This window comes from Rutidosis leptorrhynchoides, chromosome 1 (assembly GCF_046630445.1).
Source record: "Rutidosis leptorrhynchoides isolate AG116_Rl617_1_P2 chromosome 1, CSIRO_AGI_Rlap_v1, whole genome shotgun sequence".
NCBI classification, from domain to species: Eukaryota; Viridiplantae; Streptophyta; class Magnoliopsida; order Asterales; family Asteraceae; genus Rutidosis; species Rutidosis leptorrhynchoides.
This window is the reverse complement of record NC_092333.1, coordinates 143,216,080-143,288,168: the sequence shown is the minus strand read 5'-3', so window position 1 is coordinate 143,288,168 and position 72,089 is coordinate 143,216,080. Positions and strand designations below refer to the sequence as shown.

Below are 72,089 nucleotides of genomic sequence, written 5' to 3'. Positions count from 1 at the left end.
ACCAGCTTCGACATCTCATTCTGTACCTCGAGTATAATCATCGTTCTACATGACGTTCTACATCATTTATCTTCGTTCGACATAGCAATTATGAAATCTCTAATGTTTTAGAGATTATATATTCTTATTCTAACGGTAAATCAAATGAGTTTAATATCATATTGACTCATTAAATCCATGATTACATCTGAAGAAAATATATAGGTATATATATTTTTTCATAAAGATTGTAATTAAAAATTCTCTCGTACAAACTGTTAATGGTGAAAATATTTTAACGGGTAGGTAATACCCGAGGAATATTTAGATTTCACATTAATAAGTTAAACTGTACATTCTTCGAATCTGATTCAACAGTCATTTACTATCCTACTTACACCCACAGCTATACGAATCCGTTCACCACAGAGTAACCATTTTCATTCAATTTCGTATTTAGATTTTGACCTATCAGAATCCAACAAGTGGCATAATGAAGAAAATATTGGACAAAATAAAATTTTGTTAGAAACAAACAAATTAACTATGAGAAAAATTTTGTTAAGAATTCACGCTAACTGTTTCCAGCTAACTGTTCCTAGCTAACTGATTACATTTTATTTATCGCAGTTTATTTATTGTAATTTAATTATCGTCATTTAATTTCTATTATTTACTTTACGCACTTTATTTATCGTCATTTAATTTCTGTTATTTATTTTACTCACTTTAAATATCGGGACACGTATACAAGGTTTTGACATATCATATCGACGCATCTATATATATTATTTAGAATAACCATAGACACTCTATATGCAGTAATGCTGGAGTTAGCTATACAGGGTTGAGGTTGATTCTAAAATAATATATATAGTTTGAGTTGTGATCGAGTCTGAGACATGTACACGGGTCACGATACGTATTAATTAATTCGAATATTATATATTAGACTATATATGAATTATTGGACTGTTAACTGTGGACTATCGACTGTGAACTAATAACATTGGACAATTAAAATGAATTAAAATATTTATTATAACATATGAAACTAAACAATTCTTCAAGTTTGCCACTTGATTTCATCTTAAATCTCATTTGTATCTTGACAATCACAATCTGCGTTCAAACCTTTCATGATTCTTGAAAACACCTCAATCGAGAGGATGAATCAACCGCACTTCATCTACAGAAAGAAAGATTTATGCATATAGTTATGCACCTGAAAACACTCGAAACCTGAGTAAACATTTAACACGTATCTGTGCTAATTCCTTTAGTGTTATTATTACCCAAAATAACTTGGTGATTCCTTTCAAAGTAGCAAATTTTGTCACAGCTCCAGCAAGTCAACTTCGACTTTTCGTTCGAAACAACCTTATTAACACCTTGATATATACGTGTGCTCTTTTATTGTTACTGGGAAACCTTTTATATTCCACCATAGTACCATCAGCGTTTAATCATCTAAAAACACAATTCTCCTTAAACCACCTCAGATTGATAACCGATGATTCAGATATCGTAGCATTAAATGTAGAGGAAACAGAAAAATTGTAGATGGTCTAAACGGCCAAAAGTTTGATGATAAAGAAGGGAGTGTTAGTAATGCTCGATAGAAAATTTGGTACTAAAAACAGATTGAGCATACCATGAAGGAGACCAAGGCCAAATACAAGGACCATGCCATATATTCAAAGAATCCAGATAATTCTGGAACCGATGAAACATTCAACGAATATCTTGCCCCGTACTCATGTTAAAATCTTGTGAAAAAATCTTTATTCATCAACCATTGAACTTAGAGATTCCAAAATATCATCATAAATATCTTCGATATTTCTGAAGATATTTTCATAAATATTCTCGTCCGAAATTATTTATCTCTTCGTGCTATCTATATTATATCATAAAGGAAACTACTTTAGTTTCTAAATTTCTTTAAAATTCAAGTTTGAATTATGAATGATTTTGAAGTAGTGTTGGAACTGAAGCATGAGTTAGTATAATATAATGACACTTGATCAACGTGATTATATTACAGTAAGTCATGCTGAGTTTCTAATGGAACGTGATGATTCACACACCATAACGTCATCATGTGCCATGTTACACGACTCTTACATTCTATCTGACATATAAACATATCAAGAACATAATTTCTTGATAGTTCTATCTTTTCTCTTGAATTCTAGTAATTTAACCAATCAAGATCGTGCTATTACAATCTCTCTCTTAGAACATTAGCCATGTTCATTCGAAACTCCATGCCTATGAATTTTGGACCATTATTTGCTTGATTTAAAGTTCGGAAGAGAAAACAAAAAGATGAAACTCCAAAATATAAAGGAAACAAAGGAAATGGATTTATAGTGAAATGTCAGACAGAGCAATCGAGACAAATCATCGCGTTTAACCAAAGAGGATTCTTAGTACCAAATCTTATTAAGAAGAATTTCTTTTAAATCCCTTGAATTTCGAAAAGCAACCGTGACTACGTCATAAGTTAAATCTTTATCGCAATCTTTTGTGATAGCTTTACTCGTATTCTTCGAGTAGTTGAATTATCTTATTCATATTACTCAACAGTAATAAAACTCTATTTATCATCTCATATTCGTCAGAAAAACATTCTTATTGTTAGCCATGACGATCTCGATCAAATTTCGGGACGAAATTTCTTTAACGGGTAGGTACTGTGACGACCCGGAAATTTCTGACCAAATTTAAACTTAATCTTTATATGATTCTGATATGATAAGCAAAGTATGTAATGTTGAGTCTCAAAAAGTTTGAACTGTTTCATATATTCAATTTACCTTTGACTATTTCTGACGATTCACGAACAATTATTTGTAAATAAATATATAAGTATAAATATAAAAAAATAAGTATATATATATATATATATAATATTTTGAATTTATAAAATACACTTTAATCAATTGGAATTGAATATGTAAAATAAAATACAGAATAATTGTTGCTATTAAAAACGAGTATATATATATATATATATATATATATATATATATATATATATATATATATATATATATATATATATATATATATATATATATATATATATATATATATATATATATATGTATATATATATGTATATATATATATATATATATATATATATATATATATATATATATATATATATATATATATATATATATATATATATATATGAAATTGAATACATGTATATCTTTTATGTTACTTGTATTATTATTAGATAATATTATTACCTTGAACATTTAAAAATCATTAGTATTATTATTAAAAAATATTATTATTATCATTGTTATAATTATTATATTTTTATTTATTATTAGTGTTAGTATATTTATTATTAAAATAAATATTGTTATTATTATTTATATTATCGTTATTAATATTAGTGTTTCAATTAGTATTATTAGTATCTCTAGTATTATTACTTAGTAATTTTAATACAATTATTAATCAGTATTTATATTACAAGTATATTTATTTATTAATAATAATTATAAAATTATAAAAAAAAAATGAAGAAAAAGGTACAAGTTTGTTACAAATACCTATCATCACTGTGTAATTCTTTTGTTTCTGTCGATTTGTTATCTATCTCATTCAATCAAGATTAACAACAGCAATTTTACATGATACGTTTTGTAAACATTGCATTCTTTTGAAAAGGCACACCATAAATGAATATTTAAATCAAAGGTTTTCAACATCTGATGATTTTTACATATAGACAATCACTGTAAATAATAGTTTACAATAGTACTTCCGTTGACAATATAGTCAAAATAAGATACATGGTGATGATTTGGTGAATGCAACGTTTCCTTGAAAAATATGCCGTGTATGACTCCATGCACATAGCTTGTCTAACATATAAGCAAACAGCGGAAGACTTCTAGGGAACCTGAGAATAAACATGCTAACAAGTGTCAACACAAAGGTTGGTGAGTTCATAATTTTAGTGTTTCGCATAATCTGTATATAAAGGTGGATCACAAGATTTCAGTTGTTTCATCCAAAAATGTTTATCAAATATTCTACAAGATTGAGCACCCTGGTAACTAAACTTAACGTATATATAATTTGTACCCTTTGTATAATCATCTTAATAATACACGCAAACCAACGTGTACGCTTCTCAAATAGCATACGTCCGTTAAAAGGCTAGTGCTCTAGCTCGGACGGGGATATCAAGCCCTATGGATCCATATATAACTACTCGCGCCCACCAGTTCTTATAACCGGCAGTTACTAGTTACCAAAGCTAAGGGATTTTCGGTTCAAACTCGGTGTAGAATTTAGTATGTACTTGTATCCATTGCGTTTAAAATAAAGTGCATGTATTCTCAGCCCAAAAATATAGATTGCAAAAGCAATTAAAAGGGAGCAAATGAAACTCACACTTTATAATTATTGTAAAACAATTATTAAAGCATTTGCATGTATTCTCAGCCCAAAAATGTAAAGGGTAAAAGGGATCATATGAAACTCACACTTTATAATTATTGTAAAACAGTTATTAAAGCATTTGCATGTATTCTCAGCCCAAAAATGTAAAGGGTAAAAGGGATCATATGAAACTCACCTTAGCAGCACATAAAGTTGTTCATCGTAATGTGACCGAAACTCGAAATATCAAATAATCGTAGATCTCAACGTATCAATATTGAGATTCAATATTGAAGGAAAGTACGTAGACGTAACGAAGATGATAAACACTAGGTTTGATTCACAAATATACCCCCGAACATTACCCATAATCTCCTTGGCAATAACCCATAATTTCCTTAGCTCTATCCTGCTTGAAAACCATTTTGAAAGTGACACGCTCATGACCTCGTCGTAGTATTTTATGTATAATACTAATTAATAATAATATTACTAATAATATTAAGATTAATAATAATCATAATAATAATAATAATAATAATAATAATAATAATAATAATAATAATAATAATAATAATATAAATAATATAAATAATTAAATGTTTACGGAGTATATGAAAATAAATAAGATCAAAGTGCAGAAATCGATCAATTTATAGATGTAATCTGGAATCCATTGTCATGCGATCGCATGAGTTTCATTTGATATGGCCATGCGATCGCATGGCCAGCTGTACCTGGTCACAAAGTTTTAACTTTTTGTTTGTCGACATAATTTAATAATAATATAATATATATAATATATATAATTTAAATTAATTAATTATATATTATATTTTATTCCCGTGCTTAGTGGACTTGTAACTTTTGCTCCGATAAGTCGTACGTCATCACTCGACTTATGTCTCGGTTCCGGTTTTTCGAATGTCCTTTCGTACGCAGAGAAAACTTGTACATTACATTTTGGGACACGTACCTTAGTCAAAATATAGCCTTTAATTATCCCTAAATTATATCACTCGAAATATAACTTATACATTTGAGTGTTTTGGTCATTTACTTCTATAAATCATTGTCTCGATATTTGTTAAAATACATTTTAAAATACTGTTTCACTGTAGCAAAGTCAATTTTTACTGTAGCAATTCACTATAGCAAATACAATTTTTTACTTTAGCAATTCACTGTAGCAAATGGTGATTTTCGAAAACACTGTAGCATTTTGGGTACTGTAGCAATTTGAAAATACTGTAGCAAATTAGTGTTTTACTTGTTCATCTTAAACGCTTTAGTTAACTTATCTAAATATCAATCGAATCAATAAACGAATGTTACTATCGTTTACTAAATAACTTGAAATTATATATATGTATATATCTTTTTAATATACATAAATCAGTTTTTAAATACACATTGGAAGTTATTTATAAATAAAATTTAATAATAAATATTTCAACTTATCGTATATATTCAAATAGATATTTAAACCAATAAGTTTAATGTACGGTATCAAACAATTAATACATTGTTACCTTTTCAAGTTATAGTATATATGTATCTATTTACATATAATTGTTCGCGAATCGTTGAAAACTACCGAAGGGTATTTAAATATATAAAAGTAGTTCAAAAATTTTGAGATTCAGTTTTACAGACTTTGCTTATCGTGTCGGAAATGTTAATCATACAAAGATTAAGTTTAAATTTGGTCAGAAATTTCCGGGTCATCACAGTACCTACCCGTTAAAGAAATTTCGTCCCGAAATTTGAGTGAGGTCGTCATGGCGAACAATAAAAATGTTTTAATGATGAATATGAGTTGATAATAGAGTTTTATCTATGTTTGAATAATATACATAAAATAATCCAATTACTCGAAGCGTATGAGAGAAGTTATCGTAATCAAGTGAAATGGAGAATAGAGATGCGTCTTATCTCTTGATGTAGTAACGATTGATTTCCGGATTTTAAGGAATAGAAAATCTTCATAATTTAAATAAGATTTGATTCTTTGGAATTTAAGGAAATTAGGATTTCCTTTGATTAAATGCGTAATCTGCCTCGATTTCTATGTTCGATATTTTGCTATAAATTAACCTCCTCCATTTCATTTATTTTCACCACTCCTATAATCTTCTTTCTTATTTCATACTTACAAAAGATTTGTGAAAATGCTTCATCCAGTTCTGATTCTTGATATTTTCTTGACTATCATATCATTCATTCTTCTTTTTCATCTGCCACCAGAGGAGGTTATTTTCTTCTACTATTACCTTGGGGTTATATTGTTTTTCATTCTCCCGTGTCTTTATATTGCTATACGCATTGATATACACGGTTTGTAATTTCGGGATTGTTTTCGGGCTTTATATTTTCCATTATATTTCGGAGCTTCATGCTTTCGTTTTCTCTTCCTGACTTTAAGTCAAGCGAATAATGGTCCAAAATTCGTAGGTATGGATTTTGAAATGAACATAATTAATGTTCTAAGAAAGAAACGGTAATGGCACAATCTGACTTGTCAAATTACCAGAATACCTCGAAAAAGACCGAATCATCAAGAAAAATATTTTCTTGATATGTTTAGAGGTTAAATAGAATGAAAGAGTTATGTAACATGGTTCATGATAAGGTTATGATCTATGAACCTTTATCACGTTCCATCATAAACTCAGCATGACTTACTGTAATATAATCACGTTGATCAAGTGTCATTATATTATAATAACTCATGCTTCAATTCCCAACATTACTTCAAAACATTTATATTTTAAACTTGAAAGTTTCAGAATTTAGAAACTAAAATAGTTTCTGTTATGGTGTAACACAGATATCGTAAGGAGAAAATTGATTTCTGATAAGAATGATTATGGAATTATCTCCAGAAATATGGAGGATATTTATAATGAAAGATACGATGATATCTTAGAATTTCTAATATCAGAGGATGATGCGGAAAATCTGTCTGTGAAGGTTTAAAATAAGTAGTAAGGTTCTTACTAATGGTTTCAGCAGCCACTAAATCATTTGGATTCTTTGAAGGTAGGTTCAGTCTTTGTGATTTATTCACTGCCTTTTTCATACTTTACTCAATCCATTTTTCAGTTCCAAACCTTCTCTTTTTCTCAGCTTTACCACCATACTATTCTTTATCATCAAACTTTTGAATGTTAAGGTCATTTACAATTTTTGCTGCATCATCAATATTTTTCCAAAATTCGGAGAACAAGTTTCATAGTTTGGGGTATTTTTCGGAAACTTCACATTCGAAGTATGTAAGTCCAGGAGGTAGACGTTATATGAACACATATAACTGTTGGCGTAGACGTGCTGCAAGATTTTAAAATACTGCTTGCTAATTCCCGATATTTGGTATGGCAATTGCCGTTACAAGATGTGGATGAGTACATGATATGGTTTCAATGAGTATAAGGATTTTTCGGAAGGTTAAAGATCAATGAAGTTGTTGGTAAATTTACTGCTAATGTGGTGGAACATGAAAGATTCCCCGATAACAAAAACGTATATGCTAAAGTTACAAGTCTGAAAGGTTGTCGTTGACTGGTTGAACGGTTGATAATACTGGATACTTTGAAAAGAAATTACAAGGTTATTTTCAGTAATAACAATGCTAAAGGATCTTTCACATTTTTGAAGTCAAAGTATAGCTTTGAAAGATGTAGAGATCTAAGAATGATGTCACCCGTTAAATCTTGACTTGGATTCTGATCCGTCAATATCAGAATATGTAATTGAGTTTGTATGGAAACGATTGTATATCGCTGTGAGCATAGTTAATAATTTTTGAATCAAAGTTGAAGAATGTACAGTATAACATATTAATTGTGAACTTATATATTTCCCGGGAATTACCTACCCGTTAAAGATTTCACAAGTAATATTTTGTACAAAAGAATTTTTATTACCGTCTTTATGAAAATATATGTATGTATATTTTCTTCAAATGTAATACAGATTTGATGAGTTAATATCATATTAAGCTCATTTGATTTTTGACTTGAATTAGAAATGAATAATCTCTAAAACATTACAGATTTAATAATCTTTACGGAGTATTTCACTAATGTAATCAATACTCAGTTTTATTGATATTTTCTCAGTGAATCATGTTGGTGCTCATGGAACTCTTACTAACTTCGCAAGGTACGAATGATGTTTTCTAGAAAGTTTCGAATACATCCAAGATGAAAGTATAAAATCAACCATATAATTGAATAATATACTTAGTTTATTATGAAATGGAATTCATTGAGTTGGAAACAAAGATTGTAGTTAATGATGGTTAAGTCATTAATGAAGGATGTACATCATAGCATATTAGTAATATGAATTTAACCGAGTAGTATTTACCCTTTTTCAATTCATACTTAATAGCTTAGTACGAAAAGATTTATGATGGTTTTCAAATATATATAAGATATACATATAAATTCTTCAGAGGGAATGGGTTAATATTTCATAACTCGTTGATACAAATATACGCGTTGTTGACTTGTAATAATATCCACGGTGCTTTCTTGAACCAGCGGAGCTTGTGATGTTAGAGGTGCTGATGATTCTAATGACGTTGACAGCACTAACTGTGCTGGTGAGGCTAAGGGTACTATTGATGTTGTTGGTAAAACAAGTCTAGCTTGTACCTTACGCATCATTCTTGTCAGGGTTTCTATTCTTCCTTCTATTTATCTGATTTATGATTAGAACTGGGATAAATAATCTCTAAGATTTTAGAGATTACATAATCACCGTAGAATATTTCTTCGATGAACTTATGAATCAGTACTTCATCATTTATTGTTGTTGGCACTCCTTGGTATCTACGGTGCGTATGATGTTGATATCCGAAGTACAGTTTTTAGATGTGATATTGAGGTGTGGGATGCGGATGTGGTTGTTGGTGGTGGTAATGGTACTGTTGTTGTTGATGATGGTGGTACTGGTTATGCTGCTGGTGCTGCTGCTGGTGTTTGTAACCTTCGCACCATATTCTCCAAAGCCACTGATAATGCTAAAAACGAACATATATTTCATAGCATTATTCCTCAAGAAAGACAAGCTTTTAGTTGCAATTGTTCTATTTACAAGTGATATTCGTTTAAATAATAAAAGGTGAAGACAAAAGACAGATTCGATGAATTGAAGACGCAAACGACCAAAAAGCTCAAAAGAACAAAAGACAATCAAAGAGGTTCCAATTATTGATAAGAAACGTCTCGAAATTACAAAAGTACAAGATTCAAAACGCAAAGTACAAGATATTAAATTGTACGCGAGGACGTTCGAAAATCCGGAACCGGGACCAGAGTCAACTCTTAACGCTCGACGCAACGGACTAAAAATTACAATTTAACTATGTATATAAATATAATATAATATATAATTAATTATATTAATTATATATATATTATATATATATATTAAAAACCGTCGGCAGAGAAAACTCCAAGGACTGAGCTGTAAATACTATCTCCGCGACTCGCGGAGTTTGAAGGGGTTTTTGCCGCGAGTCGCGGAGCCCCAATTTTCAACTCTGGCTATAAAGCCAACCGAATTCTGATCAAATTTCATCATCTTTTTCTTCCTCTTCATACGTAAAATTTATATTTATATTTATAATTTATATTTTAATTTTAATTTTAATTATAATTCTAATAATAAGGGTATGTTAGCGAATGTTGTAAGGGTGTAAGTCGAAATTCTGTCCGTGTAACGCTACGCTATTTTTAATCATTGTAAGTTATGTTCAACCTTTTTATATTAATGTCTCGTAGCTAAGTTATTATTATGCTTATTTAAAACGAAGTAATCATGATGTTGGGCTAATTACTAAAATTGGGTAATTGGGCTTTGTACCATAATTGGGGTTTGGATAAAAGAACGACACTTGTGGAAATTAGACTATGGGCTATTAATGGGCTTTATATTTGTTTAACTAAATGAAAGTTTGTTAATGTTAATATAAAGATTTACAATTGGGCGTCCCTATAAATTACCATATACACTCGATCGGACACGATGGACGGGGTATTTATATGTACGAATAATCGTTCATTTAACCGGACACGGGAATGGATTAATAGCCACTAGAATAATTAAAACAGGGGTGAAATTACATTCAAGGGTAATTGGTGTAATTGTTAACAAAGTAGTAAAACCTTGGTTTACACGCAGTCGATAACCTGGTGTATTCATTAAACAAAGTATTAAAACCTTGTTACAATTCGAATCCCCAATTAGTTGGAATATTTAACTTCGGGTATAATAATAATTTGACAAGGACACTTGCAATTTATATTTATGACTGATGGACTGTTATGGACAAAAACCAGACGGACATATTGAATAATCCAGGACAAAGGACAATTAACCCATGGGCATAAAACTAAAATCAACACGTCAAACATCATGATTACGGAAGTTTAAATAAGCATAATTCTTTTATTTCATATTTAATTTCCTTTATTTTATATTTAATTGCACTTCTAATTATCGCACTTTTATTTATTTTATTTTATCGCACTTTTAATTATCGTACTTTTTAATTATCGCAAGTTTATTTTATCGCACTTTTATTATTCGCAATTTCATTATCGTTATTTACTTTACGCTTTAATTTAAGTCTTATATTTATTTTATATTTTACATTAGGTTTTAACTGCGACTAAAATCTTAAAATCGACAAACTAGTCATTAAACGGTAAAAACCCCCCTTTATAATAATAATATTACTTATATATATATTTGTATTTTTAATAAAAGTAAACTAATATAGCGTTGAGCTTTGTTTAAAGATTTCCCTGTGGAACGAACCGGACTTACTAAAAACTACACTACTGTACGATTAGGTACACTGCCTATAAGTGTTGTAGCAAGGTTTAAGTATATCCATTCTATAAATAAATAAATATCTTGTGTAAAATTGTATCGTATTTAATAGTATTTTCTGCTAAAATTTAATAGTATTTTATACCCCTTAGCTTTAACATCAAGTATTTTTGGCGCCGCTGCCGGGGACTATCTTAAAAGCCGGAAGCGCAACGCTAATATAAAAAAAAAAAAAAAAGATTTTTAGTTACTTTTATTAAAAGTCGTTTTTGTAAAAATACGTTTTAAATATTCGAAAATATAAAAAGAAAAACAAAAATATTAGTATTTTTAAGATTTTGTTAAATATTTAAGTTTTATAAGTTTCTTTATTTTTATTTTAGTTTATAAAAATATAAGTTTTATTTTAAAATCTTTTATTTATTTAAAAACAGAAAACATAAAATAAAAAAATAAAAAAAATAGAAAAACGCGTAAAAATTCAAAGCTGTCAACTGAAATTCTGAACCCCGCGACTCGCGGGGTTTTCTTCTTTAATTGCCGCGACTCGCGGAGGCCATCTGACACGCGCACAGAAGCCCTAATTCTGCATTAATTACGGTTTTTAATTAATTATTATTAATATTTAAGCCTAATTATTATTATTATTATTATTATTAGTTTTATTTTTATTTTTACTTTTTATTTAATTTATGTATTTAGTATTAATTAGTTTTATTAAATTGTAAAATTAGTAGTTTTATAAAATAAATAATATAAAAATAATATTTTTATAAAAATTGTACTTTTTACAACTTTTTGTATATTTTTATATTTTGTCCCTTTTTAATCGTTGTAGCGTAATATTTGTATTTTTTTAGCTCATATTTAATTTTAAACTTAGTTTTTGCTATAGTTATTTTTACTCCTAGATTTTTAGGCTTTGCCGTAGAATTCCATAAGTGCTTTTTCTTTAGACTAAGATTTAGGTGCTTTAGAATTTTGCGACGCCTTTTTAAGTTATTTCCATTTGGGATTTAGTTTTTCCTGTAAGCTTTAATATTTTTAGACACCTTTTACTATGTATCAATTATCATTCCAATTAATAATTTCAATTTGCGATTATAATTTTAAGTTAGTTGTAGTAATAAGGTTAGGTTAGTCAAATATTTTTAAGTTTTTATAAGTTTCTTTTATTTTTCCGTCACCTTTTATTTTTCAACCATTTTTTTTCTTTTTCGACCTTTTGCGACGAACTCTTTTTCTTTCTTATTTCTCGCCATTCTAGTTTTTAGGACTTAGAATTTTTTCTACTTCTTATCTAAATTTCTTAAAATTACGAAAATTTATTTTAAGTGGTTAAATTAATAGACATCAAAATTTTCTGGTTCGTAGTAATAGTTGGATTTGTACGTGGACCGGGTTATTGGAGCCAAACAGTCCTCAATTATATTGAGACCAAACGAATCCTGCCCCTCTGCTGCATCTTTTGGCTATTCGAAACGTGGGCAAAATCAGAAAAGTCTATTGATTGGATAACTTATTATAATTTTTCTTTCCTTTTAAAAACTAATAGGATATTCAGTGAATGCACCGAGCAAGACGTTCATCACCTTTTGTACGTTCACCACCTGTAACTAGATCAAGACATCGTTTAACAAATATAACCGCCGTTGATTTTTCTTTAGAATCGTCATCCAGTCAACCAAGTACTTCAGTTCAAATTTCCGATAATCCATTTTTTGAACCCAACCTCACAATTGAGAATCCGGAAAATATTCAGGAACGGTTCGTAGATCCTGAACCATTAAACTTTCCTCCGGAACCACCAATCATTCAAACAGAGATTGTTGAGGAACGAACCATTAAAACAGAATCATCTAGTGATACCGATTCAACAAATTCAATTATGGAGAATCTGGAACCTTTAAGTATGGAAGACCGAATGAGAGCTAAACGCACTGGCCAAGGTCACGCAATTACTCATCCAGACATTAATGCGCCAGATTATGAAATCAAAGGACAAATTCTACACATGGTGACTAATCAATGCCAATTTAGTGGTGCGCCGAAGGAAGATCCAAATGAACATCTACGTACCTTTAATAGGATCCGCACACTATTTAAAATACGAGAAGTGGAGGATGAACAGATATATCTCATGTTATTTCCCTGGACTTTAAAGGGAGAAGCCAAAGATTGGTTGGAATCGTTACCTGAAGGGGCGATCGATACATGGGATGTTTTAATTGACAAATTTCTTAAACAATTCTTTCCTGCATCTAAAGCCGTAAGACTTCAAGCAGAAATTGTTACGTTCACACAGAAGCCAAATGAAACTCTATATGAGGCGTGGACAAGATATGGAAAGTTATTAAGAGGATGTCCGCAACATGGTTTAGACACCTGTCAAATAGTACAAATATTCTACCGAGGATGCGACATCACTACAAGAAAAGACATAGATATAGCAGCTGGTGGTTCTATTATGAAGAAAACCGAAACTGATGCTTACAAAATTATTGATAACACTGCTTCCCACTCACATGAGTGGCACCAAGAAAAAGACATCATTAGATCATCTAAAGCAGCTAGAGCCGATTCTAGTCATGACTTAGATTCCATTTCGGCAAAGATAGATGCTTTCGAGAGACGAATGGAAAAGATGACTAAAGATATTCATGCTATACGAATTAGTTGTGAGCAGTGTGGAGGACCACATTTGACAAAAGATTGTCTCAGTATTGAATTAACAATGGAACAAAGAGAGAATATTTCATACATAAACCAAAGGCCTGGAAATAATTATCAGAATAATTATCAACCGCCAAGACCAATTTACAATCAAAACCAGAATTATAACCGAAATATTCCATACAACAACCAACAAGGTCCTAGCAATCAACAAGTATCCAATAATACTTACAATCAGCAAAGACCGAATTTCCAAAACAAACCACCACAACAAACCGATGATAAAAAGCCGAATTTAGAAGATATGATGACGAAGCTAGTTGAAACTCAAACGCAGTTTTTCACATCTCAAAAACAAACCAATGAACAAAATGCTCAAGCATTTAGAAATCAACAAGCTTCTATTCAAAATCTGGAACAAGAAGTAAGTAACCTAGCAAGGTTAATAGGTGAAAGAAAACCGGGAAGTCTACCTAGTGATACAAATGCTAACCCCCGGAATGAAACAGCTAAAGCTATTACCACAAGAAGTGGTACAACACTTAAACCACCTGAAATACCTGTAACTTCTGATGAAACCATTCCTACTCCACAAGAACCACAACTTGATCAAGATAAGGAAAAAGAACCGGTAGTTGAAAAGATTAATGAAGATAACACAGCTAAGGATAAACCTTATGTTAAACCATACCAACCACCACTTCCTTATCCGAGTAAAATGAAGAAAGAAAAACTTGAAGCCGAGCAATCCAAATTCTTGGATATGTTTAAACAGATAAATGTAAATCTTCCTTTCATTGATGTGATTTCAGGAATGCCAAGATATGCTAAATTCTTGAAAGATCTAATCTCAAATAGAAAGAAAATGGAAGAACTCTCGGCTGTTACTATGAATGCTAATTGTTCAGCAGTGCTGTTGAATAAGATACCAGAAAAACTATCTGATCCAGGAAGTTTCACAATTCCATGTTTTCTGGGTAGTCTTAGTTCAATAGAAGCATTGGCAGACTTAGGTGCTAGTATAAATCTAATGCCGTATTCACTATACGCTAAACTAGACCTTGGAGAATTGAAACCAACCAGAATAAGCATACAACTAGCCGATAGATCAATAAAATATCCTAGAGGGATAATGGAGAACATGCTAGTTAAAGTTGGTACTTTAGTATTTCCAGTAGATTTTGTTGTTTTGGACATGGAAGAAGATTCTCAAGTTCCTCTCATATTAGGAAGACCATTCTTAAACACGGCTAAAGCAATGATAGACGTGTTCGGTAAGAAACTGACCCTAAGTATAGAGGATGAGAGTGTTACCTTTTCAGTTGATAGAGCAATGCAACAACCACAATCTGCAGATGATACATGTTATTATATTCAAACTATAGATGCACATGCAGAATTATTAGAAGAATTTCCAGAATTACAAGGAACAGGAGAATGTTCTTTAGGAGAAGGTAATGAACCAATTGATGAAGCTGAAATGTTAGCTACACTTATAGCTAATGGATATGAACCAACAACAGAAGAAATTCAAATGCTAAAAGAAGAAGACAGATATCGATATAAATCATCGATAGAAGAACCTCCGAAATTAGAGTTAAAGCCACTTCCAAACCATTTGGAATACGTTTATTTACATGGTGAATCTGAATTACCTGTAATAATATCGTCTTCTCTTACTGAAAATGAGAAATCACAACTCATTTCTGTGTTGAAAGCTCATAAACCAGCCATTGCATGGAAGATTCATGATATTAAAGGAATAAGTCCTTCGTATTGCACACATAAAATCCTTATGGAAGAAGGTCATAAAACGTATGTGCAACGCCAACGAAGACTAAATCCTAATATGCAAGATGTAGTTAAGAAAGAGATTATTAAACTGCTAGATGCAGGTTTGATATATCCAATCTCTGATAGTCCATGGGTAAGCCCAGTTCAATGCGTACCTAAGAAGGGTGGCATGACTGTCATTACAAATGAGAAAAATGAGCTTATTCCTACTAGGACTGTAACAGGATGGCGTGTATGTATTGATTATAGAAAATTAAATGACACCACCAGAAAAGATCACTTTCCCTTACCTTTCATTGATCAAATGTTGGAAAGATTAGCCGGAAATAGTTACTATTGTTTTCTAGATGGATTTTCCGGATATTTTCAAATTCCAATAGCACCCGAAGATCAAGAGAAAACCACATTCACGTGCCCTTATGGTACGTTTGCTTACAAACGCATGCCATTTGGACTTTGTAATGCCCCTGCAACCTTTCAAAGGTGTATGATGGCGATTTTTCACGACATGATAGAAGAATGCATGGAAGTTTTCATGGATGACTTTTCAGTCTTCGGTGATACATTTAAATCATGTCTAGTTAATCTAGAACGAATGCTAATTAGATGCGAAAAATCAAATCTAGTACTTAATTGGGAGAAATGCCATTTCATGGTTAAAGAAGGCATCGTTCTTGGACATAAAATTTCAAAAGAAGGAATTGAAGTGGATAGAGCTAAAGTAGATGTAATTGCTAAACTTCCACATCCCACCAATGTTAGAGGAGTTAGGAGTTTTCTAGGGCATGCCGGTTTTTACCGACGTTTCATAAAAGATTTTTCTAAAATTGCCACTCCTATGAATAAACTCATAGAAAAGGATGCTCCATTCATCTTTTCAGATGAATGTATCAAATCTTTTAATATTCTTAAAGAAAAACTCACTAATGCGCCGATCATGATAACACCAAATTGGAATCTACCATTTGAACTAATGTGCGATGCAAGTGATTTTGCAATGGGAGCCGTTTTAGGACAAAGGATTGAAAAACGATTTCAACCTATATATTATGCTAGTAAGACGTTACAAGGAGCACAAACAAACTATACAACTACTGAAAAAGAACTCCTTGCTATTGTCTTTGCTTTTGACAAATTTCGATCATATCTCGTTCTAGCAAAAACGGTGGTCTATACCGACCATTCTGCTCTTAGATACCTATTTTCAAAACAAGATGCTAAACCAAGATTAATCCGTTGGATCTTACTCTTACAAGAGTTTGATATTGAAATCCGAGATAAAAGAGGAGCAGAAAATCTCGCCGCTGATCATCTTTCTCGTCTTGAAAATCCTGAGTTAGAAGTTCTAAATGAATCGGCCATACAAGACAACTTTCCTGATGAATATCTATTGAAGATAGATTATAAAGAAATCCCATGATTTGCAGACTATGCAAACTACTTAGTTTGTGGATTCCTTGAAAAAGGATTATCGTACCAAAGACGAAAGAAATTCTTCAGTGATATAAAACACTATTTCTGGGAAGATCCACATCTGTTTAAAAGTTGTCCCGATGGAATAATACGCCGATGTGTATTTGGAGATGAAGCTAGTAAAATTTTAAACCATTGTCACACAGGACCAACAGGAGGGCATTATGGGCCTCAACTAACAGCAAGAAAAGTTTATGAAGCTGGATTCTATTGGCCTACAATTTACAAAGACGCACACCTTCTTTGCAAATCCTGTGATGCATGTCAAAGGACCGGAAAAATAAGTCAACGTGATGAAATGCCACAAAATGTCATCCAAGTATGTGAAGTATTTGACATTTGGGGTATTGACTTTATGGGTCCATTTCCAAAATCTCATAATAATCTATATATACTCGTAGCCATTGATTATGTATCTAAATGGGCGGAAGCACAAGCTCTCCCAACTAACGATGCACGAGTTGTAGTCAACTTTTTAAAACGTCTTTTTGCAAGGTTTGGAACACCGAAAGCTTTAATAAGTGATCGGGGTACTCATTTCTGTAATAATCAACTTGAGAAAGTTCTTAAAAGATATGGAGTAACTCAAAAAATCTCCACCGCATATCATCCACAAACAAGTGGACAAGTTGAAAATACCAACCGAGCTTTAAAACGTATTCTAGAGAAAACCGTAGGATCAAATCCGAAGGAATGGTCCATTAAATTGGAGGATGCACTCTGGGCTTTTAGAACAGCCTACAAAACTCCAATTGGAACCACACCTTTTAGACTTGTTTATGGAAAAGCATGTCATCTTCCGGTAGAAATTGAACACAAAGCATTTTGGGCTTTGAAAACATGTAATCTTGATTTACATGAAGCCGGACGTCTACGATTAAGTCAACTAAACGAATTAGAAGAATTAAGACATGAAGCATACGAAAATTCGTTAATCTATAAAGAAAGAACGAAGAAATGGCATGATAAAAGAATCAGAAGTTCAAAAGAATTTAAAGAAGGAGACAGAGTTCTTCTTTTCAATTCACGATTCAAGCTATTTCCTGGAAAATTGAAATCAAGATGGTCTGGACCATTCATAGTCAAAAGAGTTTTCCCATACGGAACGATAGAATTAATAAATTCAAATGGGATTGAATTTAAAGTTAATGGTCACAGAGTTAAACATTACATACATGGCCCGATGGAAGTCGACAACGAAGTTAATCACAATTTCGACACCACAGCTAACTAAGTGTGGGGAGAATCAAGTCTTTAAAGGATAATATGTATTTCTGTTAGAGTTAGATTGTCTGTTTTCGTGTAGTTCTCGAAAATGGAACCCGAATGGTCTTTCCCTAGCAGACCCTAAAGAACTAGTCTTCTCCCCCCATTCTGAATTTTTATTTTTTTTAGGTTTTTACGAAATGAAGACTGCCTGTGAACTAAACCATGGTCTAATGCTACACGCTTTGATCACTAAACGTAATAATGACATACTACCGAGCGAATTAGTATCAGTAATCAGAGAAAGAATGGACGGAGTTAGAAAAGGATCCAGATGCGAAGATAATAAGTTACAATTTGGTAAAGGAAAATCAAAATCCGCAGCGAAAAGAAGAGCACGACACCTAGAACGATGTCACAAATGCGGAAAATGGTCACATGGAGGTAAATGTTCAAATAATCAAACCTATTCAAATACCGAATTTGTTACTTTATGCAGAGACGGACCGTTCATATGTTTAGAAGAAAAGACAATGAATGCTCGAGGTTACGCCTATGCAGCCATGGAAAACCAATTAAACCGACTATCTTATGAATGGAATAGATCATATAACTAAGAAATCTATTTCACAGGTATGTCTGTACAGTTTTTATTTTTATTTTTAACCTTTTGATAATAAACGCTAATTTGTTCGCTAAAAAGTATTAAATTGGTATTGAATAAAATTAGGTTTGGCGACCGAAATTATTGATATCATTCAAAAATTTATTACATCACTGCGAAATTTAACGTTTATTCTTAAGGTGTAAATATCTTTAATCAATCAACCCAAAATATTTCAAAAATTCGTCATGAGTTAAATTAGGTCTTGGAACCGAAATTACTTTACCGAAAAGAGGGGCGCATATTTTTGATAATATTTGATTGATTAAAGTGGGATAAAAAGACAAAAAGATTTTTAAATTTATTTTTACCATGTTTTTAAAATTAATATTTAAATCTTAAATTAATATTGAAACTCTGTAAAAACAATATATTTAAAATTGTAAATATTTGAAAAATTAATATAAGTTTGATATGAATTTATAAAATTTTAAATTAAGTTTGGTGTGAATTTTTAATTTTTAAAATATAAATTTTTAATTTTATGCATTTCAAATTTTAAGTTTGGTGTGAATTTTTAATATTAATTTTGAATTTTATATTTAAGTTGTGTGAATTTAAAAACAAAAATTTACTTTATCTCATTAAGTTAAAAATATGATTTTTAAAATTCGTCGTAAGTTGAAGACTAGGTCTTTGAACCGAAATTGCTTTACCCGAGGGAGGGACGAGAACTTTTATTATCATTATTTTTAATCTTATTGATTTAAAGTATGCCAAAAAAATTAAAAAACCCAAAAATCTTAGCTTTTAAAACAATCGCTACTAAAAGACAGATTTTAAAATTTTGTCGAAGGACGGACTAGGACATCGATCCGAAACGACCTCATCCTAAATAACAAGGGAAAAAAAATTTTAAAATTAATTACTAAATTGTTTTAAGAAGTTAAAGATTATATAAAAAAAAAAAAAAAAAAAAAAAAAAAAAAGAGTAAACTCCGCGACTCGCGGAGTTTGAAGTACAAAACCTCCGCGACTCGCGGAGGGACCAAAACCCAGAAAAAAAAAAAAAAGAGCTGCACGAACTGATCAGCTCCACACACAAAAACACACAAATACAGCTCGAAACTGCACCCCGAAAAACCACCCAAAAACACCCCAAAAATCCCAATTTTTAACCGTTAATCACCAAATTTTTTGCTAAAATCATGTTGAGAAGGATGCTATCTAAGAATTACTCAAGAAAAACGGTAAATTTCTACACCTAAACACCATTTAATTCGAATTTTGGTGTTCTTGAGCTATTTTTTCCCCAATTTGATTTTGATGCTTTTTAGTGTAATTAGACTTAAATTGTTTATGTATTATGCTTGTATAACCTAGATTGATGCTGTTTAACATGATTAGAAGCCTTAAACTTCAAATTTTGAGTAATCTAGGGTTTGTGTTCTTGAGCAATTTGGGGCTTTTTGATATAAACAGGTTATGGCCGATTTTTGTCATGAATTGTTGCTAAATTGAGTAGTGTAACATGTCTAGGTAGTTAAATGATCCAAACTTTGAGCCTAAACATGATTTTGAGAATTAAAGTGGACTTTTTCAAGTCTAAAATTCATGAACTTGATTTTTGAAAGATAATGCCATTTGAGACTTGTTTGATTGCTAGTAATGATTATTTTGACATGTTATTTGAGTTGAATGCTTATGAACTTGGCGAAAATTTTCGTATATGCTTATTTGAAAAAGTGTAGATTTGATAAAAATGTGAAAATAAGCTTAAGTTTGATATAAATTGATAATGTCATTGTAATTATTTTAATTGATGATTTTGCTGACACTAATGCATATTTGGATGCACAAAATTTGTGTTTGATGTGTTTTGCAGAATGAAAGGGGTGAATCTTCATCCCAAGCCCGCAATGCTCCTGCCGAGAATTTGGAACAACAGGAGGTAGATAACTACTACAAGCAGGATGTACCTCATCCAGTCATGACCTTTTCCGATATGCATTTGGAAGAGTTGCACCCGAACCTGAGATTTGACAGACTTTGGATAGATTATCCAAAATATCAACGGGGTTTGCATACTCTTCACTCTAAGGTTGTTGAGGTACCGAGGGTCATAGAATGGGGACCCTTAGAAGCTGTAGAATTGGCCGGGCCAATTAGGGAATTACTTGTACAGAGGTATGGTAATTCTTCTTTTAATGACTGGATATGTTTATTCACCATACGCAGACCTGTATATAAAGTATGGTGTGAAGAGTTGTTATGTAGTATAGAGTTGAATGATCGGGTAGCTAGTTTAACCGATCGTTCTTTTATTAGATTTTTGTTAGGCGGTTCGATGCGCCACATGTCTTTACTGGACATGGCTCAGGCTTTACGTATATATACGCCTGAGGAGTTAGCGTCTGCCGATTGTAGAGGATTGATACTAAACGGTAGAAAGATAGATGAGAATTTTGATACACACGGTGTGTGGAGTCAAATGACAAGCCATCACCGTTTCAAAGGGGGAAACTACTCTTATTTGGATATAGATAGAGCCGAATTAAGAGTGATACATAGGTTTTTAGCTAATTCGATTACACAAAGGGGTAAGAACAAAGAAAAAGTAAATGAACAGGATTTGTTTTACCATATGTGTATTCGAGACCCACAAAGCGCTGTAAGTATACCATATTGTGTGGGTTATTATTTATCAGCTATGGTTCGGGGGATGCGACCACATAGCATAATAGGAGGTGGTATTTTTATTACTTTGATTGGTGAATATCTCGGTGTGGATATAAGTCGGGGGGGATTATTACTAGAAGAGCCGGAACCCCGCGACACTATAGGTTTAAATGTATACCATGGTGCGAAAGTTTTGAAGCGGCGAAATAACGCCGCAGTACGATACCATGGTAGACATCCACAGGTGGAGAGAAACCAGGAACAAGGTAATGTAGGAGGGGGAATGAGATGCAAGAAATGCATAGGTTTATAGCTTCTCAGGAATACGAAAATGCTAGACAGAGAGCATTTGAAGATTGGCAAGTTCATCAGAACCAGATCATAGCTCATTGGCAACACATAGGTAGAAACTATATTCCTACACCGAAACCCGTCTTCCCTCCTTGGTCGATAGAGATGCAGCCACCATATCCTACGTATGACCCTGCCGAAGCATTCTATAGCACTTATGGTTATGCCTGGAACCCCTATTGGTACCAATATCATCCTTAGTTTACTTATTTTTTTTTTTATTTTGTAATTTGTAATTATTGATACATTTAATATTTTTGTTAATATTGTAATCATTTTTATAATTATCTAACTTTTATTCTTAGACTTTAATAATTTTTGAATGTGGGGTAATATACCAAACTTCAAAAATATGTATATATGTTTGCAGTTTATCTTATGTACACAACAGGGTAAAACAACGCATTTTCAAAGACTGGCATTAAGTTCAGCAAAAGCAACTAATTTTGACGACAAGATGCAAAATATATGTGAAATAACAACAAGACGGAATGAACAAATGATGTGCACCATTTATCATTCAGCAAACAAACGCCAATATATTTGGAAACTTTGGTAAAAATTTAATCATTTTCACACTAATCACCCTCAATAATTTAAATTGTTACTGATTTCTTGCAAATGAGGGCATTGCAAGATCTTAAGTGTGGGAAGGGGTTAAATTCTTTCGGATTTTAAAATTTTTACTTTATACACTTGGTTACCATTAAAAATACTAGTAAAGCAGTAGTTGTATTAGAATCTAGTGCTCTCTGATAAAAAAGAACAGCCCTAGTCTTATATACTGACTACCCAATTCTAGTAAAATTTTTCAAAATTTTCAATTAAATGAATTAAAATCATGTTTATACATATTTATGAACGATAAAACTAGGTTTTAACACCGAAATTATTGTTACCTCGGATAGGACATAAATTGAGAAACAAACTAAAATGTTAAAATTCATTTAAAATGGAATAGAGGACGATAAAAAGGAAAATAAAAGCCAAGTGTGGGAAAATTTACCAAGTTATCTTAAACATATGTCACATATATCTGTAACAAATAACTGAAAATACTTTTGCTTTGGACTAAACTAAACTGTTTTACCCGATGAAAGAAAAGAAGAGATGGATCTACACGATGAATCAATTCCATCATTAAAAGGAAGTAAAGTCTTCCGAAAAAGACACGCGCTTCTTGATTTAGGTCATGAAGTTGTCGTCCAGACCAGCTGTAGGTTGACGAAAAATCTAGAAAAGTCATCTCTAAAATCAGCAGGAAATCCACGGACCTCAGCATTAAACAGGGTCGCCAAGTGGTCAGATTTATCCTAACCATGAGAAGGATTTATCTCGTACAATGGGGGGGGCACCATGCAAATTAGCTGGATAAGACTAATGAATCAGATCCCCAGAAAGGATAATCTCCTTAAAGATTAAAAATCAGCTTTTAAGACTGATATTACTCAATCCTAGAGATTGACCTTAAAGATTGAGAATTCAAACTCATGGAATTCAATGATATCTAAACTTGAGCTTAAACGAGAAAATATTTTGATCAAAATTATAAACCGATTTGTTTTCTGAAAACCCTATTTTCAATGCGTTCATTACCATTGAACGTAAAATCCTAGGAATTCACCTGGAATTCATTAGGTCACCTGAACTAAATCGGGTGTCAACCGTAAGAACGGTGGTTGCATAGCATGGTCAAAGACAGGACCTTGTGTCAAACCGACAAATTATAAGGGTGAGCTTTACTATTGCTCCTACCAAGGATAGTAATTGCGTCCGACACGTTATAGACCATAATCAAAAGCATGTCACGGGACATTGCCTTAACAGTTGCTTGTTTAACGCTTTCCTTGCCGAAAGGTAATATACGGAACAAGTAAACTGGACGTGTTGCTTTCCAAATACAAGGTTAGCAAGTGGGTGACACAAAACTGCAAGTTTTGAGCTAAAATTTTCAAATCTGAAACCCACCAAACCCACAAAAATATTTTGCAAACACCGGTAAAGGGTTATTCCGGAAAACTTATCTAGGGTAAAAACTAGATTTAATTTTCAAAAGATCAAATGTTTTCATAAAGATCCAATTTCCTTAATGGATCTAAATTTTTATAGTCATGTGGGACTGTAAACCATATCGTTACTACCATTGTTTATACCGCCGTATAGAAATCACTGATGTACAAAGTGTGAAGAATAAAGAAGTGATTCTTGTATTTCAAGACAATATTGCTTGAGGACAAGCAACGCTCAAGTGTGGAAATATTTGATAATGCTAAAAACGAACATATATTTCATAGCATTATTCCTCAAGAAAGACAAGCTTTTAGTTGCAATTGTTCTATTTACAAGTGATATTCGTTTAAATAATAAAAGGTGAAAACAAAAGACAGATTCGACGAATTGAAGACGCAAACGACCAAAAAGCTCAAAAGAACAAAAGACAATCAAAGAGGTTCCAATTATTGATAAGAAACGTCTCGAAATTACAAAAGTACAAGATTCAAAACGCAAAGTACAAGATATTAAATTGTACGCGAGGACGTTCGAAAATCCGGAACCGGGACCAGAGTCAACTCTTAACGCTCGACGCAACGGACTAAAAATTACAATTTAACTATGTATATAAATATAATATAATATATAATTAATTATATTAATTATATATATATTATATATATATATTAAAAACCGTCGGCAGAGAAAACTCCAAGGACTGAGCTGTAAATACTATCTCCGCGACTCGCGGAGTTTGAAGGGGTTTTTGCCGCGAGTCGCGGAGCCCCAATTTTCAACTCTGGCTATAAAGCCAACCGAATTCTGATCAAATTTCATCATCTTTTTCTTCCTCTTCATACGTAAAATTTATATTTATATTTATAATTTATATTTTAATTTTAATTTTAATTATAATTCTAATAATAAGGGTATGTTAGCGAATGTTGTAAGGGTGTAAGTCGAAATTCTGTCCGTGTAACGCTACGCTATTTTTAATCATTGTAAGTTATGTTCAACCTTTTTATATTAATGTCTCGTAGCTAAGTTATTATTATGCTTATTTAAAACGAAGTAATCATGATGTTGGGCTAATTACTAAAATTGAGTAATTGGGCTTTGTACCATAATTGGGGTTTGGATAAAAGAACGACACTTGTGGAAATTAGACTATGGGCTATTAATGGGCTTTATATTTGTTTAACTAAATGAAAGTTTGTTAATGTTAATATAAAGATTTACAATTGGGCGTCCCTATAAATTACCATATACACTCGATCGGACACGATGGGCGGGGTATTTATATGTACGAATAATCGTTCATTTAACCGGACACGGGAATGGATTAATAGCCACTAGAATAATTAAAACAGGGGTGAAATTACATTCAAGGGTAATTGGTGTAATTGTTAACAAAGTAGTAAAACCTTGGTTTACACGCAGTCGATAACCTGGTGTATTCATTAAACAAAGTATTAAAACCTTGTTACAATTCGAATCCCCAATTAGTTGGAATATTTAACTTCGGGTATAATAATAATTTGACAAGGACACTTGCAATTTATATTTATGACTGATGGACTGTTATGGACAAAAACCAGACGGACATATTGAATAATCCATGACAAAGGACAATTAACCCATGGGCATAAAACTAAAATCAACACGTCAAACATCATGATTACGGAAGTTTAAATAAGCATAATTCTTTTATTTCATATTTAATTTCCTTTATTTTATATTTAATTGCACTTCTAATTATCGCACTTTTATTTATTTTATTTTATCGCACTTTTAATTATCGTACTTTTTAATTATCGCAAGTTTATTTTATCGCACTTTTATTATTCGCAATTTCATTATCGTTATTTACTTTACGCTTTAATTTAAGTCTTATATTTATTTTATATTTTACATTAGGTTTTAACTGCGACTAAAATCTTAAAATCGACAAACCGGTCATTAAACGGTAAAAACCCCCCTTTATAATAATAATATTACTTATATATATATTTGTATTTTTAATAAAAGTAAACTAATATAGCGTTGAGCTTTGTTTAAAGATTTCCCTGTGGAACGAACCGGACTTACTAAAAACTACACTACTGTACGATTAGGTACACTGCCTATAAGTGTTGTAGCAAGGTTTAAGTATATCCATTCTATAAATAAATAAATATCTTGTGTAAAATTGTATCGTATTTAATAGTATTTTCTGCTAAAATTTAATAGTATTTTATACCCCTTAGCTTTAACATCAGCCACTACCCGAGCGCGAAGCTCGTTGACTTCTTCTATTATACCGGGATGATCGGTGGTTCGGACGAGCGGACGAATAAGATTTAGAATGTGAGATAATATATAATCATGACTAGATACTCCGGAAATGAGAGAGAAAATAGTATTACGAACAGGTTCGCCGGTAAGTGCTTCAGGTTCTTCGCCAAGAGGGCAATGTGGTGGATGGAAGGGATCGCCTTCTTCTTATCTCCAATGACTAAGTAAGCTACGAACCCATCCTCAATTCATCTAGAATAGATGATTGCTAATTGGTTGATCCATTCCGGTTACACTGTCTTCGGAGTTCAGGTGAATATCCATATAGGAATAGCTGTCGGAATTTAAGAAATTTGAACTAGATACGTGATCCATCTTGTATAATCAGGGAATTGATTTTTGATATAAGATAGATTATAGAATTTAGATTGGTACTCCTCAATACATAATTTACATATGTATATATAATACCAAAATCCCGTAAATTACGGAGAAATTTTCGGAAAATGTCAGGAAAAGTTTACAGTAACAGATATGCTAAGATTGAATTTTGTCGGTACACTATCTATGCAGTAAATGCAGTAAGACGTGTCTAGACTTAGGAATGATAAGCAAGTAATTTCCGACGATAATTGGTAAGCAAAACTTGGTAAAAACATATACGGTCATAGTCCAGACTCACTAATGCATCCTAACAATAACCAGTTAGACACACTCATGCAAGACCTGGTTCACTAGGATCAACGCTCTGATACCAACTGTGACGATCGCTCCAAATCCATATGGACAATACGTCATTCATTGATTTCATTGCGAGGTATTTGACCTCTATATGATACGTTTTATAAACATTGCATTCTTTTGAAAAGGCACACCATAAATGAATATTTAAATCAAAGGTTTTCAACATCTGATGATTTTTACATATAGACAATCACTGTAAATAATAGTTTACAATAGTACTTCCGTTGACAATGCAGTCAAAATAAGATACATGGTGATGATTTGGTGAATGCAACGTTTCCTTGAAAAATATGCCGTGTATGACTCCATGCACATAGCTTGTCTAACATATAAGCAAACAGCGGAAGACTTCTAGGGAACCTGAGAATAAACATGCTAACAAGTGTCAACACAAAGGTTGGTGAGTTCATAATTTTAGTGTTTCGCATAATCTGTATATAAAGGTGGATCACAAGATTTCAGTTGTTTCATCCAAAAATGTTTATCAAATATTCTACAAGATTGAGCACCCTGGTAACTAAACTTAACGTATATATAATTTGTACCCTTTGTATAATCATCTTAATAATACACGCAAACCAACGTGTACGCTTCTCAAATAGCATACGTCCGTTAAAAGGCTAGTGCTCTAGCTCGGACGGGGATATCAAGCCCTATGGATCCATATATAACTACTCGCGCCCACCAGTTCTTATAACCGGCAGTTACTAGTTACCAAAGCTAAGGGATTTTCGGTTCAAACTCGGTGTAGAATTTAGTATGTACTTGTATCCATTGCGTTTAAAATAAAGTGCATGTATTCTCAGCCCAAAAATATAGATTGCAAAAGCAATTAAAAGGGAGCAAATGAAACTCACACTTTATAATTATTGTAAAACAATTATTAAAGCATTTGCATGTATTCTCAGCCCAAAAATGTAAAGGGTAAAAGGGATCATATGAAACTCACACTTTATAATTATTGTAAAACAGTTATTAAAGCATTTGCATGTATTCTCAGCCCAAAAATGTAAAGGGTAAAAGGGATCATATGAAACTCACCTTAGCAGCACATAAAGTTGTTCATCGTAATGTGACCGAAACTCGAAATATCAAATAATCGTAGATCTCAACGTATCAATATTGAGATTCAATATTGAAGGAAAGTACGTAGACGTAACGAAGATGATAAACACTAGGTTTGATTCACAAATATACCCCCGAACATTACCCATAATCTCCTTGGCAATAACCCATAATTTCCTTAGCTCTATCCTGCTTGAAAACCATTTTGAAAGTGACACGCTCATGACCTCGTCGTAGTATTTTATGTATAATACTAATTAATAATAATATTACTAATAATATTAAGATTAATAATAATCATAATAATAATAATAATAATAATAATAATAATAATAATAATAATAATAATATAAATAATTAAATGTTTACGGAGTATATGAAAATAAATAAGATCAAAGTGCAGAAATCGATCAATTTATAGATGTAATCTGGAATCCATTGTCATGCGATCGCATGAGTTTCATTTGATATGGCCATGCGATCGCATGGCCAGCTGTACCTGGTCACAAAGTTTTAACTTTTTGTTTGTCGACATAATTTAATAATAATATAATATATATAATATATATAATTTAAATTAATTAATTATATATTATATTTTATTCCCGTGCTTAGTGGACTTGTAACTTTTGCTCCGATAAGTCGTACGTCATCACTCGACTTATGTCTCGGTTCCGGTTTTTCGAATGTCCTTTCGTACGCAGAGAAAACTTGTACATTACATTTTGGGACACGTACCTTAGTCAAAATATAGCCTTTAATTATCCCTAAATTATATCACTCGAAATATAACTTATACATTTGAGTGTTTTGGTCATTTACTTCTATAAATCATTGTCTCGATATTTGTTAAAATACATTTTAAAATACTGTTTCACTGTAGCAAAGTCAATTTTTACTGTAGCAATTCACTGTAGCAAATACAATTTTTTACTTTAGCAATTCACTGTAGCAAATAGTGATTTTCGAAAACACTGTAGTATTTTGGGTACTGTAGCAATTTGAAAATACTGTAGCAAATTAGTGTTTTACTTGTTCATCTTAAACGCTTTAGTTAACTTATCTAAATATCAATCGAATCAATAAACGAATGTTACTATCGTTTACTAAATAACTTGAAATTATATATATGTATATATCTTTTTAATATACATAAATCAGTTTTTAAATACACATTGGAAGTTATTTATAAATAAAATTTAATAATAAATATTTCAACTTATCGTATATATTCAAATAGATATTTAAACCAATAAGTTTAATGTACGGTATCAAACAATTAATACATTGTTACCTTTTCAAGTTATAGTATATATGTATCTATTTACATATAATTGTTCGCGAATCGTTGAAAACTACCGAAGGGTATTTAAATATATAAAAGTAGTTCAAAAATTTTGAGATTCAGTTTTACAGACTTTGCTTATCGTGTCGGAAATGTTAATCATACAAAGATTAAGTTTAAATTTGGTCAGAAATTTCCGGGTCATCACAGTACCTACCCGTTAAAGAAATTTCGTCCCGAAATTTGAGTGAGGTCGTCATGGCGAACAATAAAAATGTTTTAATGACGAATATGAGTTGATAATAGAGTTTTATCTATGTTTGAATAATATACATAAAATAATCCAATTACTCGAAGCGTATGAGAGAAGTTATCGTAATCAAGTGAAATGGAGAATAGAGATGCGTCTTATCTCTTGATGTAGTAACGATTGATTTCCGGATTTTAAGGAATAGAAAATCTTCATAATTTAAATAAGATTTGATTCTTTGAAATTTAAGGAAATTAGGATTTCCTTTGATTAAATGCGTAATCTGCCTCGATTTCTATGTTCGATATTTTGCTATAAATTAACCTCCTCCATTTCATTTATTTTCACCACTCCTATAATCTTCTTTCTTATTTCATACTTACAAAAGATTTGTGAAAATGCTTCTTATTTCATACTTACAATAGATATTTAAACCAATAAGTGTTCTTGAATTAAATTCGAGTTTGTTTTGATGTCTCCAGTTAATTTGATGATCCATAAAGATTATAGGAATGATTTGCAACACAATTCATGTTGTAATCATAACCTATAACATTCTTAATCTCAAAATCAATTTTTGAGTTCATGAGTTCTTGACAGTGATATACACTAACTTGAGATCGAAACAAATTTCAAAAACTAAAAATGCAGAGTTGTTAGGAATCATTTACTTAAACTTCCTGTTAAATCTCAAGTTCCAATTCTTACTAACGAATTCGAATTTGCGAGTCAAAGTTTCAATTTTAAAAAGTTAACTATTGTTCTACAATCAAATTCGAGTTCTAATTGATGTTTCTGTTGAAATTGATGATTCACAAAGTTTTAAGGAATGATTTGAAACATATTTCATGTTGTAAAGATTGTCCAAAACGAACTCAAAATTGAAAACATTTTTTTTTAAAAAGAGTTACGAGCTAAAGCAGTAAGTTTTTTCCAATTTTTTTTTGAATTTTTTTAATTACAAGAACATTTTATTTTTTCTTGTTTCATGTTTGTTTAAAAGTCCTAAATGAAATCCCAAATTCGTTATTTAGAGTTAGGAAGTCCCATGGATGAATTGATGTAAGGAAGAAGATAAAGAAGATGATGAACATGAATAAAGGGTTAAATACATTTTAGAAGTAATATAAATCAGAAAAAAGCGATGGAGGGCTGGTTAGTGGTGTTAGTTTGTAACCGGGAGGTCTCGGGTTCGAGCCCCGTCTGAGGTTTTTCTTTTTAGAAACCCTTTTTGAAGGTAGTTTTCATTTTTTTAAATTAATATTATTATTAGTATTGTTATTATTATTATTATGGTTATTTTTAGAACACTTATTATTACTAATACAAAGTATTATTATAAAGTCTATCATTTATTATTATTATGATTATAATTATTATTATTATTAGTAAATCATTATTATCAGGACTATCATTTTAAACAAATAAATATTTGGTACAAAGAATATACTTATTACATATACTATAATTATATTAATATTTCACATAACTATATATATCAAACCCATTAACATTATACTTACATATAACAAACTATTAATTTTAGATATAACACTAAACATATATGTATATATATAGATATTTTAAAATAACTAAATGAATAGATAATAATTATTTTAAAGTAGTATATATATAACATATAAGTTAAGATATAATAAATATAAATGAAATATATGTTTTTAATAGAATTTAGTATAAAATTTATATAAAGTACAAACACATAAATAATATATAATTAATAAAGGAAATTATGTGATTTCCATTATATGTTTTAATAGATATACAATTGATATAGGTTCGTGAATCCGAGGCCAACCCTGCATTGTTCAATGTCGTCGTATGTATTTTTACTACAAAATACAGTATTGTGAGTTTCATTTGCCTTTTTACCCTTTATATTTTTGGACTGAGAATACATGCGCAATTTTTATAAATGTTTTACGAAATAGACACAAGTAATCGAAACTACATTATATGGTTGAATGATCGAAGCCGGATATGCCCCTTTTTGCTTGGTAGGCTAAGAATTAGGGAACATCACTAATTTTGAGAATTAGTGCACGCCTAATTGACGCGAATCCTAAAGATAGATCTATTGGGCCTAACGAACCCCATCCAAAGTACCGGATGCTTTAGTACTTCGATGTTGTTTTTATCATGTCCGAAGGATTTCCCGGAATGATAGGGGATATTCTTATATGCATCTTGCTAATGTCGGTTACCAGTTGTTCAATCCATATGAATGATTTTTGTCTCTATGCATGGGACGTATATTTATGAAAAACTGGAAATGAAATTCTTGTGGTCTATTAAAATGATGAAAATGATTATTTATGTTAAACTAATGAACTCACCAACCTTTTGGTTGACACTTTAAAGCATGTTTATTCTCAGGTATGAAAGAAATCTTCCGCTGTGCATTTGCTCATCTTAGAGATATTACTTGGAGTCATTCATGAAATATTTCAAAAGACGTTGCATTCGAGTCGTCGAGTTCATCAAGATTATTATTAAGTCAATTATAGATGGATATATTATGAAAGAGTATGCATGCCGTCAACTTTCGATGTAAATGAAAGTTTGACTTTTAAAAACGAATGCAATGTTTGTAAAATGTATCATATAGAGGTCAAGTACCTCACGATGTAATCATATGTTATTGTATTCGTCCTTATGGATTAGGACGGGTCATCTCAACCTTTTCGTTTAAAAGTGTCGGGAAGCGAGATTTCCGCTCGCGTGAAATGGAAAAACTGATCAGAATCTTTTAGTTCATTTGGACGCCGTCCAAGATGCTTGGACGCCGTCCTGGTCTTCAATACTGGACGCCGTCCAGATAACTAGACGCTGTCCAGATGCACTGTCGCACAATTTTTTTTTTTTTTTTTGGGAGCGTGTTTTTGGTATAACGAGGGTTGAGTCGTTACAACGACTTGCAAGGTTCGCATGAACCCCATTCTTGACTTGCGAACCTAGTCAACTGAAGTCAACTTTGGTCGAGTGCAGCTTAGTGCATCTTAAAATCAAACATAACTCAATATAATTGTACAAATTTACATATATACAGATCAAACAAACATATATACGAATCAAACACAAATTCTTAAATTAAACTGTACATAATCAAATACTAATTGTTAGTTCCAGTCGATTATTAAATACAAATCGTGTTATAACAAATTAAACTTTTTTTTCGTTTGCGGTTTAGGTTGTTATTCAGGTTGAGGTTTAGGTTTAGGTTCGGGAGGCAGTTAGAGATCGAATTTAGCTTTAAAAAATGTATTTGTCATTCTTTCCATATATTCTTGTGCCTCCTTCTCAGGGTCCTGCAAAGGAGAGTCTAACTGATATACTACTCGCTCCATATGCTTATATACCCACACCCCATAATCACCAAGTAGACCAATCTGCTGAAGGACGTCTACATAATGTGTCGTCTACTCAATGGTGTCTTTTCCGTTGCAAGAATCAAGCAGTCTGTTCTCCGGTCTAAGCTTGAAGTACAAAATTGTGTTCAAGTACATCAGTAATAGATCAGACTTGTTTCTCTTGTTTTCTAGCTGTTTTAAGGTCCCTGTGCATGGTAAACTGTCATAAACGTTAACTTCTTTTCTCGAGAGAAACAACAAATGAGAGAAACAACAAATAGTATATAATACTCGGTGTCCTTCAACTTAACTGGGAACAAAATGTGTAACTATTACAAATTATTAAGATAGTGAATATAAGCGTTAAAATGTAATTATAAACACTACTCATATATAAATCTTCAAGCCTCGCACTAGTTATACATGTTTATATTTCTTAAAATAATCGTAAGAGTTAGATTTAGATAAATTCTATATAAATAAACACAACTAGTTATCGAACCCTCGCTTCGCGCCGGAGTTCGATTTTCAATGTATTTTATTGTGTTTAGTTTGTAAAATTATTTCGTGGCTAACGATCATGTCGTTGAAGCGCAACTCGAGTCGAACTAAAAGGTATAACCCGTCAAAGATTTAAATGTTATTTTACATCTCCACGTTTCGCTATGGAATTGTCGACTTTTAAAAATTTAACGCAAAATCAACGTGTATGAAAAATACCTCAAATATTTATCGTTTTTTAAAAAGCGTCTGTTTTGCCTATAGTTAGTGACATTGTGTTCCTAAAATTATTTCGAGTTTAACGATGTTGTCGGAAAAATTTAACTCGTTGCGAGCGAGAAGATATGACCCGTTGGATATTTGGGTGAAGTTTAGTTAAGATTTTATTATTAAAATGTTAATTTAACACTTTATCCCCTGTTTGGGGGACCGGTTTTAATTTTTGAATAAAGTTTGAAAGCTTTACTTGCGAAAAGTAAAAGAAAAAGTGAAAAAAGAGAAAGGAAAAAAAATGTGAAAAAATGAAAATGACTCTGATTACTATTTATCATTTTGTCTAATAGTTAATATAATAATAATAATTTTTGTCTAATAGTTAATACGGTAATTCTCAAAATAAGTTTATTCTTTCTTTTATTTCTTTTTAATTTAATTTATTTGATTTCATATAATTTCATAAATCCTAAAATAGGTAAGAAGAAAAACAAAAAAAAAAAAACCAATGAAATTCTGGTTACCAGTGAAGTTGAAACGTGTGATACACCCGACACTAGTCACAATATCACATGCTCCAAGTTTACAAAATCAAATATTAGCAACGGTGATTGTTACACTCCCCGCCGGAAAATTAATTATCCGGCATGGCACGGTCGTTTTTCTTACTGTACTCACTCTCCCGCCGGCGAGTCTCCGATTCACTCAGAAGTTTGTTCTTCATACCAACAGCATTAGCACTTACAACTTCATTATTTATTTTATTTTATATTTCATCAACTTCAAATATATTCAATACTCCTCCTCACCATCAATCTCGTCATCATTTTCTTCAAAACCCTAAATGGGTTTCTCCCAAAATTCAGAATTTACTAACCCCAATTGAAAGTCAAAGTCAATCAAGTCTTGGTTTACAATCCCCATTTGAAAGTCAAAATTCTAAAGATCATGGTGAAGGTATGAAATTACTTACTTCAATTGGTATGATATCGGCTAATTTTGATTTGTTTTAATTTGTTATGTTTTGTGATATTTTTGCTTATTACTGTATTTAAAAAATGTGAATACTTGACAGTAGACTTTGGATGTTTGACTTCTAAAGTCAAGCACTATACTTTACTTTATCAAAAAGTGATTTATAATTTCTAGTTTGATGTGCCATGTTATCAACAAATGGAACCCATTGTGAAGAATTATCCTGTTAAATTTGATATGCAATTTATACAATATATTGTAGCATAACTAGCTTTAACAGACTTAGTAATTTAATTTAAAGTTTTGTGTGCAAAGTTTGATTTTTGAAAGTGTTAAGAGCTTCACCTCTGTTGCACTTGTTCTTGGTGATCATTATGGTTTTCTGATTTTAAACGACTTGATTAATTGTTAGACTACGACTTTAAAAGCTTTAATACGATTGTTATTCAGGAAGAATTGCTAAAAACGGTAACATTTTTCATGATCAAGTCATCTTTATGGAAGACTACGCTAAAATGAACAAAAGTTTTAAGATTTTCGTGTACCCACATGACAAAAACGACCCATTCGCCAATATACTACTGCCAGTAGATTTTGAACCCGTGGGAAACTATGCCAGTGAAAGTTTCTTCAAGAAAGCACTAAACAATAGTCATTTCATAACCAAAGATCCATCAAAAGCAGATCTTTTTTATCTTCCCTTTTCGATTGCAAGATTAAGACATGATGCGAGGGTAGGATATGAGGGTATCCAAGATTTCATCAAAGATTACATTTTTAATGTTAGTCAAAAATACCCGTATTGGAATCGCACTGATGGTGCTGATCATTTCTACGTTTCTTGCCATTCGATCGGGCGCATTGCTGTAAATAAAGCAGAGGTTGTTAAACTTAATGCCATTCAAGTTGTATGTTCTTCGAGCTATTTTGTATCTGCGTATGTTCCTCATAAAGATGTTTCCTTGCCTCAAATTTGGCCTCGGGCAAAAGATGATCCTGCAAATATTAGATCATCCAACAGGTAATATTCTCTCTTCGTAAGTCCTTTGAAAAACGCTAGATGTTAACTTTTGAGTTTGGTTAGTATCGTTAAACGGGTTGAATTTTAACAGTTGATAGGTTGGCCCAACTGGAACCGACCTTTTTAGATCCAAACACATTTTAACTGACATACTTTAAATTCATTTGTCAAGACTTTAAATGCCAAAAACATATATTTTAATTGACATATTTAAGTTCTTGATCTTTGCAGGAACAAACTAGTTTTTTTTGCTGGAGCTATCAACTCTCCTGTTCGCCAAAAGCTTGTTGACACATGGAAAAACAACGCTAATATTTCCGTTCATGCGGGCCGTCTAAACACGCCTTACGAAAAAGCACTTCAAGACAGCAAGTTCTGTCTTCATGTTAAAGGATTCGAGGTAAACACAGCTCGTATCGGTGATGCATTGTATCATGGTTGTGTCCCTGTAATCATTGCAAACCACTACGATCTCCCTTTTGCTGACATATTAAACTGGAAAAGCTTCTCGATTATCGTTGCGACATTAGACATCCCATTTTTACAAAGGATCATTACAAGTATTAACGATGAAGAATATGGTAAGTTACAACACAATGTGGTTGAGGTTAGAAAACATTTTCGTTGGCATGTTGTTCCTGTTGATTATGATGCTTTTTACATGGTTATGTATGAATTATGGCTTCGTAGAAGCTCAATTAGGATTCCACTGGTTTAGCAGTTGAGATATAATTCTTGTATATATATTGATTTATTGTGAATATTAGTCAGAGTTTTAGCTAATGTGGTGCTTACATATAGCTTAATGAATAAGCTTTCAATATCACTGAATCCATTATTATATCTCCTACTAGTTATTTTACTTTTTGGGTTCAACATATTTGGGAAAAAGTAATCTGAGTTGCAAGATATATTGCAAACCATGATCAAAATATTATGAATATTCTATAAGTTGTTGAAGAATATGGTAATTTGATGTTCGATAACTCTAGATATGACCCGTAATGTCTAAGCACCTTTAATACTTTGCCATGGCTTGAGTACTGCAACAAGAATGATCGCTATAACTATAAGCAAAATTAGAATACTCAAACACATCCATTTTCTCGAGCTCTTTTGTTGCTTTTTCGCTATTTGAAGCTCTTTGTTCCCATTCTGTACATCATCTACTGCAGCTAAAACCTGTATACATTATTCAGACGGTTTAGTTGGTGTTGTAAGTAGTTGATTCTTGGACATTGTAAAATAGTGAGTTTAAATGTAACAATTTGGCTAGGTTGGTTTGATTCCGGTTTGTTCTACTGAAAATACAGAACATAACCAAAGAAACTAAGGCATTATTAAAAAAAAAAAAAAAAAAAAAAAAAAAAAAAACCTATCCAGTTTTCTTTAGGTTAAGAATTATTATACGGAGTATCTAATAACATGGTCTTTAGACTTACATTTGTCTCTATGTTGTCTAGCTTCTCCCCTAGAGTATCCACTAATATTGCAAAATCTTGAAATATCTGCAACATTATACACATCAAATAATATGGCACAAATTAGTAATAATTAGTATCATGTTCATTTGATAACTATTGCGATTGTGATCTTATTTACCAAAAATATAGTCATATATACCTGTTGTAACTCAAGAAGTTTCCTTTCTACCTCAATAACTGCGTCATGTCGTTCTTGTATCTCAGCAATTGTGTAAACCACCTGCACATACCAACGATTAATATTACAGTAAACGGAAACTAAACTCTTACCATTACAGAAGATTCAGAAAATATAATAAACTGACCTGGCCTCGTCCCTGTTCTTTAATTGCTTTTTGGAATATTTGTTCACTGTCCCCTGTCTCTATTAGTCGATCAATTGTCTAATGAAACGTAAAGGATAATCAGTACGTATGTAGTGTCCGCGACGTGTCAATTTAAAAAAAAAAATAGTCATACGAATGGAAGATTCCTCACCTCTTCATCTGGTCTGGTTCCCGTTACTAACAATAATCACACAATACAATAACATGTAGTTAGCACCATGCAAGCATTAAGACCTCAAGTATAGTTTTGATATCTAATGTGTCAAAATGGGTTAAGGTTAAAAACTTGAAATTCTCTCGTGGGTGGAGAATTCTCTCGACTCGTGGTAACAGAAACGACTTCTCTTCTAGTTTAGGGTAGAGGAAGGATTGTCTACATCTTACCTCCCCCATACCTCACAGGCGCGGGATTGGGTATTGTTGTTGTTGTTGTTGTTGTTGTTGTTAAAAACTTGAAACTATATGAGGCAAGGGTTTAGTTGACCTGAAAACACTTTTTGTTTAACTATGATTTTGGAGACTCGGCGCATTAAAAATAGACTTCTGGATTATTTCAAACTGTTTGACCCATTACCGCTATTAAAACCCAAATTGAGACAAATAAAACCCAAATTGACCCAATTATAGGCAAATGGGTCAAAACTGCAGTCTAAGGTAAGTATGAAACCTGTAAAGACGCGTCTCTCAACTACCTGACGATGCTCTTGATGTATGCTTTCTCTTAGAGTCTGACAAAATGTTCGTTGCAGCATAAAGATTAGAACTTTGTTTAAATGATTATAAAAATAAGAATTATAGAATGTTAAGAGCCGTAAATACTTATGAATTACCTGAAATTCCGTCACCTTATCTTTAAATTTCTTTTTCAAGGAACTGCCAACAAGGATCCATATCAAACAAATACAAATTTAAGTTAAATATCATATAATTGAATAATAATTCAGAAAGAATGAGATATTTTTACAGTGTAGTTGATGTTCTTGATCTGTCTACTCCAGTTCCTGGTCCACATCCAGGTTTTTGTCTGTTGGTCAAATTCTTAATCCAAAAGTAAATCAGAAATCATTAGTTCAATAATCCAAAATATGGAAATCGAGTTCAATATAAGATGTTCATAGTCTAACCTCCTTATCAAGTTCTTCAATTTTCGCTTTAGTAAAACGAGCAACCATTCCAACTCCGTCCACATCATACTCCATTCGTTGCTTGATTGCTACAGATTAACAAATACAAGCTTATCAATTATTAATCATTTCAATTCGTTCCTTAAAACAGAATTTGATGATTACCTTTCATGGCAGAAGCTCTAGTTACGGATTTTGATTCCTCATGAGCATCCTACATTAGCCACAACCAAACGAAGTAAACTTAAGACATTGTTATTGTTCATCCTCAACATTTATGTGCACGAATGAGAGAATAAGGAGATAACCTGAAGTTTCTTTAGAAGTTTATTAATCTTCTCAAACTCTTTCTCAATGTTTTGAACCTAATGAAATCAATAGTTAAGTACTAATTAGTTTATTTTATTAGGAAATTAAAAAAAAAATATATTATGACAGTATCATCAGGATCTTATTTAGTTATGTATAATTAATCTTAAGCAATAAATTGGCGATTATCTTATCTTATCTACTAGTTACTAGTATTTGGTTTGTAACATTAAGCTTTATGAGTACACAAACATCATTTAGAATGCATTATAGACTAGAGTCTAACAATAAACTAAATTCAACTTTCCAAATCAAGTCTGGACATAAACAAAAGTTACGACTTCACCTTTATAAAAAAATCATCCAACTCTATCTCTGCAGACCGTTTTCCGGCTTCTATATCTCCACCACCATAACTGCATCTTCGGGGGCTACCACATGTCTACAAACATCATAAAACATATACTTCGAGTAACTCATCAATCAAATTACAGTTTCATAGGGAAAATCCATTAGAAGTATATCATATACTACACTTGCAGATGTAGCATAAACCATAAAAAACAACAAATAAATAACTTAATTTACAAATAATGCGAGTTGCACAGTCAACATTGCCAGCCAATATCGTACTTAAAACGTTATGTGGAACAGTTAGGGTTATGTGTTATCAACGTATATATACAAAATAACTTCAACTCAGCTACTGTAATTCATGTTCATATACGCATTACACAACCATAAATATATACAAAATAGCTCGAAAAACAACTGAATTACTCAATCTCATACTCCATAACCACTTATTGAAGTTTTACCTTAGATTCGTATCTCACTCTGTTCACCGATAAATTCGTTTTACGTATATATAACCGTATATGTATAGGTGCGTTTAATACTGATCAATATCAATGTGAATAACAATTAACAACGAAGATTACGAAGGATTAATTTCCTTAAACATGAATGTGAAACGTATGAACAATTAATTTTAGAATCGATGCAACAAAAAGTTTAATCGATTTCGCAGAATGTAATTTAAGATGAAGAAACTTACAGATAATAGGTCGTTCATATTTGATTATTGTTGGTACGTAATGACAAGTGAAATTGAAAATTGGGGAAGGGTTTTAATTATGATTTATTGTGAGAAGGAAGGAATGAAAGAAATATAAATACATGCAAAAGAACACAGGAAGAACCGTGAAGGCAGGCTTTTGCTCTAGTGATTATATTATTTAATTTCCTTATTTACTCTATCGATTATCCGTTCCAAAAATATATCCCACTATAATTATACTATACTTATATACTAAAACTGCTCCCAAATTTGGTCCTTTCAGTTTTAACGAGTTGTCATTTTAAGTTTGCGTTCACACTACAAATGGTCCTTCAACTTTCGCACAAATTACACAACAACCCCTCAACTTTACACTTTTTCAGGGGTAAAAAACGTAAATTTATAATTTAATTAAAATAAAAAAACCTTACTCCACCCGAATTTATAACGGGTCCTATCTTCTCGCTCGGTGCGAGTTAAATTTTTCCGAGGCCACCGTTCAACTCGAAAAAATCTCACGAACCCAACGGGACTAACTATATGCAAAACGGACATCGTTAAAAAAACACTAAATAACGGGCCCTATATTCACGCTCGGTGCGAGTTAAATTTTTTCGAGACCACCGTTCAACTCGAAATAATTTTACGAACACAACGCGACTAACTATACGCGAAACGGACATCGTTAAAAAAATAAATATTTCGGGTTATATTACATACATATATATACATATACAACACGACTAACTATACGCGAAACGGACATCGTATATCCAAATTGGACCGCGCGTCGAATACAACCGCAGCAACGCGCGGTCGGATTTTTTCTAGTTTGTTACATGTTAAGATATATAATATATAATAATAATAATAATAATAATAATAATAATAATAATAATAATAATAATAATAATAATAATAATAATAATAATAATAATAATAATAATAATAATAATAATAATAATAATAATAATAATAAGATTATCTATAATCTATTTGATCTTTCATTAAATAAACTTCTATAAATTAATTAATTTTTAAATATAATAATAAGTACATAATAAACAAATAAAATTAAATAAAATTAAATTAAAAACGTAAATAAGTTTTATTTGCATTACTAGTTATTTTTTTTTTTTTGGCAAAGAAAATTTTATTAAACAATAAACAGAACAAGGCAGGGGATAGCCTAACCCAATACAAACAAATCAAAAACCAAGGAAAATAACCGTGTGAAGAATAAAGAAGTGATTCATGTGATTTAATTTCAAGTTCTGTATTGCTTGAGGACAAGCAACGCTCAAGTGTGGGGATATTTGATAGTGCTCCAAACGAACATATATTTATTCGCAATATCATCCCAATATGTAAAGTTTTTAGTTGTAATTATTCTATTTTTAAGTTTTAATCGTTTAAATAAATAAATGTGAAGACAAAGCACGAAGATTAAAGAATTGAAGAAAAAGTGCCACTAAAGGCTGAAAAGTGCCACTATGGGCCCAAACATAAAGCAACTTAGATCAAGCTGTCTTATCTTTCACGACACGCTAACACTAAGCCACTACACCCCTGCAAACATCCACAGCAATCATTTCCACTTAATTTCCCAAATCTCCTCAGCCTTGTGAATATTTTTGGACTGTTTGACTTTCAAAGTCAAAAGTTTGACCCGGATAAAATCAATAGCTAACTCAGCTAAATCCTTTTCATTCTTCTTTTCTCCCTTGAATAACCTCTTATTCCTTTCTTGCCAAATATAGTAAACTGCTGCAGCAATTACAAGCCTTGTAATTACACTCCAGATTTGATTTTTAAAAGGGTAATTGGTCATACTTGTGATAATATCACCAATTTTATAAGTCAAACCCTGAAACAGAATCAATGACTTCATAATCTTCCATACATTCCTGGAATAGCAACACTCAAAGAAGAGATGATCAATTGAATCAGGGATCCTTCCACATAAAGGGCACAAGGAGTTAAATAAAGGCTTCCACTTACTTATTCTTTCTTGTTGGTAGCCTATCCCATATCACCAACCACAAAATGAAGGCATGTTTAGGTACAAGTTGTTTGAACCATACAACATGATACCAATCTTTGAAACTACCATTAGCTCTTAAATCCCTCCAGACTTGTTTGGTTGAATATTTAACCCTAATATTTTCATTAGTAACCCATTTAACCATATCAACATTATCATTGATAACAGGAATTTGAATGTGATTAACCATAGGGTACCTGGTCCTCCACTCATTAGGCCAATGATCTCCATAAGTCTGCTTGAAATCATGCACAGAAATATGATCATTAATCCCAGAACTATATCTTTCCAATTCGGGGAATTATCAACTGCATAGGCCCATTAACATCCCATTTATCATACCAAAATGAGGTCTGCTGTCCATTACCAACACAATAATGAACATGCTCTCTAATTTTCTATCTTAATTTCAGTAATTGACCCCAATTCCAGCTGTCTTTATAGTCACTTTGTATGTCCTAAATACTTCTTCCTTTTAGTTTAACAGTATTCACCCACTTATACCATAAGGATTCCTTTCTTTCAACAATCTTCCATAACTGCTTTAAAATAAGAACCTCATTCCACTCCTTCATTGGCTTTAACCCTAGACCACCCTGATCCTTAGGTGTACACACAAATTTCCATGCCACCTTTGCTTTCCCTCTAGCACTATCCTCCTGACACCACAAGAAACCCTTTAACAATTTTTCAATGTCATGGATGACTGCATCAGGAAGAATAAACACAGAAGCCCAATAAACATGCATTGAGCTTAAAACAGAGTTAACTTTTCATGACCCGTCCTAATCCATCCGGACGAAGTCCGTATCGATTATAAACGATTCACAATAGTTGATTACATCGCGATGTACTTGACCTCTATATGATACATTTTACAAACATTGCATTCATTTTTAAAAAGACAAACTTTCAATACATTGAAAGTTGACGGCTTGCATATCATTTTATAATATATCTAAACTATAATTGACTTAATAATAATCTTGATGAACTCGACGACTCGAATGCAACGTCTTTTGAAATATGTCATGAATGACTCCAAGTAATATCTTTAAAATGAGCAATTGCACAGCGGAAGACTTCTTTCATACCTGAGAATAAACATGCTTTAAAGTGTCAACCAAAAGGTTGGTGAGTTCATTAGTTTAACATAAATAATCATTTCCATCATTTTAATAGACCACAAGATTTTCATTTTCAGTTCTCATAAATATATGTCCCATGCTTAGAGACAAAAATATCATTCATATGGATTGAACACCTGGTAACCGACATTCACAATATGCATATAAGAATATCCCCATCATTCCGGAATCCTCCTTCGAACATGATATAAATTTCGAAGTACTAAAGCATCCGGTACTTTGGATGGGGCTTGTTGGGCCCGATAGATCTATCTTTAGAGTTCGCGTCAATTAGGGTATCTGTTCCCTAATTCTTAGATTACCAGACTTAATAAAAAGGGGCATATTCGGTTTAATAATCCAGCCATAGAATGTAGTTTTAAGTACTTGTGTCTATTTCGTCAAACATTTATAAAAGCAGCGCATGTATTCTCAGTCCCAAAAATATATATTGCAAAAGCATTTATAAAGGGAGCAAATGAAACTCACGCATATAAATATTGTAAATCAGTTAATAAAGCATTTGCATGTATTTTCAGCTCAAAAAGGTAAAGAGTAAAAAGGGCAAATGAAACTCACCTATTGTATTTTGTAGTAAAAATACATATGACGACAATGAACAAAAGTAGGGTTGGCCTCAGATTCACGAACCTATATCATTTGTATATATATCAAAACATATTCTTGTAATCAGACAAATATGTGCATCATTATTAGTGATATACTTTTTATATTAATAAACTATATATCTTATTAAGTATATTCATTTTATATATTTTAATAAATAAGATATTAATATAGCTTTATGATGTGTATTAAGTATATTGTTATATAAATATCATTTGCTAGTTAATTTTATGAAAATATTAAATAAAGGTAATAATACTATTAGAGTTGATAATAATAATAACTACGAAAATTTTATATAAAATGATAATCATAATGATACTTATGATGTTAATAATAATGATACTACTAATAATATTCTTAGTAATAATACTAATTTTTAATAAGGTGATAGATTTAAAAATAATGATACTTTTAGTTTTAATGATAACTATAATAATGCTAATATTAATAATAACTATAAAATAACCATTTTTACTACTAGTGATATTAATTTTAGTAATAGTTCATTAAGAATGATACTCATAATAATAAGTATGATAAGGTTAATAATAATACTTATATAAATATTAATAATACTACTTACTTTAATATTACTACAAATACTTATAATCACAAAATGATATTAATACTAATAATAATAATAAAATTTATAAATGTTACTAATACTTGTATTAGTAATGATGATAATACTAATAACTAATGTTCGTAATACATAATCGTAATATTACCAATAATAATTATATTTCTAATACTTAATGATAGTAATAATAATAATAATAATAATAATAATAATAATATTCATAATAATTAATAATTAATAATAATAATAATAATAATAATAATAATAATACTTGTACTACAATATTAATAATAATTCCTATATTACTAATAATAACAATCATAATAATTATCATAACCATAATAATGATCATGATAATAATAATAATGATCATGATAATAATAATAATAATAAAAATAATGAAAATGAAAAAAAAATGTAAAAGTGTATACCCTTTGATAAGCTTCCCTAAAAAAAATAGCCCACGACGGGGCTCGAACCCATGACCTCCCGCTCACCCGCTTAACAACTTAACCATCACTCTATCTACCGTCTTTCTGAATTAATACACACTCGATTTAAATATAACACGTATACAGATTTCATCACCTTCGTCAAGTTACCCAGTCGACCAGAAATCCATCCAACCTCAACTTAAAGTTTGATTTATGTTTGAAATCTAAATAGAACGACGTATTTGTATTTGACAGACATGATTAAAAGAAGAAAAAAAAATTTAAACAGATTACATCATCTGTAACTGTCGCGAAAATACAAAAATTGGAACTCAAACCTTGATTTCGATTTTAAAGCAGTTTCAGCTCATGGTTCCTACACAAAATACTTTTCAAAACCTTCCTAGAATCTTTATAAATTCTTAATTTCACATAACACACAAAAACAAGTTCGAATTTTGCTGATGAACAATTGTTGACTTTTTAAAAAAATAAGTTTGACTCGCAAATTAGAATTAGATAGATAAAATTGGACCTTTATAATTTGCAGATAGTTTAAATGAAAGATTCCTAACAGTTTTGCATTTCCAGATTTTTCTAATTCATTAGAATTCGTGCTCTTGTAATTTTGAAGCTGATAACAGGGAACCGACGGGTTTCTATTGACTTTTTAATTTAATTCTACAGATTGCAGTGATTTATAATTGATATTTGATATTGGTAGTGAATAATTGGATGGTTTTTCAATAATAAGAAACAATTCGTTGATTTAAAGCTTGAAGAAGAGTCGACAGAATTGACAGGCAGGCAAACAGAAAAAAAAATAAAAAAAATAAGAGTTTTGTATCTATCTGTAACAGAATTTGGATTTATGCTATTGTTTGGGATCGTTGGAAATCAATCAGAGATAGTAAGTCGCATATATAACAGTTAGACAGCTAAGTATAACAGATTGGATCCTTTTTTCCTTAATTTTTAAATATAAAACTTAATTTTAATAATAATAATAATCCTATTAACAAATAATAATAACAATACTGAATATTATTAATAATAATAACATAATAATATTAATAATAATATTAACAATTCAAATAATATTAATAATTATCTTAATAATAATAATGCTACTATTAATAACAATAAATAATAATGTTTCTGATAAACATTATAAAAAATGATGATATTAATATTTTTAATGATAAAGATAATTATAATGATATAATTAATATTACTAATGATAAGAATAATAATTCGTATTATTAAATAATAGAAATTATATAAAAAAAATATAATAGTAATACTATACTAGTTTGCACATATCGAATTTCATATTTGTATCATAATATTATTAATATTGATATTTATTTTAATAGTAATGAAAGTAAGAATATTTAATAATCATAATAATAACTTTTTATTAAATTTTCATTATTTATACATAATACATATATTTCTTTTAACAGTAATTTAGTTACTCAACTTATTATTTTTACATTCTTAATTCTAATTGATTAAATGTATTTTATTAATTCAAATTATTATATATATACTTTTGTTTATATTTTTATAATTAAAAATTATAATATACCCTTACATATATATAAATATATATACTTTTTTATTTATAATAATTGTTCGTGAATCGTCGGGAATAGTCAAAGGTCAACTGAATCCATATAAATAGTTCAAAGGTCAAATGTATGTACGAACACAGTTCATAGTTTATGAGACTTCAACATTACAAACTTTGCTTATCATGTCGGAAACATATAAAGATTAAAGTTTAAATTTGGTCAGAAATTCCCGGGTCATCACAGTACCTACCCGTTAAAGAAATTTTGTCCCGAAATTTGAGTGAGGTGGTCATGGTTAACAATAAAAAATGTTTTCATGACGAATATGAGTTGATAAATAGAGTTTTATCATCATTGAGTAATATGGATAGAACAATTTATTTATGTGAAGCGTACGAGTGAAGCTATCACCAAAGAGTGAAATAAGAAAGTAAGATTTATCTTAACTTTTAACAGAGTCAGGGTTGAATTTAGAAAATAAGGTACGTCTTAACTTTTGACGGAGCCAGGGTTGAATTCCAGAATTCAATGGATTTAAAGAAAATCCTCGAAATCTAAAAGATTTGATTTTTCGGCGAATAAGGAAATTAAGATATCTATAATTAAATACGGTGATCTGTCTCGATTTCTCCGTCTGATATTTCCATTATAAATTAAACTCTTCCGTTCCATTATTCTCACCATTCATATTCTTTCTTTCTTAGTTCGTACATCCAAAAGATTGTGAAAATACTTAATCCCATTCTAATCTTTGATATTTTCCTAATCATCATTTCTGTCATCCTTCTTTTCAATCTTCCATCAGAAAGATTTGGTTACTTCTTCTATTACCTTGGGATGATACTATTCTTAATTCTACCGTGTCTTTATATTGCTATTCGTAATAATATCCAGGATTTGTAATTTATGTGTTGTTATTGGGCTTTATATTTTCTCTTATATTTTGGAGCTCTTTGCCTTATTATTTTCCTCCCGGCCTCTAGTAAAGCGAGTAACGGTCCAGAATTTGTAAGTATAGAGTTTCGAATGATTATAATGCTCTAAGCAGGAAGGAACATGATAGCACAATTTGATTTTTAAATTTATTAAAATCACTGAGGATAGAACTATCAAGAATATGCTTTCTTGATATGTTCAGAAGTTAAGTAGAATGAAAGGGTTATGTAACATGGCACATGATGATGTTATGTTCTGTGAATCATCACGTCCCATTAGAAACTCAGCATGACTTACTGTAATATAATTACGTTGATCAAGTGTCATTATATTATACTAACTCATGCATCAGTTCTCCAACATTACTTCAATAACATTCATATTTTAAGCTCGAAAGTTTACAGAATATAGAAACTAACAGTTTCTATATGATGTAACACTGATAGGCCGAAGAGATTAATGAGTTCAGATAAGAATAGTTATGAAAATATCTTCAGAAATATGGAGGATATTTATAATGAAAGATACGATGATGTCTTGGAATTTCTAATATCGAAGGATGGTGAAGAAAATTTATCCGCAAGAGTTTGGAGTCAAAAGCAAGGTATTCGTTAATGACTTCAGCAGGTACTGAATCATTTAGATTCTTTAAAGTCAAACTTATTCTTTGTGATTTGTCCATGGCTTCCTTCATAGTTTGCTCAATCATTTTTTCAGTTTCAAACTTTTTCTGAGCTTTGCCAACCTACAATTCTTTATCATCAACTTCCGACGATTAAGGTCGTTTATGGTTGTCTACGGTTTCTGCTGCTTCATTCAGCTTTTTCAACATTCAGAGTATTTGTTTTGTAGACTGAGTGCTTTTCAGGATTTCAGAATGAAAGACCATAATTCTAAAAGATAAATGTTATACATATAACTGTTGATGTGGATATGCTGTGAGTTTTTCAAAGTACCGATTGCTGATTAACAGTATTTGGTATGACAGTTCTCGTTACAAGATGCGAATGAGAATATGATGAGACTTCAATAGATAAATGTAGTGATTTGTCAGAGGGATTTAAGCCCAAAGAGCAACGAGGTTGCTGGTACGTCTGCTGGTAATAAGATGAAATATAAAAGGTTCCCCGGTAACAATAAAAGAGTACGCATATATATATCAAGGTTTTAGTAAGGCTAGTCCGACTGAAGAGTCGAAGTTAACTTGCTGGAGCTGTGACAAATTTGGCTAATTTGAAAAGAAATTGCAAATTGATTTTTGGTAATAACAACGCCAAAGGAATTAGCACAGATACGTGTTAACGTTTATTCAGGTTCCGAGTGTTTTCAGGTGCATAACTATATGTATAAATCCTTCCTTCCGTAGCTGAAGTGTGGTTGGTTCATCCTCTCGATTGAGGTGTTTTCAATAATCATGAAAGGTTTGAACGCAGACTGAAATTGTCAAGATACAAATGAGGTTTAAGATGAAAGCAAGTGGCAAACTTGAAGAATTGTTTAGTTTCATATGTTATAATCAATATTTTAATTCATTTTAATTGTCTAATATTATTAGTCGATAGTCCACAGTTGACAGTCTAATAATTCATATAATGTTTAATATATAATATTCGAATTGATTAATACGTATCGTGACCCGTGTACATGTCTCAGACTCGATCACAACTCAAATTATATATATTATTGTAGAATCAACCTCAACCCTGTATAGAGAACTCGATCATTGATGCATATAGAGTGTCTATGGTTATTCCAAATAATATATATAAATGCATCGATATGATATGTCAAAACCTTGTATATGTGTCCCGATATTTAAAGTGCGTAAAATAAATAACAGAAATTAAATAACGATAAATAAAGTACGTAAAGTAAATAACAGAAATTAAATGACGATAAATAAAATTGCGAGAATGTAAATTGCGATAAATAAAATGTAATCAGTTAGCTAGGAACAATTAGCTAGGAACAGTTAGCGTGGATTCTTAACAAAATTTCTCATAGTTAATTTATTTGTTTCTAACAAATTTTATTTTGTCAAATGTTTTCTTCATTATGCCACTTGTTGGATTCTGATAGGTCAAAATCCAAATATGAAATTGAATGAAAATGGTTATTCTGTGGTGAACGGATACGTATATCGGTGGTTATAAATAGGATAGTAAACGACTATTGAATTAGCTTCGAAGAATGCATAGTGTAACTTATTAATGTGAAATCTAAATATTTCTAGGGTATTACCTACCCGTTAAAATATTTTCACCATTAACAGTTTCTACAAAAGAATTTTTAACTACAATCTTTATGAAAGCATATATACATATATATTTTCTTCAGATGCAATCATGGATTTAATGAGTCAATATGATATTAGACTCATTTGATTTACCGTTAGAATAAGAATATATAATCTCTAAAACATTAAAGATTATATAATCGCCATGTCGAACGAAGATAATTAATGTAGAATGATTCGTAGAACGATGATTATACTCGAGGTACAGAATGGGATGTTGAACATGTAATGTTGAAACTTAGGTTGTTGGTTGTACTGTTGATGCATGTGATGCTGTTGAAGCTGGTACGTTTTGCACCATATTATCCAATTTGATTACTCGAGCGCGAAGTTCGTTGACTTCTTGTAATACTCCGGGATGATTGTCGGTATGAACGAGCGAATGAATAATGTTTTGAATCTGACTTTTGATATAGTCGTGGTGAGATACTTTGGAAATGAGAGAGAAAATGGTGTTACGAACAGGTACGTCGGTAAGTGTTTCAGGTTCTTCACCAAGAGTGCAGATTGGTGAGTGGAAAAGATCGCCTTCTTCTCGTCTACATTGATTTAGTTAACTACGAAACCATCAGATGAACTGGGGATGGATGATTGGTTGATTCATTCTGGTGACGTTGTTTCCGGAGCTTAGATGACTATCCATTCGGAATAACAGTCAGGATAACTATCGGAATAGCTGTCGGAATCCGAGGGACTCGAACTAGTTGAGGGATTCATCTCGTACGATCAGATGAAGGATTTTCGATAAGGAATAGAATAGGATGTAGATTAGTAACCTGCAATACATAATTTACATATGCATATATAATACTAAAATCCCATAAGTTACGGAGGAATCTACGGAAGATGTCAGGCAACGTCTACAGTAACAGATACGCTAAGATATGAATTATCAGATACGCTAAGATATGAATTTTGTCTATACACTATTTATGCAATCATTGCGGTAAGATGTGTCTAGACTAAGAATGATAAACAGGTGATTTCCTAAGGATGATAAACAGATGATTTCCGACAAAAATGATAAGCAAATCTTTTGACATGCAGACACGGTCGAAGTCCAGACTCACTAATGCATCCTAACGACTATCAGTTAGACACACTAATGCAAGACCTGGTTCGCTAAGACCACCGCTCTGATACCAACTTTCACGACCCGTCCTAATCCATCCGGACGAAGTCCGTATCGATTATAAATGATTCACAATAGTTGATTACATCGCGATGTACTTGACCTCTATATGATACATTTTACAAACATTGCATTCATTTTTAAAAAGACAAACTTTCAATACATTGAAAGTTGACGGCTTGCATATCATTTCATAATATATCTAAACTATAATTGACTTAATAATAATCTTGATGAACTCGACGACTCGAATGCAACGTCTTTTGAAATATGTCATGAATGACTCCAAGTAATATCTTTAAAATGAGTAATTGCACAGCGGAAGACTTCTTTCATACCTGAGAATAAACATGCTTTAAAGTGTCAACCAAAAGGTTGGTGAGTTCATTAGTTTAACATAAATAATCATTTCCATCATTTTAATAGACCACAAGATTTTCATTTTCAGTTCTCATAAATATACGTCCCATGCATAGAGACAAAAATATCATTCATATGGATTGAACACCTGGTAACCGACATTCACAATATGCATATAAGAATATCCCCATCATTCCGGGATCCTCCTTCGGACATGATATAAATTTCGAAGTACTAAAGCATCCGGTACTTTGGATGGGGCTTGTTGGGCCCGATAGATCTATCTTTAGAGTTCGCGTCAATTAGGGTGTCTGTTCCCTAATTCTTAGATTACCAGACTTAATAAAAAGGGGCATATTCGGTTTAATAATCCAGCCATAGAATGTAGTTTTAAGTACTTGTGTCTATTTCGTCAAACATTTATAAAAGCAGCGCATGTATTCTCAGTCCCAAAAATATATATTGCAAAAGCATTTATAAAGGAAGCAAATGAAACTCACGCATATAAATATTGTAAATCAGTTAATAAAGCATTTGCATGTATTTTCAGCCCAAAAAGGTAAAGAGTAAAAAGGGCAAATGAAACTCACCTATTGTATTTTGTAGTAAAAATACATATGACGACAATGAACAAAAGTAGGGTTGGCCTCAGATTCACGAACCTATATCATTTGTATATATATCAAAACATATTCTTGTAATCAGACAAATATGTGCTTCATTATTAGTGATATACTTTTTATATTAATAAACTATATATCTTATTAAGTATATTCATTTTATATATTTTAATAAATAAGATATTAATATAGCTTTATGATGTGTATTAAGTATATTGTTATATAAATATCATTTGCTAGTTAATTTTATGAAAATATTAAATAAAGGTAATAATACTATTAGAGTTGATAATAATAATAACTAGGAAAATTTTATATAAAATGATAATCATAATGATACTTATAATGTTAATAATAATAATACTACTAATAATATTCTTAGTAATAATACTAATTTTTAATAAGGTGATAGATTTAAAAATAATGATACTTTTAGTTTTAATGATAACTATAATAATGCTAATATTAATAATAACGATAAAATAACCATTTTTACTATTAGTGATATTAATTTTAGTAATAGTTCATTAAGAATGATACTCATAATAATAACTATGATAAGGTTAATAATAATACTTTTATAAATATTAATAATACTACTTACTTTAATATTACTACTAATACTTATAATCACAAAATTATATTAATACTAATAATAATAATAAAATTTATAAATGTTACTAATACTTGTATTAGTAATGATGATAATACTAATAACTAATGTTCGTAATACATAATCGTAATATTACTAATAATAATTATATTTCTAATACTTAATGATAGTAATAATAATAATAATAATAATAATAATAATAATAATAATAATAATAATAATAATAATAATATTCATAATAATTAATAATAATAATAATACTTGTACTACAATATTAATAATAATTCCTATATTACTAATAATAACAATTGTAATAATTATCATAACCATAATAATGATCATGATAATAATAATAATGATCATGATAATAATAATAATAATAATAATAATAATAATAATAAAAATAATGAAAATGAAAAAAAATGTAAAAGTGTATACCCTTTGATAAGCTTCCCTAAAAAAATAGCCCACGACGGGGCTCGAACCCATGACCTCCCGCTCACCCGCTTAACAACTTAACCATCACTCTATCTACCGTCTTTTTGAATTAATACACACTCGATTTAAATATAACACGTATACATATTTCATCACCTTCGTCAAGTTACCCAGTCGACCAGAAATCCATCCAACCTCAACTTAAAGTTTGATTTATGTTTGAAATCTAAATAGAACGCCCTATTTGTATTTGACAGACATGATTAAAAGAAGAAAAAAAATTTAAACATATTACATCATCTGTAACTGTCGCGAAAATACAAAAATTGGAACTCAAACCTTGATTTCGATTTTAAAGCAGTTTCAGCTCATGGTTCCTACACAAAATACTTTTCAAAACCTTCCTAGAATCTTTATAAATTCTTAATTTCACATAACACACAACAACAAGTTCGAATTTTGCTGATGAACAATTGTTGACTTTTTAAAAAAATAAGTTTGACTCGCAAATTAGAATTAGATAGATAAAATTGGACCTTTATAATTTGTAGATAGTTTAAATGAAAGATTCCTAACAGTTTTGCATTTCCAGATTTTTCTAATTCATTAGAATTCGTGCTCTTGTAATTTTGAAGCTGATAACAGGGAACCGACGGGTTTCTATTGACTTTTTAATTTAATTCTACAGATTGCAGTGATTTATAATTGATATTTGATATTGGTAGTGAATAATTGGATGGTTTTTCAATAATAAGAAACAATTCGTTGATTTAAAGCTTGAAGAAGAGTCGACAGAATTGACAGGCAGGCAAACAGAAAAAAAAATAAAAAAAAATAAGAGTTTTGTATCTATCTGTAACAGAATTTGGATTTATGCTATTGTTTGGGATCGTTGGAAATCAATCAGAGATAGTAAGTCGCATATATAACAGTTAGACAGCTAAGTATAACAGATTGGATCCTTTTTTCCTTAATTTTTAAATATAAAACTTAATTTTAATAATAATAATCCTATTAACAAATAATAATAACAATACTGAATATTATTAATAATAATAACATAATAAATTAATAATAATATTAACAATTCAAATAATATTAATAATTATCTTAATAATAATAATGCTACTATTAATAACAATAAATAATAATGTTTCTGATAAACATTATAAAAAATGATGATGTTAGTATTTTTAATGATAAAGATAATTATAATGATATAATTAATATTACTAATGATAAGAATAATAATTCGTATTATTAAATAATAGAAATTATATAAAAAAATTATAATAGTAATACTATACTAGTTTGCACATATCGAATTTCATATTTGTATCATAATATTATTAATATTGATATTTATTTTAATAGTAATGAAAGTAAGAATATTTAATAATCATAATAATAACTTTTTATTAAATTTTAATTATTTATACATTATACATAAGTTACAATAATTAGAAATCATATATAGTCATGATAATATCATACATATATTTCTTTTAACAGTAATTTAGTTACTCAACTTATTATTTTATATTTTTAATTCTAATTGAATAAATATATTTTATTAATTTAAATTATTATATATATATATATATATATATATATATATATATATATATATATATATACTTTTGTTTATATTTTTATAATTAAAAATTATTATATACCCTTACATATATATAAATATATATACTTATTTATTTATAATAATTGTTCGTGAATCGTCGAGAATAGTCAAAGGTCAACTGAATCCATATAAATAGTTCAAAGGTCAAATGTATGTACGAACACAGTTCATAGTTTATGAGACTTCAACATTACAAACTTTGCTTATCATTTCGGAAACATATAAAGATTAAAGTTTAAATTTGGTCTGAAATTCCCGGGTCATCACATAACTAGCAACAGCCTCCCAGCATACGAAAGTTTTCTGTTTTCCAATTGTTGACTTTGACTTTGACCTTATCAATCAGGCTTTTACAGTCACTAACACTCAACTTTTTAGCTAACAATGGAATTCCCAAGTATCTCATAGGTAATTTACCAACATGGAAAGGCATAATCTGCATGATTTTCAATCTAGTCCCATAGTTCACATTACCAAAAAATAGAGTACTTTTACTAAAGTTGGGATATAAACCAGACATTTGGCTAAAACTATCAATGAAATCCTTAATCACATTGACTGAATATTCATCACCATGACACAAAACTAGAAGATCATCTGTAAAGCTTATATGTGTCAACTCCATATTTTTACACCTATGATGGTACTTAAATTGAGGAGACTTTTTAATCTTATCAGCCAAACTAAGACTAAAAACCTCCATCACTAGGGTAAAAAGATAAGGAGAAATAGGATCTCCTTGTCTTAAACCCCTACCTCCCTTAAAAAAATCCATGAACACCTCCATTCACACACAGAAAAAGATGTGGTTGTCACACATACCATAATCCACTTGATCATTCTTTCATGAAATCCAAAGTTAATCAAGATCTGCTCCAGGAATTGCCAACTCACAGTATCATATGCTTTTTGAATATCTATCTTCATAGCACATCTACTTGGACCACTAGCTGTATTATAACCCTTCAAAAGCTCTTGAGTAACCATAATATTATCCTGAATACTCCTACCAGGGATACAAGCTGTTTGATTATGACCAACCACCAAATCCAACCCCTCCTTAATTCTATTTGTCAGAATCTTACTAATACACTTATATAGCATGTTACAACATGCAATGGGTCTAAAGTTTAACACTTTATTAGAAGTGTCAACTTTAGGAATTAATGCAATAAGTGTAGCATTGATTTCACCAAGAAGCTTTCCAGACCTAAAAAATTCCTTGACAACTGCACACACATCATTTCCAATAATGCTCCAAGCTTTCCTAAAAAAACATGATGTGTACCCATCTGGCCCAGAAGCTTTATTAATATCTATGTCAAAAATAGCCCCCTTAATTTCACTATCTATCACCAGCTCCACCATTCTGTCAGCAATATGAACAGGAACCTTTTTGGTGAAAATGCCTACATCTACAGGGGTTACAGCCACAGATTCACCCAAAAATTTCTCAAAGAGTTTAACACACTGTACAGCAACCTGATCATCATAAACCCTATTCCCATCTTCATCACAGATACTATTAACCCTACTTTTGTGAGCTCTACTTTTAATAATGTGACGACCTGAAAATTTCTGACCAAATTTAAACTTAATCTTTATATGTTTCCGACATGATAAGCAAAGTCTGTAATGTTGAGTCAAAAAAAAAATTGAACTGTTTCATATATTCAATTAACCTCGACCAAATTTTGACGATTCACGAACAATTGTGTGTAAGTAAATATGTATGTATATATATATATATATATATATATATATATATATATATATATATATATATATATAAACAAAAGTGTAATATTTTCAATTAATAAATTATACTTTAATCATTGGAATTAAAAATGTAAAACAATTATTTAGTTGTTATTAATATATATATATATATATATATATATATATATATATATATATATATATATATATATATATATATATATATATATGAATTCTATATATTGTAGCATTCAATGTATGTTAGTATATATATATTACATGAATAATAAAATGTAATATTAATATAATAAGTTTAAATATAAGTTAAATTATAGTAGATATAGTAATATTATTATTACTTTCAATATTAGCATATATATTAGTAATTATTAATATAAAAATGAATATATATATATATATATAAATTGTTATATTATCATTATTAATAATACTATTAGGATTAGTATTATTGTCAGTATCAATAATGATATTATCATTATCATTTTATTTACTTTTATTCTTATTATTATTATTAGTATCATGTTTGATAAAAATTATTATTAATATTAAGAATAATATTAATATTTGCATCATTTATGAAATTTATCCTAATATTATATATATACATATATATATATATATATATATATATATATATATATATATATATATATATATATATATATATATATATATATATGAAACTTGACATGAATAAGTTGTTATGTTATTATTATTATTATTATAGTTATCATTGTTAATATCATTATTATTATAATTAGTAATTATAATTTTAGTCATTTTAATTAATATTAGTATTATTATTAGATATCATTATCATTAATAATTAATATTACTATTATTATTATTATTATTATTATTATTATTATTATTAGTTTCATTGATATAAGTATGATTATTATTAATATTATAAATATGATTATTATTATTATTATTGTTACTACGAAAATAATGCGAACTATTATTATTATCATTAATATTAGTATTGTAACAAGTTATTATTATTACTAATACTATTATTACTATTATTATTATCATAAGTATCATTATTAGTATTATGACAAAAAGATATTTTTACATAAAAATAGATTACAATAATATTAATAATACATATCACTATATTTTTGTTAAAATGATAGTAACTAAGCTATATATAAAATGTAACAATTAATATATAAATATATGTTGTCATCATACATAAATCCTAATATAAATTTTTATTATTAACATTTTTATATAAATATTCATATATAATAAATTAAATATTTTTAATACAATATTAACCAAATATATATTAATATAACTATATTAATATTTTTATATACAAAATGATTACATTTGATTAAATAATGAAGTATATATAAATTATTAATATAAAAATTATATCACTAATAATAATATATATATTTATTCGATTACGATTATATATAAATATAAATATATATATATATATATATATATATATATATATATATATATATATATATATATATATATATATATACACACATATATATATTAATGAATACACAAATGATATATGTTCGTGAATCCGAGGCCAACCCTGCATTATTCAATGTCGTAATATGTATTTTTACTACAAAATATATTAGGTGAGTTTCATTTGCTCCCTTTTTAAATGCTTTTGCAATATATATTTTTGAGACTGAGAATACATGCGCTTTTATAACTGTTTTACGAAATAGACACAAGTAATTGAAACTACATTATATGGTTGAATGGATCGAAGCCGAATATGCCCCTTTTAGCTTGGTAGCCTAAGAATTAGGGCACCTGCGTTATTGAAAAACGCTCGAATTTGTTGGCCAGTTCTTCGGCCAATGCCAAATAGTTTTGCATAGCAGGATCTCTAGCTTCAAACGTCCCGTTCATTTGGTTTGCTACGAGTTGAGAATCAACCGACACCTTCAGATTTTTAATTCCCATTTTTTCAGCCATTCTTAAACCAGACAGCAATGCCTCATATTCCGCTTCATTATTGGAGGCGGGGAACTCAAAACGCAACGCGTAAGTGTGTTCCTCGCCGTCAGGGCCAATTAGGATTAGACCTGCACCTGCACCGTCAGAACTTGACGCACTGTCAGTGAATAGTTCCCACGTGACGGTGTTCGGTACTTCTTCGACAACCGGCTCTAGTGACGCGGCGCCTATAAATTCAACCATCTGCCATGATCTAGCCTTTGACAGCGGTACGGGGGGCATAATGGATTTCATGTTCGCCCAATTCGATTGCCCACTTGGCTAGTCTGCCCGAAACCTCCGGTTTGCTCAGTACCTGCATGGAAAACTTGTTAGAATAAATTTCCTCCAATTTGCTCCGGTTTCGACCGCCGTACCGTACCTGTTTAATAGGTGAATCTGTTAGCACCAGCATTGGGTGTGCTTGAAAGTACCGTCTCAATCATCTTGCGGTGTGTACTAAAGCGAAAATAAGCTTCTCAATTGGTGTGTAGTTAACTTCGCCATGTTGTAGCACTTTGCTCACAAAATAAACTGGCATCTGCGTGCCACCATGTTCCGCGACGAGCACCGAGCTAACAGCCTCAGTTCCCGCCGCCAAGTAAATTGTAAGAGTTTCGCCTGAAAACTCTTAACACGTTAGCGTTACAAGATATAAAAATTCGTAAAAAATTATCACGGAACGGTTACTTTACCCGGTACCGGTGCCGTTAATGTCGGCAACGTCCTGATCAAGGTTGTCATTTCATGGAAAGCGCGATCCGCTTCAGGGGTCCAATCAAAGTTCCGTCCTACGTTTTCCTTCAACACTTTGAAAAATGGAAGTGACCGCTCCGCTGCTTTCGACAGGAATCTGGACAACGCTGCCAGTTTTCCATTCAAGCTTTGCACTTCCATCCTTGTTCGCGGCGCTACCATTTCTTCAACAGCTTGAATTTTCTTAGGGTTTGCCCGTATACCGCGCGTCGTGACGACGTGTCCCAAAAACTTTCCCTCTTCGAATCCAAAACTACACTTGTCCGGATTCAGCTTCATGTTGATTCTTTGCAGCGAGTCGAACGTTTCTTAGATGTCTGTCAAAAGATCCGGCTCGGTGTGACTTTTGATTACTATGTCGTCAACATATGCCTCCACATTTCGACCAATTTGTTCCCTAAACGCAGCGTCGATGACGCGCTGGTACGTGGCTCCAGCATTTTTCAAACCAAAGGGCATCTTTTTGTAACAAAAAATGCCTTGATCTGTGTGGAACGCAGTTTTATCTTCGTCGCGTTCCGCCATCTGGATCTGGTGGTATCCTTTGTAAGCATCGAGGAAACATTTGAAACGAAAACCCGCCAGCGACTCTACCTTCCAATCTATCTCTGGCAACAGATAATTATCCTTGGGACAAGCCTTATTGATGTCTTTAAAATCGACACACATTCGTCACGAGCCGATCGCCTTCTTGACTAATACTGGATTAGCGACCCATGTCTGATACTTAACCTCACGTAGTATGTCTGCCTGTACTAACTTTTCTACCTGGTTTTTTAAGAAGGCGCTACGTTACGGAGCCGTACCCTGTTTCTTTTGCCTCACAGGAGTTATACTTGGGTTAGCGTTTAAGCGATGTTCTGCTACGGTGCAGGGTACTCCCATCATATCAGACTCTTGCCATGCGAATACATCGCCGTTGTTTGCCAAAAGTTCACATAACGCGCTTTTCGTCGCATCGGATAGCGTTTGCCCAATCTGAACCGTCTTCTCGGGAAAGGAATGGTTAATGATGACACTTCCCTCATGCTCAACCGGTGCCGTCCGCTGTAGCGGTTGCTCGACCTGGCCTACAATCAGTATTCGATCAGAGTAAACGGTTGCAACGCCTAACGAGGTTGGGAATTTCATCATTCCGTGTACCGTAGAAACTATAGCGCCGAATTCACACAACGCTTCCCGTCCCATGATAATGTTATACTTCGATTGGCTTCTAACGACCACAAAATTCAGGGCTACTGTTCGCCACTTCTCGTTTTCTTCTAGCGTAACATCAATATTTACCCGGCCCAAAGGCCAAGTGGTTTCTCCCGTGAAACCCGCGACGGGATGAAGCGGTGGTTTTAACTTATCCTGCACATCCTGTGGTAACTGTAAGAAGCAGTGTTCGTATAAGACGTCAACGGCGCTTCCTATATCCACATAAATCCTGGAGACCTTGCACTGTCCCACCGTGGCGGTTATCGTCACAGGAAAATCGGTAGGACAGACTCTCCAAAAAGCAGGAAACGTGATAGGGGCACATTCCCATTCCTCCAAAACTTCTGCCTTTCGAACATGACCTGCGTAACACATTTGTATCATGTGGATGTGCTTTTCAGGAGCTTTTTCTTTTCCTCTTTGCCAAGAAAATTTCTTTGCCCCGGGGGTTTTAACACGTGACGGCTTCAGATGGTCAAATTCCCCAAGCTTCAATCGTTCGACTATCACCTTTTTAAGTTCCCTACAGTCATCTACATCATGCCCCTTATCTTCATGAAAGATACACCACTTACTTTCATCCATAGCGAAGCGTGGCTGCATTGGTTTCGGCGTCGGAAAATTTTTGCTTAGTTCCTCCGTTGTCAGAATTTCCTTAGGCGTTTTCGACAACGATTTTATCAAACTCTCCTCTTCTGCCGACAACCTTTTTGGGGTGTACCGTTCGTAAGGAGATAGCTGTTATGGTGGTCAGACTTGTGGCTGGAATGCCCGTAGCCCCTGTTGTTGCCGCTTACACTTCCTTTGTACTTGTTACCTGCATTGCCTTTGCTGTTTCCCTTATCGTCTTTATCGTGCCGGTCCGTTGTGCTGTGGTCCCCAACGGTAGCATCTGCAAACTCCTCGGAACGTACATAATCCTTTACCATTTTCATGGCCTCAACGAACGTCTTCGGCAGCTTACGCTGCATCGACTTTACTAACGACAAATAACGGGTTTGACAAATTCCCATGATGTACGCGGAGATCTGCTATGATTCAGGCAGATCGGGGATCTTTTGGCACTCCGCCGTGAAGCGAGAAGTGAAATTCATCAGGGATTCACTCGTCCTCATCTTGATGTTGTGCGCATCCAGGTGAGTGAGTTCGGTGCGTTTAAAGTTCTGAAAATGTTGCACGAACTTAGTTCTGAGGTCGGTGTAGCTGGATATGCTCAAGGCAGGCAACTTGGCGAATCATTCTCTCGCGACGGCTTGTAGCTGTCCCGGGAACATGTGGCACGCCGTCGGACTATCCCAATGCTGCGTCTTGACGGCGTATTCGAATTGCTGCAGAAAGTCTTCCGGATCCGTGGTGCTGTCATACATCTCTAGCGTGAGAGGGGTAGTAAGGACGGCGGGCAATGGATGGGTGGCTATCTCTCGAGTAAATTTCTCTGACGTCGCAGAAACTTCAAACGTTAGCTTAACGTTGTCTCCCATCATAGCGTACCAATTGTTCAACATGTTATCCGCCACGCCAGGCTGCTCGACCTGAGCGCTCATGGATTCCGGTGCGGCTAGAATTAAGTTCTCGATTAAGTCCTTTCGTGCCTCCTCTCTGGTTTTGCCAGAACTCTTACCAGTCTCTAACGCTGAATGTGTAGAGCTTTGTGGATGAACTTTGGACATACCAGTTGGTTTTTCGCCGCCTTTGGACATGATCGACGGTAAAACAAATCCTCCTTTTGCCAAAAAACGTATCGCTTCTTCGCCACCGATGGGTTTAAGCTGGCTTAAGTTTGCTTCCGGGGTTCCTGTCCCCTCGATGTCACGCTTATTGGCCTCATCATCATCATTGAATTGCAACCTAGTACGCTTGATAGAGTCGTCTGGTGTCTCATAACCGCTATCGTCAGTGGGCTTCAAAGGATCGTACGATTCTTTGCCAGTGTTGGTGGTTGTTGACGGATTGGAATCGCCTGTCATCCTGTGTAAAAGTATTGATCAAACGGTCCCGCGGATGGCGCCAAATGATCAAGCCAAAATTGACCTGAGTGCAAAAGATTGTTGTGACTAACCTTCAGAAGGGGTTCCTCCGGTTAACGTGATGGGTTTGAAGGGTGTTGTGGTGGTTGACTTTTGCCGATCCTCCAAGGTGAACTAATCAAAGTGATCAGTAGTGGTAAGTGAATGCTGATTGTTTTTAATGTGTTGTAAATAATTGATTATGGCTAGTATTTATAGGAGAAAGATGGCGGTTATTCTAGGTAAATACCATCAGTCCACTAACCCACGATTACCACTCCTGAAATCCTCTAATCATGCCCACTAACTGCTCCACGTTCTCCTGGTTTGTCGAACGGACAAGCGACTGAGCAGACTGAGTCAACATTCAACGGTACGCTACGAGTGGCGTAGCATGAGAACAATCATGACCTGAAGACAGCGTTGACTTAGGTGTAATGCAACCAGGAATTAAAGCTAAACGTCCAGCTAAGAAGTACGCCATGCGTCTCACGTGACGGTCATGGCGGGACGTACGTCATTAATACACATAGGTATTTTAGTAACTTCACACTTTTTGATTTTTTTCCTTTAGTTTGCTTTTTGCCCCAGTGAAATGGGCCCCACACACGCTAGTATAATCTAATAACATGGTCGATTGGTTTAGACTTACATGTGTCTTTAAGCTTTCTTGCTTATCCCATTGAGTATTGATAATGCTAAAAACGAACATATATTTCATAGCATTATTCCTCAAGAAAGACAAGATTTTAGTTGCAATTGTTCAAATTACAAGCGATATTCGTTTAAATATTAAAAAGAGAAGATAAAAGGCAAATTCAACAAATTGAAGACAAAAAGGTCCAAAAAGCTAAAAAGTACAAGATTCAATCAAAAAGGTTCAAATTATTGATGAGGAACGTCTCAAAATAACAAGAGTACAAGTTACAAGACGCAAAGTACGCGATTTAAAATAATACGCGAAGACGTCCGAAAATCCGGAACCGGGACCTGAGCCTAGAAGAAACGCCCGACGCAACGGACCAAAAATATCTACTCAACTATGCATATAAATATAATATAATATATAAATAATTATTAAAATTATTTATATATTTATATTATTTATTTATTATGTCGGCAAGCAATCAGACAAAAGATCATGAGCTGGAATCTCTTGCCATGCGACTCGCATGGCTGGAAGGGGAAACTCATGCGAGTCGCATGACCCCCTTTTCCAGGCCACATTCTATTTAAAGCGACTTCTGGCATCCGTTTTCTTTACACCATAATATCTATCTCCCTCTATCTCAAACATATGATATAAATAAATATTTATAATTTTAATTTTAATTAATAATAATAATAAGGTTATGTTAAGGATTGTTTTAAGGGTGTAAGTCGAAATTCTGTCCGCGTAACGCTACGCTATTTTTAATCATTGTAAGTTATGTTCAACCTTTTTACATTAATGTCTCGTAGCTAAGTTATTATTATGCTTATTTAAAACGAAGTAATCATGATGTTGGGCTAATTACTAAAATTGGGTAATTGGGCTTTGTACCATAATTGGGGTTTGGACAAAAGAACGACACTTGTGGAAATTAGACTATGGGCTATTAATGGGCTTTATATTTGTTTAACTAAATGAAAGTTTGTTAATGTTAATATAAAGATTTACAATTGGGCGTCCCTATAAATTACCATATACACTCGATCGGACACGATGGGCGGGGTATTTATATGTACGAATAATCGTTCATTTAACCGGACACGGGAATGGATTAATAGCCACTAGAATAATTAAAACAGGGGTGAAATTACATTCAAGGGTAATTGGTGTAATTGTTAACAAAGTAGTAAAACCTTGGTTTACACGCAGTCGATAACCTGGTGTATTCATTAAACAAAGTATTAAAACCTTGTTACAATTCGAATCCCCAATTAGTTGGAATATTTAACTTCGGGTATAAGAATAATTTGATGAGGACACTCGCACTTTATATTTATGACTGATGGACTGTTATGGACAAAAACCAGACGGACAGATTAAATAATCCAGGACAAAGGACAATTAACCCATGGGCATAAAACTAAAATCAACACGTCAAACATCATGATTACGGAAGTTTAAATAAGCATAATTCTTTTATTTCATATTTAATTTCCTTTATTTTATATTTAATTGCACTTCTAATTATCGCACTTTTATTTATTGTTATTTAATCGCACTTTTAATTATCGTACTTTTTAATTATCGCAATTTTATTTTATCGCACTTTTATTATTCGCAATTTCATTATCGTTATTTAATTTACGCTTTAATTTAAGTCTTGATGTTATGCGAGGTGTATATAAAATAGTTATTAATTTTAGCAGGAAATACTATTAAATACGATACAATTTTACACAAGATATTTATTTATTTATAGAATGGATATACTTAAACCTTGCTACAACACTTATAGGCAGTGTACCTAATCGTACAGTAGTGTAGTTTTTAGTAAGTCCGGTTCGTTCCACAGGGAAATCTTTAAACAAAGCTCAACGCTATATTAGTTTACTTTTATTAAAAATACAAATATATATATAAGTAATATTATTATTATAAAGGGGGGTTTTTACCGTTTAATGACCGGTTTGTCGATTTTAAGACTTTAGTCGCGGTTAAAACCTAATGTAAAATATAAAATAAATACAAGACTTAAATTAAAGCGTAAAGTAAATAACGATAATGAAATTGCGAATAATAAAAGTGCGATAAAATAAACTTACGATAATTAAAAAGTACGATAATTAAAAGTGCGATTAAATAACAATAAATAAAAGTGCGATAATTAGAAGTGCAATTAAATATAAAATAGAGGAAACTAAGTATGAAATAAAAGAATTATGCTTATTTAAACTTCCGTAATCATGATGTTTGACGTGTTGATTTTAGTTTTATGCCCATGGGTTAATTGTCCTTTGTCCTGGATTATTTAATATGTCCGTCTGGTTTTTGTCCATAACAGTCCATCAGTCATAAATATAAAGTGCGAGTGTCCTCATCAAATTATTCTTATACCCGAAGTTAAATATTCCAACTAATTGGGGATTCGAATTGTAACAAGGTTTTAATACTTTGTTTAATGAATACACCAGGTTATCGACTGCGTGTAAACCAAGGTTTTACTACTTTGTTAACAATTACACCAATTACCCTTGAATGTAATTTCACCCCTGTTTTAATTATTCTAGTGGCTATTAATCCATTCCCGTGTCCGGTTAAATGAACGATTATTCGTACATATAAATACCCCGCCCATCGTGTCCGATCGAGTGTATATGGTAATTTATAGGGACGCCCAATTGTAAATCTTTATATTAACATTAACAAACTTTCATTTAGTTAAACAAATATAAAGCCCATTAATAGCCCATAGTCTAATTTCCACAAGTGTCGTTCTTTTATCCAAACCCCAATTATGGTACAAAGCCCAATTACCCAATTTTAGTAATTAGCCCAACATCATGATTACTTCGTTTTAAATAAGCATAATAATAACTTAGCTACGAGACATTAATGTAAAAAGGTTGAACATAACTTACAATGATTAAAAATAGCGTAGCGTTACACGGACAGAATTTCGACTTACACCCTTAAAACAATCCTTAACATAACCTTATTATTATTATTAATTAAAATTAAAATTATAAATATTTATTTATATCATATGTTTGAGATAGAGGGAGATAGATATTATGGTGTAAAGAAAACGGATGCCAGAAGTCGCTTTAAATAGAATGTGGCCTGGAAAAGGGGGTCATGCGACTCGCATGAGTTTCCCCTTCCAGCCATGCGAGTCGCATGGCAAGAGATTCCAGCTCATGATCTTTTGTCTGATTGCTTGCCGACATAATAAATAAATAATATAAATATATAAATAATTTTAATAATTATTTATATATTATATTATATTTATATGCATAGTTGAGTAGATATTTTTGGTCCGTTGCGTCGGGCGTTTCTTCTAGGCTCAGGTCCCGGTTCCGGATTTTCGGACGTCTTCGCGTATTATTTTAAATCGCGTACTTTGCGTCTTGTAACTTGTACTCTTGTTATTTTGAGACGTTCCTCATCAATAATTTGAACCTTTTTGATTGAATCTTGTACTTTTTAGCTTTTTGGACCTTTTTGTCTTCAATTTGTCGAATTTGCCTTTTATTTTCTCTTTTTAATATTTAAACGAATATCGCTTGTAATTTGAACAATTGCAACTAAAATCTTGTCTTTCTTGAGGAATAATGCTATGAAATATATGTTCGTTTTTAGCATTATCAAATATTCCCACACTTGAGCGTTGCTTGTCCTCAAGCAATATCGTCTTGAAATACTAGAATCACTTCTTTATTCTTCACACTTTGTACATCAGTGATTTCTATACGGCGGTATAAACAATGGTAGTAACGATATGGTTTACAGTCCCACATGACTATAAAAATTTAGATCCATTAAGGAAATTGGATCTTTATGAAAACATTTGATCTTTTGAAAATTAAATCTAGTTTTTACCCTAGATAAGTTTTTCGGAATAACCCTTTACCGGTGTTTGCAAAATATTTTTGTGGGTTTGGTGGGTTTCAGATTTGAAAATTTTAGCTCAAAACTTGCGGTTTTGTGTCACCCACTTGCTAACCTTGTATTTGGAAAGCAACACGTCCAGTTTACTTGTTCCGTATATTACCTTTCGGCAAACTACCATCCGGTTGTAAAGGAAAGCGTTGAACAAACAACTGTTCAGGCAATGTCCCGTGACATGCTTTTGATTATGGTCTATAACGTGTCGGACGCAATTACTATCCTTGGTAGGAGGAATAGTAAAGCTCACCCTTATAATTTTTCGGTCTGGCACAAGGTCCTGTCTTTGACCACTATGCAACCACCGTTCTTACGGTTGACACCCGATTTAGTTCAGGTGACCTAATGAATTCCAGGTGAATTCCTAGGATTTTACGTTCAATGGTAATGAACGTATTGAAAATAGGGCTTTCAGAAAACAAATCGGTTTGTAATTTTGATCAAAATATTTTCTCGTTTAAGCTCGAGTTTAGATATCATTGAATTCCATGAGTTTGTAATTCTCAATCTTTAAGGTCAATCTCTAGGATTGAGTAATATCAGTCTTAAAAGCTGATTTTTAATCTTTAAGGAGATTATCCTTTCTGGGGATCTGATTCATTAGTCTTATCAAGCTAATTTGCACGGTGCCCCCCCATTGTACGAGATAAATCCTTCTCATGGTTAGGATAAATCTGACCACATGGCTACCCTGTTTAATGCTGAGGTCCGTGGATTTCCTGCTGATTTTAGTGATGACTTTTCTAGATTTTTCGTCAACCTACAGCTGGTCTGGACGACAACTTCATGACCTAAATCAAGAAGCGCGTGTCTTTTTCGGAAGACTTTACTTCCTTCTAATGATGGAATTGATTCATCGTGTAGATCCATCTCTTCTTTTCTTTCATCGGGTAAAACATTTGATTATTGTTCAAAACAAAAGTATTTTCAATTGTTTGTACAAAAATATGTGATATGTTTTGAATAACTTGGCAAACTTTTCCCACACTTGGCTTTTATTTATATTTTTATTTGCTTTTTTCTCTTCTATTCCATTCTTATTAAATGAATTCTAACATTTTGGTTGTTTCTCAATTTATGTCCTTTCCGAGGTAACGATAATTTCGGCTCAATGACCTAGTTTTAATCGTTCATAAATATGTATAAACATGATTTTGAATCCATTTTGTTAAAAATTTTGAAAAATTTACTAGAAGTGGGTAGTCAGTATATAAGACTAGGGCTGTTCCTTGTTATCGGAGAGCACTAGATTCTAACACAACTACTGCGTTACTAGCATTTTTAATGGTAACCAAGTGTTTAAAAAAAAAATTTAAAAATCCGAAAGAATTTAACCCCTTCCCACACTTAAGATCTTGCAATGCCCTCATTTGCAAGAAATCAGAAATAATTTAAATTATTGAGGGTGATTATCGTAGAAAAATGATTAAATTTTACCAAAGTTTCAAACATATTGTCGTTTGATTGTTTGAATGATAAATGGTGCACGTCATTTGTTCATTCCGTCTTGTTGTTATTTCACATATATTTTGCATCATTGTCGTCAAAAATTACTTGCTTTTGCTGAACTTAATGCCAGTCTTTGAAAACGCGTTGTTTTACCCTGTTTTGTGCATAAAATAGAATACATACAATACAAATATAATCATACATGCAATTTGAAATGGAACTTTGGCATCCCACTTTCAAACTATAAGAAAAATATTAGTACACAATAATAATAAGAATATCAAACATTACATAAACGTAATAAAATGTTAAGTGTTTAAAATAAAAATAAAAATTACCAACTTATCTCTACTCATCAGGAGGCGGGTTAGGAGGAAAATTAGGATATGGATCCCAATTCATGTTCGGATCAGGGTTCCATGGCTGGTGATAGGTGAACTGGTATGCTGCGTCATAATCATATAAATCATAGGGTGGTCTCATTTCTGGCTGATGTGCAGGATAGTATGCGGGTCGGGTCGGATAATACATCTCGCCAGGCTGCAACTGGCTTATAATTTGGCGCTGATGATAATCCCATCGGCCATGCTCTCGTTGCCGTGAATGCTCGTAGTCATTCCGACGTTGCCATGCCTCGTACTGCATATGCCTATCATAGTTCGTCATGTATTCATCCTCCATACGAACGCCTAAATCAAGAGCAGTCTCCCGAACAACTCCTATAATGTTGTTCGCCTCTTCCATTTCGTCATCCGAACCTCTTTCTACCTGTCGCTGAGGTCCCTCGTATCGATATACCCGACCACGTCTCATCAATAATACCCTTGCACCGTGATAAAGGTTTGAACTTATAGTTTCACATTCGTCCTCTATTTCGTTCATTGGACCCCCTTGGTGCTTATCCACACCTAAATACTCTCCAATGAGAGTAATGAAAATACCACCACCTATAATACTCCCCGATTTCATCCCCGAAACTACATTAGCGAGATAATAACCAACACAATAGGGAATGTTAACGAAACTCCTCGGGTCTCTAATACACTTGAGGTAGAACAAATCGTTTACGGTCAATTTCTCCTTATTCTTACCCCTTTGTGTAATTGTGTTTGCTAAGAATCTATGAATCACCCGGAGTTCAGCTCTATCTATATCTAAGTATGTATGATTTCCACTAGCGTGAAATTCATTAAAGTGGGACATACGCCTCCAGACGGCGTTAATATCAAATTCCCTATCTATCCTTTCTCCTTGGGCAATCAGGCTATTACAGTCGGGGCTCAAAAGTTCAGCAGGGGTGTAAATCTGTAAGGCCCTGGCTAAATCTATCATGGACATTCTGTACATGCGTCCACCTAACAGAAATCTAATAAAGCTTCTATCATCTATCCTCCTAACATCACTGTTTAACTTAATAGTACTAAGTAATTCTATACACCATTCCCTATATATGGTTCTACGAATGGAAAATAGGCGCATCCAATCGTTAAACTGAGAATTACCATACCTTTGCACCAATAATTCCCGAATCGGTTCGGCAAGGTCAACTGTTTCCAAAGGTACCCAGTCAATTGCCCTTGGCATTTCAACAACCTTAAAGTAGAGAATGTGCATGTTCTTTTGATAATCTGGATACTCTATCCAACATCGATCAAATCTCAGATTTGGGTGTAACTGATCTTCATTAATGTCTAAGCTCAGAATCATTTGATGTGGAGCGAATTGACGAAACTGATTCATGAATAATTGATCTTGATCATGATATGGAATATGTTGATCCTCATGTTGTTCTTCTTCTTGTTGCATATGTTGTTCTTGTTCATAAAACATTTTCGGTTCGGGCTCTGGTTGTCTGGACGATGATGCACCGTCCGTATCTGTATTTCTCTGCAAAACACATTAAACACAAAATTTGTGCATCCAAATATGCATTAGTGTTAGCAAAATAATAACTTGAAACAATTATGATGACATGTTCAATTCATAACACATTTTATACACATTTTCTTAACAATAACAATTCTACACTTTTACATACGAAAATGTGTACAATGTTTTAGCACATTTAAACTCTTAAACATGTCAACAATAATCATTATAGCAATTAAACACTTGTTACATGGCATTCAAATCAAACTAGTGCTCATTTTCATATTTTTGTCAAGTCTACACTTTGTCAAATAAGCATATACGAAAAATGTACATCAAGTTCATAAGCATTTATCTCAAATAACATGCCAAAATAATCACTACTAGCAATGAAACAAATTTCAAATGGCCTTTATATCAAATTATCCAAGTTCATGAATTTTTAGACTTAAAAAGTCCACTTTAATTCTCAAAAACATGTTTAGGCTCAAAGTTTGGATCAATTAACTACCTAAACATGTTACACTACTTAATTTAGCAACAATTCATGACAAAAATCGGCCATAACCTGTTTATATCAAAAAGCCCCAAATTGCTCAAGAACACAAACCCTAGATTCTTAAAAATTTGAAGTTTTTAGCTTCAATTCATGTTAAATAGCTTCTATCTAGGATATACATGCATAATATAACATCAATTTAACACTAATTTCACTAAAAATTAACAAAAATTAAATTAGGTAAAATGGCTCAAGAACACACATAATTCGAATTTAAAGAGATTAGGGGTGAAATCTTTACCGTTCTCCTGAAGGGGTTGAGACTACTGAATCTAGGCATGATTGTTGTGAAGTTTTGCAAGAAATTTGGTGAATTTTGGTGAAAAATTGAGAGTGTTTTGGAGAGTTTTCGTGTATGTGTGTGTATTTGTGAAGAAGAACAGCTCGACTGATGAAAACTTGTACCTGGCCTGATTCCTTTAGTCATGCGAGTCGCATGATATTAGCCCTTCCCCCATGCGAGTCGCATGGGGGTATTTTCCAGGTAATTTAATATTTTTTTTTTTTTTTTTTTTTATATAAAAACCTTATACTTTTAAAACATAAAATTTAATAAAATTTTAAAAATTTTGTTTCTTTTTAAGACGAGGTCGTTTCGGGACGATGCCCTAGTCCGTCCTTCGACAAAATTTTAAAATTTGTCAATTTCAAGCAATTGTTTTAAAAGCTTAGATTTTTGGATTTTTTAATTTTTTTGGCATACTTTAAATCAATAAGATTAAAAATAATGATAATAAAAGTTCTCGTCCCTCCCTCGGGTAAAGCAATTTCGGTTCAAAGACCTAGTCTTCAACTTACGACGAATTTTAAAAATCATATTTTTAACTTAATGAGATAAAGTAAATTTTTGTTTTTAAATTCACACAACTTAAATATAAAATTCAAAATTTATATTAAAAATTCACACCAAACTTAAAATTTGAAATGCATAAAATTAAGAATTTATATTTTAAAAATTAAAAATTCACACCAAACTTAATTTAAAAATTTATAAATTCATATCAAACTTATATTAATTTTTCAAATATTTACAATTTTAAATATATTGTTTTTACAAAGTTTACAATATTAATTTAAGATTTAAATATTAATTTTAAAAATATGGTAAAAATAAAATTAAAAATCTTTTTGTCTTTTTATCCCACTTTAATCAATCAAATATTATCAAAAATATGCGCCCCTCTTTTCGGTAAAGTAATTTCGGTTCCAAGACCTAATTTAACTCATGACGAATTTTTGAAATATTTTGGGTTGATTGTTTAAAGATATTTATACCTTAAGAATAAACGTTAAATTTCGCAGTGATGTAATAAATTTTTGAATGATATCAATAATTTCGGTCGCCAAACCTAATTTTATTCAATACCAATTTAATACTTTTTAGCGAACAAATTAGCGTTTATTATCAAAAGGTTAAAAATAAAAATAAAAATAAAAACTGTACAGACATACCTGTGAAATAGATTTCTTAGTTATATGATCTATTCCATTCATA

General features: G+C 31.7%; 3 protein-coding genes across 3 annotated transcripts; 1 reads left to right on the top strand and 2 right to left on the bottom strand.

Annotated features, from left to right (window-relative positions):
• Nucleotides 1–34,211: 34,211 nt before the first annotated feature.
• On the top strand, nucleotides 34,212–36,494 carry LOC139866026 (probable glycosyltransferase At5g03795). Its single transcript, XM_071854158.1, has 3 exons — nucleotides 34,212–34,670; nucleotides 35,139–35,709; nucleotides 35,941–36,494. The coding sequence occupies exons 1-3, from the start codon at nucleotides 34,361–34,363 to the stop codon at nucleotides 36,425–36,427; spliced, it is 1,368 nt and encodes a 455-aa protein (XP_071710259.1). The 5' UTR covers nucleotides 34,212–34,360; the 3' UTR covers nucleotides 36,428–36,494.
• A 223-nt stretch (nucleotides 36,495–36,717) lies between these two features.
• On the bottom strand, nucleotides 36,718–40,027 carry LOC139866017 (syntaxin-132-like). The gene is made up of 13 exons (XM_071854148.1): nucleotides 39,996–40,027; nucleotides 39,299–39,383; nucleotides 38,952–39,008; nucleotides 38,809–38,857; nucleotides 38,644–38,732; nucleotides 38,484–38,557; nucleotides 38,350–38,392; nucleotides 38,187–38,247; nucleotides 37,671–37,696; nucleotides 37,499–37,576; nucleotides 37,333–37,413; nucleotides 37,152–37,217; nucleotides 36,718–36,891 (listed from the first exon to the last, which is right to left on the bottom strand). The coding sequence occupies exons 1-13, from the start codon at nucleotides 40,025–40,027 to the stop codon at nucleotides 36,718–36,720; spliced, it is 915 nt and encodes a 304-aa protein (XP_071710249.1).
• Nucleotides 40,028–41,600: 1,573 nt separating this feature from the next.
• LOC139889707 (uncharacterized) lies at nucleotides 41,601–42,805 on the bottom strand. The gene is made up of 3 exons (XM_071872645.1): nucleotides 42,551–42,805; nucleotides 42,014–42,291; nucleotides 41,601–41,919 (listed from the first exon to the last, which is right to left on the bottom strand). The coding sequence occupies exons 1-3, from the start codon at nucleotides 42,803–42,805 to the stop codon at nucleotides 41,601–41,603; spliced, it is 852 nt and encodes a 283-aa protein (XP_071728746.1).
• Nucleotides 42,806–72,089: the final 29,284 nt, after the last annotated feature.

Excerpts from the sequence above, each read along its gene's own strand:
- LOC139866026 (XM_071854158.1), top strand. The coding sequence starts at position 34,361 with ATGGCACGGTCGTTTTTCTTACTGTACTCACTCTCCCGCCGGCGAGTC. Across the intron at positions 34,671-35,138 it reads TTCTAAAGATCATGGTGAAG|GAAGAATTGCTAAAAACGGT; the intron begins GTATGAAATTAC and ends ATTGTTATTCAG. Across the intron at positions 35,710-35,940 it reads AATATTAGATCATCCAACAG|GAACAAACTAGTTTTTTTTG; the intron begins GTAATATTCTCT and ends TGATCTTTGCAG.
- LOC139866017 (XM_071854148.1), bottom strand. The coding sequence starts at position 40,027 with ATGAACGACCTATTATCTGTAAGTTTCTTCAT. Across the intron at positions 38,393-38,483 it reads TCAAGAACATCAACTACACT|TTCCTTGAAAAAGAAATTTA; the intron begins GTAAAAATATCT and ends CCTTGTTGGCAG. Across the intron at positions 38,248-38,349 it reads ATAAGGTGACGGAATTTCAG|ACTCTAAGAGAAAGCATACA; the intron begins GTAATTCATAAG and ends ACATTTTGTCAG.
- LOC139889707 (XM_071872645.1), bottom strand. The coding sequence starts at position 42,805 with ATGCATGTTTATTGGGCTTCTGTGTTTATTCTTCCTGATGCAGTCATC. Across the intron at positions 42,292-42,550 it reads AATCCTTATGGTATAAGTGG|ACTTATGGAGATCATTGGCC; the intron begins GTGAATACTGTT and ends GATTTCAAGCAG. Across the intron at positions 41,920-42,013 it reads CTACCAACAAGAAAGAATAA|GAATGTATGGAAGATTATGA; the intron begins GTAAGTGGAAGC and ends TTGCTATTCCAG.